Raw genomic sequence first — 72,089 nt, 5'->3', positions numbered from 1 at the left:
AAAAAAAAAAAAAAACCACTAACGGCGTTGAAAGACATGCCATGGATGAACTAAGGCATAGAGATATGTAAAATAACATTCACTTTTAATTTCAGAGCTGTCATCTCAGGAAGTGGGGAGAGCTTCCCTGAAGAAGACTGAGGGGAGGGCAGGCCATGCTGAAAAGGGAGACGTGGCTCTCCTGATTGGGGACCTGCAGCCCCCTTCCAGGGCAGGACATCATCCTCGCATCACACGAGATCCATGGAAGTGTTCCATCAGGGCCAGATGTTTGTCTCGAGAAGGCTACCCTGGCATCGGACTGCACAGGGCACCAGGGACGAGGGCCAGATGGAGGACGGACAATACCCCGGAGGCCATGGGGCAAGAGCAGAGGCACACGACCTTGAAGATGATGATGAAAAGCAGGAGGTGGCAGCATGGAGCCGGCCCGAAAGTGCCATGGGAGCAGTGCCCACAGCTACACTGACTGGGGGCCTTCTGTGCCAGGTGTGGCTGACTTCAGTGGGCTCCAGACTAGTCCTGACCACAAGTCTAGGAAGTGTGCACCACCCCCGGCCTCCTCTCCCCTTGCAGCTGCTAGGAATCACGGTCACAGACCCTGGTCAGCTTTCGTGGAAACCAAGCAGTGGCTCCCCCGCATGCTGCACCTCTGGTGGTGGTCCAGTGCGACCCTCGTGCCTGGCCAGACACTGATGTCTACCTGTCTCCACACAAATCCACAGACAGGAGGGTGTCCCTGAATTCCACAGCACCTGATGAAACAGATCCACGGAACCCAACACCCAGTGGGTCACTCGGGACCTCACCTATGAGGTCATGGAGCTCACCATACCCTATTTCCGTCACTTCCCACAGAAAGCCTGGTTCTGATCCCCCACAATACCATACATCCTGGTTGCTGACCTGGGGTCATGCCATGAACCCACATGGCACCTTTCTTTTAGAGAAGCCTATGCCTACACCTCCTAGAAAATATTTCTAACGAAGTACAAGCCCATCAGGACTACGGTGTGAACGGTAGCACACAGCCTGCATGGTAGTAGTCAGTAATTCTAACAAGGGTTAACCCCACCCCCCGTCTCACAAAACCTTCCTCCGTCCCCACGGAACTCATGGTCTGCCCTCAGAAAACCCTCCAGGAAACAAACCTTTCATCTGAATGCTCTCTTCACCTTCTGCTACAAATCTTGTCCAACCACAATGATATGAAACTAGAAATCAGTCTCAAGAAAAAAATGGGACAGTCAAAAACAGGTGGAGATTGGGGGGCCTGGGTGGCTCAGTCATTAAGGATCTGCCTTCAGCTCAGGTCGTGATCCCAGGAGCCTGGGATCTAGCCCCGAATCAGGCTCCTTGCTCAGTGGGAAGCCCGCTTCTCCCTCTCCCACCCCCCTGCTTGCGTTCCCTCTCTCGCTGTCTCACTCTCTGCCAGATACTTAAATAATCTTAAAAAGATATGTGGAGATTTAACAACATGCTACTGAACAACCAACAGTCAAAGAAGAAATCAAAAAAAATTTAGAAGTACCTTGACACTGATGAAAAAGACAACCTACAAAAACTTATGGGATGCAGCAAAAGTAGCTCTACGGGGGGGGGGGGGACGTTCATAGAAATTCAAGTCTTCATCAATCCATGAGAATGCTCTCCAATAAACAACCTGATTTCTGTGGTAAAGAAGTAGAAAAAAAAAACAGCAAACAAAGCCCCAAATTAGTAGAAATAAGGAAATAACAAAAAGGAACGCATAAATAAATCCAACAGAGACTAAAAAGACAAAAAAAAAAAATGAAAATGAGAGCTGCCTTTTTTGGAAAGATAAACAAAACTGACAAACTTCGCTAGACTCACCAAGAAAGACAGAGGACTCGAATACAATCAGGAAAGAAAGATAATGGATTCCTGTCTCATATCAAAATCAAAAGAACTCTTCAACCTTGGACACAACAACTTCTTGCAAGCCACGTCTCTAAAGGCAAAGGAAATAAAAGCAAAAATGAACTATTGGCACTTCATCAAGATAAAAAGTTTCTGCACGGCAAAGCAAACGATCAACAAAACAAAAAGGCAACCTATGGAATCGAAGAAGATATCTGCAAATGATATTACAGATAAAGGGCTGGTATCCAAGATCTATAAAGAACTCCTCAAACTCGACACCCAAAAAATGGGCAGAAGACACAAAGAGATACTTGTCCAGAGAAGACATACAAATGGCCAACAGACACATGAAAAAATGCTCCACATCACTTGCCATCAGGCAAATACAAATCAAAACTACAATGAGATACCACCTTACACCAGTTAGAATGGTTAAAATTAACAAGGCAGGGGGCACCTGGGTGGCACAGCGGTTAAGCGTCTGCCTTCGGCTCAGGGCGTGATCCCGGCATTATGGGACGGAGCCCCACATCAGGCTCCTCCGCTATGAGCCTGCTTCTTCCTCTCCCACTCCCCCTGCTTGTGTTCCCTCTCTCGCTGGCTGTCTCTATCTCTGTGGAATAAATAAATAAAATCTTGAAAAGAAATTAACAAGACAGGAAATAAAAAAAAGTCAGAGAGGATGTGGAGAAAGGGGAGCCCTCTACCACTACTCGTGAGAATTCAAGCTGGTACAGCCACTTTTGAAAACAATATGGAGATTCCTCAAGACGTTGAACACAGAGCTATCCTACGACCCACCTATTGCACTACTGGGTATTTACCCCATAGACACAGAGTAATGAAAAGAAGGGGCACCTGTATCCCAATGTTCATAGCAGCAATGTCCCTAATAGCCAAACTGTGGAAGGAGCCAAGATGTCCTTCAGCAGATGAATGGACAAAGAAGATGTGGTTCATCTATACAATGGAATATGACTCAGTCATCAGAAAGGATGAATACCCACCATTTGCACCAACGTGGATGGACCAGGAGGGGATTATGCTAAGTGAAATTAAGTCAAGCAGAGAAAGACAATTATCATATGGCTTCACTCCTATGTGGAATGGAAGGAATAGCATGGAGGACATTAGGAGAAGGAAGGGAAAAGTGAAGGTGGGGAATGAGAGGGGGAGATGAACCATGAGAGACTATTGACACTGGGAAACAAACTGAAGGTTGCAGAAAGGGAGGGGTAGGGGAATGGGTTATCCTGGTGATGGGTATTAAGGAGGGCACGTGTCATAATGAGCACTAGGTGTTATATGCAAACAATGAATCCTGGAACACTACATCAAAAACAAATGAAGTACTGTAGGGTGACTAACATCATTTTAAAAAAAGAGAAAGATATGAAATCCATACAGGAAAACTGTCACTATTTGCAAATGACATGAAATCCCAAAAGATTACACACACACACACACACAAAAAAACTGTTAGAATAAACAAATTCAAGAAAGCTGCAGGATATAAAGTCAATATACAGAGACCTGTTGTCTTTATTTTTTTTCAGATTTTATTTATTTATTTGACAGGAAGAGAAAAAGCACGAGCCGGGGGAGTGTCAGAAAGACGGAGAAGCAGACCCTCGCTAAGCGGGGAGCCCAACACGGGACTCGATCCCAGAATTCTGGGATCATGACCTGAGCTGAAGGCAGACGCTTCACCTATGGAGCCACCCAGATGACCCAACTTCTTGCATTTCTGTATACTGATGACACACTTTCGCAAAGAGAAATTAAAAAAGCAATGCCATTTACAATTGCATCAAAAAAAAAAATCTAGGAATAAAAGTAACCAAGAATGAGAAAGACATAGTACACTCAACACATGGCAGAAAAGAAATGAAAAACATGTGTGTCGAGGGGGGCAGAATGTATGGGTCAAAGATTTGGAAGGCAACACAAACAAATGGAAGCATACGCCATGCTCCTTAACTGGAAGAGTTAATTATGTGAACATGTCCATCGTACCCAAAGCAATCGACAGATGTGATGAAATCCCCATCTGAATTCCAGTGGCATTATTCGAGGAAATAGAAAACAGTCCTCAAACTTGTATGGAATCACAAAAGACCCCAAATACCCAAAGCAACCTGGAGAAAGAAAGGTGCAGTCAACACACTCCTGGATTTCAAGCTAGATTACAAAGCTGTTGTCATCAAAACAGGATGGTGGTACTGGCAGAAACACAGACACCAGGTCAGTGGAACAGAACAGAAAGCTCAGAAACTTACCCACACGTAGATGATCCTAACTTACGACACAGCAGCAGAAGATATGCCATGAGGGAAGGACTGTCTCTTCAGTGAGCGGTAACAGGCAAACTGGACACTAAATGCAGAAGAATATAACTGGGTCACTTTCTTACACCACACACAAAATTTTCAATGGATGAATGATTTGAACATAAGACCTGAATCCATAAACCTCCAAGAAGACACAGGTACTAAGTCTCTCGACATTGGTTTTGGCAAAGAGTCTTCAGATCGGACACCAAATGCAAAGGCAACAAAGGCAAAAATAAACAAGTGGAACAACATCAGACTGAAATCTTCCACACGGCAAAAGAAACCATCAAAAACTTAAAAGGCCACTGACCCAATAAGAAAAACATATCTGCGAATCATATGTGTGAGAAGAGGCTAATATCCAAAATGCACACAACACTCATACAAATCAAAACAAAAAAAAAAAACTGTATAAAAAGTGGGGTGAATATGTGAATAGATACTGTCCAAAGATGGCACACAGGTGCCAACAGACAGAAAAAGTTGTTCGACATCACTAAGCATCGTCAGGGAAACATCAGTCAAACCCACAATCGGCTATCCCCTCACAACTGTTGGAACAGCAATTGTCCCAGAGACAGACACCAGGTGGGGTCAAGGGTGAGCAGACGAGGAGACACTGTGCGCTGTTGGTGGGAATGGAAATTGGTGCAGCCACTGAAAGCGATTCTCACTGTTCACCTTTTTTCATGAGAGGGAAATCCTCTTTAGGTCTCTTCGTCTCACTGAAGCTGGGTAATAACGTAGTTCTTTCAAGAAAGCCAAGTGTCTTACTGTGAACGTTTAAAAGCTGGGGGATACTTGTACTTGAGCATTGCTGAGGGAGGAGATGTGAAAGGTTCTCCCAGACACAAACCTCAGCAGATCCACCGGGAAAGGCACCTTCCTCAGCATGCGGAACACGGACTACCTCCTACCCCTAGAAACCCTCTCCTTCCCCTCGATCAGGACAACCCACAACAGCTGGGAGTTACCCCTATTCCTCCGTTCTCCTGCTCCTAATAGCTAACTCATCAGCAAATCCTGTGAGCTCCATCTTCAAAATGGACCCAGAATAGGTCTAACCACTCCATCCAAGGCCACCTGTCTGGTCCACAGTGCCTGAGTTCCTGGAAAAGCTTCGTCATTGACCTGCCTTGCCATCTTCAACCCTCTGTCATCTGTTCTCAACACTGTAGCCACGATGGCCCAGTGAAACAGGGTCTCATGGGGTTATAGCCCTGGAATGGCTTTCTGTCGCCCTCTGTCACCTCTCTGAGGTCATGTCCTAAGCTGTCCCCTGTGGCCACAGGGCCTTCTTGCTGCTCCTGGACATATCTGGAATTCTCCTGCCCCAGAGCCTTTGCACATGCTTTCCCTTCTGTTTAGAATGCTCTTGATGTGTTCTCACTCGCCTTCTGAGAAGTCTGAATTGGAGTGACAGGGACAGAAGGTGAGGCTGTGTGTGTTGGGTGAGGCTGGTGGCCCAGAAAAAGGTTTTCTGCCAGCTCTCCACCTGTGCCTCACTTGTCCTCAGCCAGGAACTTGCACACAGCCCTCACCTGTCACAACTCTCACACAGGAGACCCACAGCCACCCCTGGAGCCCACCCTGCCCACACCCTGCTGCAGAATGCATTCAGCTCTCCTCTGGGACCCCTGTCAGCTTTACCCAGACCTGGAACTCCCCCGTCTCCTGCAAAGCTCCCGGATTCCCCCTCTTCTTGCAAAATCACACTGGCGCAAGGCTTTCATGAGAAAGCTATAATGCTAACTAATGAAAGGTTCACACCTACTTTCCCCTTCTGTTGCCTTTCTCTCCTTCTGTCCTACCTGTGCAAACTGTAACATATCAGTGGAACATGAACATGCTCTGAGACCTGAATCTTTCATTGCAGCTTTCTGAGGACTCCTTATGTGATAAGAAACTAGTGTATCTTACAACAGGGTGTTTTACAACTATCATCTATAGAACAGTACAGCCCAAATCACTACAATTTTACCTCACTCTTCATGAAGCAGAACACTTTTTCCTTTCTTCTTTTACTTAAATTCCAGTTAGTTCACATGCCATGGAATATTCGCTTCAGGGGTAGGATTTAGTGATTCCTCACCTGCATACAGTACCCGGTGCTCATCACAAGCGCCCTCCTTAATACCCCTCACCCATTTAACTCTTCCCCCCATGCCCCTGTCCTGCAGCAACACTCAGTTTGTTCTCCAAGGTTGAGTCTATTTCCTTGTTTGCCTCTCTCATCACCCCTCAACTCTGTTCATCTGTTTTCTTTCTGAAATTCCACAAGCGTGAGAGCATAGGATATTTGTCTTTCCTCACTAATTTTGCTTAGCTTAATACACTCTAGATCCATCCACATCCTTGCAAATGGTAAGATTTCATTCTTTTTGAAGCTGGGACATATTCCCATATATATATATATATATATATATATATATATATATATATATATATATATATATATATACATATATACATATATACATATATATACGTATCCCACATCTGCTTTATCCATTCATCAGTGCATGGACTTTGGGATTCTCTCCATAGTTTGGCTACTGTGGACATTTTTGCTCTACAAATGAACATTTCCAGCCCTGAGTATTGAGGTACGAAGCGGGGAGCCGTGAAACCGGGCACAGATATCGGAAGATAAACGGAAGGGGGAGGGAGCCGCCGCGTTCGGGCGCTGGGTGGTCGGCACCCACAAAACAGCAGACTGAGACCGTGAGCCGGGTGTGCGCGCCACCAGGCATCTCACGGAACACCGGAATCCCCGTGCGCTCGCTGGAAACAGACTTAGACCAGGAGCTTCCGGAGCGCGCGTGGGGTGGCTCGCGGCTTGCGGCGTTAGAAACACAAAGGACAGAGACACGCCGGCCCTGGAAGTGAGGGCTGGGACCCCGGGTGTGGGGCGCACATCTCGGGACACTGCAGGGTTGAGCAGCACCAACAGTAACAGAGTTAATGTGGCCAGAACATTAGTAGAGAACGGGCCGCAATCCCTCTGTTCTGTGACAGAGGCTGAAATTCAGGCGGCTGCTCTGACTCTCAGAAGAGGCATAGCAAACCGCCAGGGAAAGCCGCCAGAGGACAAAATCCTGGAAATACCGGCTCAGAGAGTGCCCATCCCCATCCCCCTTCGCAGAGGACACGGAGACTCTACCCAAACAGGGTTGCCTGAGTCTCGGCGCGGCAGGCCCCTCCCCCAGACCATGGAAGGCAGGCTGAAAAATCAAGAAGCCCACAACCCGGGCGCCTGGGTGGTGCAATCATTCAGCGCCTGTCTTCGGCTTAGGGAGTGATCCCAGCGTTCCGGAAAGGAGTCCCTCATCGGGCTCCTCTGCTGGGAGCCTGCTTCTTCCTCTCCCGCTCCCCTGCTTCTGTTCTCTCTCTTGCTGGTTGGCTGCCACATAAATAAATAAATAAAATCTTTAAGGAAGAAGCCCACATCCCTAAGATCCCTATAAAACAAGGGGCACGGCCTGGGACCCAGTCAATAATTTGGGCTCTGGACAACCCCGCAACCTCTCCTCATCAGAATGACAAGAAGGAGAAGCCCCCCCCAGCAAAGAAAAGACAGTGAGTCTGTGGCCTCTGCCACAGAAATAATGGATATGGATGTAACCAAATTATCAGAAATGGAATTCAGAGTAACGATGGTCAAAATGATGAGTAGAATTGAAAAAACTATTAACAAAAAGGTTACTGAGAATATAGAATCCCTAAGGACAGAAATGAGAGCAAATCTGGCAGAAATTAAAAATTCCATGAGCCAAAAGCAGGCAAAACTAGAGGCTCTGACGGCCAGGGTCACAGAAGCAGAGGGACGGGTTAGTGAATTGGAGGATGGGTTAATAGAGGAAAAAAACAAAATAGAAGCTTCTCTTAAAAAAATCTAAGCCCACGAATGTAGGTTATGGGAGATTACTGACTCAATGAAACGATCCAATGTTAGAATCATCAGCATCCCCGAGGGGGTGGAGAAAAACAGAGGTCTAGAAGAGATATTTGAACAAATTGTAGCTGAAAACTTCCCTAATCTAGCGAGGGAAACAAACATTCGTGTCCAAGAGGCAGAGAGGACCCCTCCCAAGCTCAACCACGACAAACCTACGCCACGTCACGTCATAGTGCATTTCGCAAATATTAGATGCAAGGATAAAGTATTGAAAGCGGCCAGGGCAAAGAAATTTCTCACGTACCAAGGCAAAGGCATCAAAATTATGTCAGACCTGTCTACACAGACCTGGAATGAGAGAAAGGGTTGGGGGAACATATTTAAACTCTTTCAGAGAAAAACATGCCGCCAAGGATCCTTTATCCAGCAAGGCTGTCATTCAGAATTGATGGAGAAATAAAGACATTTCAGAATCGCCAGGCACTAACCAATTTCGTAACCACGAAACCAGCCCTACAGGAGATATTACGGGGGGTTCTATAAAAGTAAAAAGGCCCCAAGAGTGATACAGAACAGAAAGTCACAGCCAATACAAACAAATACTTTACTGGCAACATGGCATCATTAAAATCATATCTCTCAATACTCAGTCTTAATGTTAATGGCTTAAATTCTCCCTTACAACGCCACAGGGTTGCAGATTGGATAAAAAGAAATGACCCATCCATCTGCTGTCTACAAGAAACTCATTTCGAACCCAAAGATGCATTCAGACTGAGAGTAAGGGGATGGAGTACCATCTTTCACGCAAATGACCTCAAAAGAAAGCTGGGGTAGCAATTCTCATATCAGATAAATTGGATTTTAAACTACAGACTATAGTTAGAGACGCAGAAGAGCACTATATTATTCTTAAAGGAAGTATTCAACAAGTGGATATGACAATTATAAATATATATGCCCCCAACAGGGGAGCAGCAAGATACAGAAGCAACTCTTAACCAGAATAAAGAGACATATAAATAAAAATACATTAATAGTAGGGGACCTCAACACTCCACTATCAGAAATAGACAGAACACCCTGGCAAAAACTAAGCAAAGAATCAAAGGCTTTGAATGCCATACTCGACGAGTTGGACCTCATAGATATATAGAGAACACTACACCCCAGAACCAAAGAATACTCATTCTATTCTAATGCCCATGGAACATTCTCAAGAATAGACCATGTTCTGGGACACAAAACAGGTCTCAACCGATACCAAAAGATTGAAATTATCCCCTGCATATTCTCAGACCACAACGCTCTGAAATTGGAACTCAACCACAAGGAAAAATTTGGGAGAAACTCAAACTCTTGGAGACTAAGAACCATCCTGCTCAGGAATGACTCGATAAACCAGGAAATCAAAAATCAAACAATTTATGGAGACCAATGAGAATGAAAATACAACAGTCCAAAACCTATGGGATACTACAAAGGCAGTCCTAATGGGGAAATACATAGCCATCCAAGCCTCACTCAAAAGAATAGAAAAATCTAAAATGCAGTTTTTATATTCTCACCTCAAGAAGCTGAAACAGCAACAGAGGGACAGGCCTAATCCACGCACGAGGAAGCAGTTGACCAAAATTAGAGCTGAAATCAATCAAGCAGAAACCAGAAGTACAGTAGAGCAGATCAACAGGACTAGAAGCTGGTTCTTTGAGAGAATCAATAAAATTGACAGACCACTGGCAACACTTATCCAAAACAAAAGAGAAAGGACCCAGATTATTAAAATTATGAATGAAAAAGGAGAGGTCACGACGAACACCATTGAAATTGGAAGGATTATTAGAAATTTTTATCAACAGCTATATGCCAATAAACTAAGCAATCTGGAAGAGATGGAATCCTTCCTGGAAACCTATAAACTACCAAGATTGAAACAGGAAGAAATTGATTTCTTAAACAGGCCAATTAATGATGAAGAAATTGAGTCAGTGATAAACAACCTTCCAAATAACAAAACTCCAGGCCCGGATGGTTTTCCTGGGGAATTCTACCAAACATTCAAAGAAGAAATAATACCTATTCTCCTAAAGCTATTTCAAAAGATAGAAACAGAAGGAGAGCTACCAAACTCATTCTATGAGGCCAATATTACCTTGATCCCCAAACCAGGCAAAGACCCCCTCAAAAAGGAGAATTACAGACCGATTTCCCTAATGAATATGGACGCCAAAATCCTCAACAAGATACTTGCTAATAAAATCCAACAGTTCATTAAAAGGATTATCCATCCCGATCAAGTGGGATTCATACCTGGGATGCAAGCGTGGTTCAATATTCGCAAATCAATCAGCGTGATACATCATATCAACAAGAAAAGACTCAGGAACCATATGATCCTCTCAATCGATGCCGAAAAAGCATTTGACAAAATACAGCATCCTTTCCTGATTAAAACCCTTCAGAGTGTAGGAATAGAGGGTACATTTCTCAATCTCATAAAAGCCATCTATGAAAAGCCTACTGCAAATATTATTCTCCATGGGGAAAAGCTGAAAGCCTTCCCTTTAAGATCAGGAACTCGACAAGGATGCCCACTCTCGCCACTATTATTCAACATAGTACTAGAAGTCCTTGCAACAGCAATCAGACAACAAAAAGGGATCAAAGCTATTCAAATCGGCAAAGAAGAAGTCAAAATGTCTCTCTTCACAGATGACATGTTACTCTATGTGGAAAACCCCAAAGAAGCCGCTCCCAAACCATTAGAAGTTATAGAGTAATTCAGAAACGTGGCGGGATACAAAATCAATGCTCAGAAATCAGTTGCATTTCTGTACACGAATAGCGAGACCGAAGAAAGAGAAATTAGGGAATCCATCCCATTTACAATAGCACCAAAAACCATACGTTACCTTGGAATTAACTTAACCAGAGATGTAAAGGACCTATATTCTAGAAACTATAAATCACTCTTGAAAGACATTGAGGAAGACATGAAAAGATGGAAAGATATTCCATGCTCATGGATCGGAAGAATTAACATAGTTAAAATGTCCATGCTACCCAGAGCAATCTACTCTTTCAATGCTATCCCGATCAAAATACCGATGACATTTTTCAAAGAACTGGAACAAATAGTCCTTAAATTTGTATGGAACCAGAAAAGACCCCGAATCTCCAAGGAACTGTTGAAAAGGAAAAACAAAGCTGGGGGCATCACAATGCTGGATTTCGAGCTGTACTACAAAGCTGTGATCACAAAGACAGCATGGTACTGGCACAAAAACAGACACATAGACCAATGGAACAGAATAGAGAGCCCAGAAATGGACCCTCAGCTCTTTGGGCAACTAATATTTGATAAAGCAGGAAAAAACATCCGGTGGGAAAAAGACAGTCTCTTCAATAAATGGTGCTGGGAAAATTGGACAGCTACATGCAAAAGAATGAAACTTGACCACTCTTTCACACCATACACAAAAATAAACTCCAAATGGATGAAAGACCTCGATGTGAGACAGGAATCCATCAAAATTCTAGAGGAGAACATAGGCAGCAACCTCTACGACATCGGCCAAAGCAACCTTTTTCATGATACATCCCCAAAGGCAAGAGAAACAAAAGATAAAATGAATTTATGGGACTTCATCAAGATTAAAAGTTTCTGCACAGCCAAGGAAACAGTCAGAAAAACTAAGAGGCAGCCCACGGAATGGGAGAAGATATTTGCAAATGACACTACAGATAAAGGACTGGTATCCAAGATCTACAAAGAACTTCTCAAACTCAATACACGAGAAACAAATAAATCAAAAAATGGGCAGAAGATATGAACAGACACTTTTCCAATGAAGACATACAAATGGCTAACAGACACATGAAAAAATGTTCAAAATCATTAGCCATCAAGGAAATTCAAATCAAAACTTCACTGAGATACCACCTTACGCCAGTTAGAATGACAAAAATAGACAAGACAAGAAACAACAATTGTTGGAGAGGATGTGGAGAAAGGGGATCCCTCCTACATTGTTGGTGGGAATGCAAGTTGGTACAGCCACTCTGGAAAACAGTGTGGAGGTCCCTTAAAATGTTAAAAATTGAGCTTCCCTATGATCCAGCCATTGCACTACTGGGTGTTTACCCCAAAGATACAGACGTGGTGAAGAGAAGGGCCATATGCACCCCAATGTTCATAGCAGCAATGTCCACAATAGCTAAATCGTGGAAGGAGCCGAGATGCCCTTCAACAGATGACTGGATTAAGAAGTTGTGGTCCATATATACAATGGAATATTACTCAGCAATCAGAAAGAACGAGTTCTCAACATTTGCTACAACATGGATGGCACTGGAGGAGATAATGCTAAGTGAAATAAGTCAAGCAGAGAAAGACAACTATCATATGATTTCTCTCATCTATGGAACATAAAAACTAGGAAGATCGGTAGGAGAAGAAAGGGATAAAGAAAGGGGGGGGTAACCAGAAGGGGGAATGAAACATGAGAGACTATGGACTACGAGAAAGAAACTGAGGGCCTCAGAGGGGAGGGGCGTGGGGGAATGGGATAGACCGGTGATGGGTAATAAGGAGGGCACATATTGCATGGTGCACTGGGTGTTATACCCAACTAATGAATCATCGAGCCTTACATCGAAAACCGGGGATGTACTGTATGGTGACTAACATAATATAATAAAAAATCATTAAAAAAAATTCTCTGATAGCTTTTCAACATTTTTCAACAGTCATTTTAAAATTTTGAACAAATCTGCCTCTTGTTATAACTCTTGGAAGAGATGATCCTATAGGACTTTTCTTCCTTTGATATGAAGAATATTTCATAATATTATAAACTGTTATCAAATCTAAAAATTAAATTTTTTATAAGTACATGTATACTTGTGTTTAAGATGGAAATAGGAAAGTATAGCCATCATTAGTTATGTAAATAACTCCTGTCTATACATATAGATGTATGGATATAAAGATATCTTACAATTTTTAAAATAAGGTATCATGGACTTGCTTTGTTATTTTTATGATTGTTGAACACATGCCTCACTGTACCCTCACAAGTCAGTTATTTATATGCGCACACTGAAACTGACTCACCCAAGATCACACAGCTAGATTACTTACTAAACTGGGTTGCAATAAAGCAACATTTAGGCCATGTGATAGATCATTTTTTTGTATGTAAATTTACTCCTTAGGCATGATCTTTTGTTTTGTGATTAAATTTCCAAAGGGCATTTTTGACATTCACATTACCTTATTTCAAGTGGAAATTAATTTCCCCTTGACAAGTGTTGTGAGTTTCAAAATATCCCTGTGCATATGTTTGCTGAGAAGGTTATTTATATTACAAATGTTTGCGTCAAAGATATCTAAGCTTTTATTATGCACACATATCTTTATATACATAGTACTCATTATAAGTTTATGAGATTAGTGTTCTGTAGTGACTTTTGGAAACTAGTCTACCGCTTTATGATTATGCTGTGTGTTTCACATCCTATTTAAATGTTATTTTGGCCTTTAATTTTTAACCTTGTAAGTTTCATTACCGTGTTATACAATTTCATCTGAATAACCACGCCAAAAAAAAAAAAAATTAGAGCTCTTCAGCTCTAAATTCATGTGACTGAAAGTAGCTCTCCTCGTCTTTGTTATTATGATCAGCACATTGAAACTCGAGGCAAAGTTGTTGATGGGCAGAGATCCTGAGGGCAGGAACTGCAGGCAGCTCCGTGGCTGGAGGAAAGCATCTGAATGCAGGCCCTGGCACTTCTGCAGAGCAAGTTTCTTCATTCCAAATCTGTGGAATAGACCAAAAACCCGAAGCATCTGGCAGGATATGTGGCAGCTGGAAAATCCCCTAACCACATATTTTAAAGCCCATAAGATGCTTGTGGTTTAACACGTATATGTCGTTATTCTAACATTCACTAAAATAAAATGCAATTACACATTACTGAATACTATTGATTTTCTCTTATATCAGGATAATTTCGGCTGTCTTAATTCCCTCAGATAATATCTTAGAACTCACTTGTGTGCTAAATGGTAACCCAGAGATTAATTTACATTTTTCTTTTTAGTGAAGATATAAATGAATTAAAACTTTAGAAAAAATAACCCAAGGCCCTCAAGAACTGATTATCCCCCTTGCTTTAACCTGAATTCTCCTTTTATTAAGAAAGATTCACTATTCAAGGAACATTTTATCTTCATTCATAAAATGGAGTCTTTCATTTCTGGGGACTCATGACAAATGAACAAATGAAGGGACAGATGAAGACTCATTAAGGGACTTGTTTGAATTTAAATGGGGAAAAGATTTCCAATAGGTAAATTAAATATGCAGATATATGTGCATATATGTATATGCATATACATATACTTGCCTGTGGTTTTCTTCAGTAAGTTAATTTATAGCTTTTTTTTTTTTACTTTAAGGAATAGGAAATGGGTGTTTATATGAATGGGGCTTAACCTTTGCAGCAGTTCCACGATGTCTCCATTGCTTTTCACTTAAGAAAACATATCCAGCCTTTGCCCGCCTAAATCAGGATATTTCCATTAGAAGAAGGAGGAGGAGGGGAAGAAAAAGAAGGAGAACCACCGCTCCAGGTCCAGTGTGATGCCTTGTTTTACATTAAGTGTTATAGAAATCTTTACAAATGTGTGCAGCTGTTTCCCTTCAGTCAATGATAGTATTTATTCGGAGACCTCCTGCAATTTCATGGCCGATGACTCCTGTTGCCATAAACCATTCAGAGGGAAAGGAAAACCCAATGAGTAATCACTGTGCACTGAAAATGTCATTGTAAAAGTAAGGTGGCAGAGACAAGGCCTCTTGAGTTGAACTCTGAAGACCCAAACCAACTCTAATCAATCTGTTAGATTTTGTTACTCAAACTTGGGAGCATTTTTATGCCACTTGAGCCATTTAATATTATTTTAAATTGAATGCCTTTACTTTAACATGAAATACTAATTAACCATTGTTAACTCCATAAGATATATTTTTTATCCCCTTTCCCTTCCATTGGCTATATAACAGTGATTATAGTCAGTTCTGTAAAATGCCTTGTTTTCTTCATTTTTATTAGAAAAACTAAATTAATAAACTTGAAACTTTTCATTAAAAGAAGTTCTTAAAAATTTAGTATCTTAATGTTCAAAATAAGTAACTAAAGGGTAGCATAAGAAAATTTTTAAAAAAGGGATAATCCTTGATATATAATGTGTGTGCATACATACACAAAGATGATAGATAGATAGATGATAGATAGTCATAACATTATTAAAGCAACATTTTCTACCCTGGGATATATTTTCAAAAGAAAATAGAAACATATGCACCTAATTTTATTTATATGGTAATTTTTCACTTTTTTATATTAGGTGAAAAGGTAATAGGTTTTTTTTTGTAGAGTTTTTTCAAAAGAAATAGTTAAGGGGCACCTGGGTGGCTCAGTTGGTTAAGCATCTGCTTTAAGCTCAGGTCATGATCCTGGAGTCCCAGGATCGAGCCCTGCATCAGTCTCTCTGCTCATCAGGGAGTCTGCTTCACCCTCTCCCACTCCCGCTGCTCATGTTCTCTCTTTCTCTCTCTCTCACTCTCTCTCAAATAAATCTTTTAAAAAAATAAAAATAAAGTAAAAAAATAGTTAAAACCCATGTTAAGAAATCCCCTTTCTTTTAATATGAAAGTGACTTTTTATTTTATTCTATTTTAATTCAATATAGTTAACATACAGTGTTATATTAGTTTCAGGTGTACAATATAGTGATTCAACAATTCCATACATTACTCAGTGCTCATTGTGATAAATGTACTCTTAATCCTTGTCACCTATTTCACCCATCCCCCCACCCAACTCCCTTCTGATAACCATCAGTTTGTTCCCTGTAGTTAAGAGTCTGTTTTTGGTTAGTTACTTTTTTCCTTTGTTTTGTTTCTTAAATTCCACATATGGGTGAAATCATATGGTATTTGTCTTTCTCTGTCTGACTTATTGCACTTAGCATTATACTCTCTAGATCCATTCATGTTGCAAATGGCAAGATTTCATTCTTTTCTATGGCTGAGTAATATTCCATTGTATATATATCCCACTTCTTTATCTATTCATCTAGTGTTGGACACTTTAGGATATTTGGCTATTGTAAATAATGCTGCAATAAACATAGGGGTACATATATCTAGCTGAATTGGTGGTTTTGTATTACTGCATCATATGGTAGTTCTATTTTTAATTTTTTGAGTAACCTCCCATGTCTTCTGCCCATTTTTAATTGGATTATTTGTTTTTTTGGTGTTGAGTTGTATCAGTTCTTTATATATTTTGGATACTAGCCCTTTGTTGATTATGTCATTTGTAAATACCTTCTCCCAGTCATTAGATTGTCTTTTAGTTTTGTTGGTCATTTCCTTTGCATTTCATTTTGATGTAGTTCCAATAGTTTGTTTTTGCTTTTATTTCCCTTGCCTTAGGAGAAATATCTAGAAAATGTTGCTATGGCCAGTGTTAGAGAAATCACTGCTTGTGCTTTCTTCTAGAATTTTTCTGTTTCAGGTTTCACATTTAGGTCTTTAACCCATTTTGGGTTTATTTTTGTGTACCAAGTAAAAAAGTGGTCCAGTTTCATTCTTTTGCATAGAGATTTCTCAACATCATTTGTTGAAGAGACTCTCTTTTACCCTTTGCATATTCTTGCCTCCTTTGTCAAAGATTAATTGACCATATAATTACAGGTTTATTTCTGGGCTCTCTATTCTGTTCCATTGATCTATGTGTTTATTTTTATGCTGATACCATACTGTTTTGACTACTACAATTTTGTAGTATAACTTGAAATCTGGGATTGTGATACTTCCTCTTTGTTTTTCTCTTTCCTGATTGCTTTGGCTATTCAGGGTCTTTTGTGGTTCCATACAAATTTTAGGTTGGTTTGTTCTACTTCTGTAAAAAATGCTGTTGGTATTTTTATAGGGTTTGCATTTAATGTGTAGATTTCTTTGGGTAGTATGGACATTTAAACAATATTTGTCCTTCCAATTCATGAACATGGAATATCTTTCCGTTTGTGTTGTCTTTGATATCTTTTATCAATGTTTTCTAGTTTTCAGAGTATAGACTTTCATCACTTTGGTTAAGTTTATTCCTAGATATATTTTTTAAAGATTTACTTATTTATTTGCCAGAGAGAGAGCACAAACAAGGGGGAGGAGCAGAGGTAGAGGGAGAAGCAGGCTCCTCACTGAGCAAGAAGCCCGATGTGGGCCTCCATCCCAGGACCCTGGGATCATGACCTGAGCCAAAGACAGATGCTTAACTGACTGAGCCACCCAGGGGTCCCTAGTTCTAGATATTTTATTATTTTTGGTGCAATTGTAAATGGGATTATTTTCTCAATCTCTCTTTCTGCTGCTTTATTGTGTATAGAAATGTAATGGATTTTTGTATATTGATTTTTATATCCTGTGATTTTTATATCCTGTGATCTTCCTTTATTAGTCCAATAGATTTTTGGTAGTCTTTTGGGTTTTCTGTATGTGGTATCATAAGACATTCCTTTCTTCTGAGAGGAACTGAAATAATCATCATACTTGTGTTTTCTATAGCTAAATCATTCCTTAGTTCTATTTTCTCTCACACAAAGCATTGGGTTATTTTCCTTAGAGAAGATAGGTTTTTTTTTTGTCTTAGTTTCATTATTAAGCAATTGAGAGAATCACTTGTATTCTCTGTATCTCAGTCATCAGATGGATCTTCTGAGAAGATGATTATTCCCCAAAGGTGGTGCATGGTTACAGAGATGTTAAGGAGTGAAGGGACCATACCTTCTATTTTTTGTAACTCCCAGAATTTCCAGTTCAGATTCCTGTATCTAAAGAGAGTGCAATTTCAAAGCATCCCAATGATATTGTGCTAACTAGCTTTTTGTGCTGTTTTAACTTCAACTAGTGCTTATTAGGTCTGTAGGAAACTCTATTTTTAAAAACGACCTTTTGCCATTCCAGTATGAACTTCCCCAGATGGAGTTCTTCATCCCCTCTCAAAAATAATCATACTTACTTCTCTATTGTTGTTGATAGTTCCATTTGTCTCTCCTTCTCTGCAACATCATTTCATTTATTTATCGATAACCTAATATTTCAGGTCCAGTTTGCAGTTTTGAAAACACAAAGATGAATGGGCCATATTCTCTGGCTTTAAAGAATTCATGGAATAGTCAGAACCAAAACACATGGTCAAAATCCAATACTGTAAGGATGATGGCATGTGTAGATCAAGGGGTATGATGGGAACAAGGATGCAGAATACAAACTAAGATTTGAATAATCAGGAATTGCTAAGTAAAATCACCAGTTGTGTTTTAAAGAATGAAGAGTAATTATTCAAGCAAGGCAGAAGGAGGAGATAGGGCATTCTAAACTAAGGATAAAGCTTTTCTTTCTCTTTTTTTTAATGAACATGAAGTACAGAGCTTGTATCGAGTATAAAAAATTGCACATATAACTAGTGTATCAAATCCATCCTCCTTGGAATGAAAGTATACATGACCCTGATCCTCCTCTTATTATTCTTTATATTCATTTGATGAGGCTAATCATTTCTCTTTTCTCCAGCTGAAACTCAGATGGAGTTTCCCTCATGATTTTTCCAGTCAGTTCCTTCAGTCAATTATTAAAATGCCCAGTCCCATAAAATAGTCAAGATTCCTAGTTGATTTAAAGTTAAAATTTCCCTTTCCCATCTTTTTCTTCCAGTTGAAGAAGGGGATGTGGAAGTATCTTCTCTTTTGCACATAATATAGGAAGATTAGAGTTAATTCAAAGGATATGTAGAGTCATTGAAAATACCTGATCATAACCGTAGTATAGTTATATTTCAGTTTGTAACTATGCTTTGTTTAGAGAATGGATTTAAAGAAATAAGACCAGAGGCAGAAGAGAACAAAGGAGATTTTCCCCCCAATTACCCATGATAGATCTAGTAGTGATGCAGAAGAAAGAAAAGGGAAACTAAGAAAGTAAAATCTGTGTTCACTGGGTGATTGTTTAGATGTGAGTGGAGAAGAAAATTTGTGAGTTCAAAGGTAAATCTCAGTTTCCATATTGGATGGGATGGGTGGAATCTGTTGTTTCTGTGGAGGTATACAGAAGGTGGAGTTTTAGACAAAATGTTAAGCTCAGTTTTAAATGTGTTGACTTCAAGGTGCATATGAGACAAAGTGAAGATGGCCATTGGACCCTTGTATCTATTACAGAAGTCTCAAGTAGGGAATGATTATGGTTGAAAACTTTACTATAGATAGTTATAAATGTAGATATAAGTACATGGAGTATACATATACATAAGATCTATGTATCTATACTTTTTTTCTAGAATTTCCATTTGGTTCTTCAATGAACATTTCAGTTTATCTGCTAAGATTTATGTGTTTAATCATTATGTGTGTATTTTAATTTACATACTGAGCCTAGTTATTATAAATGCTTTTAAAATCTTGTCTGCTAATTACATATGGATCATCTCAGAAACCCCAGTGATTGCTTGTTATTGCTGAAATAGTTTGAGAAATTACTCATATGATAGAATTTATCATTTAAAGTCTATAATTTAGTGGTTTTTAGCATATTTATAGAGTTGTTCATTGATTGCCTTTTATTCTGAGTATTAGTTACATTTTAAGGTTTCTTTGTATAGCTAATAATATGGGATTATATCCAACATTGTGAATGATACCTTACAGAGACACTGGATTCTGATATATTCTATATCTGTATGTATAGACATACACACACACACACACACACACACACACACACATGGCTAAAGTGATAGTTAAATCCACAGAATGGGAAAAACAAGTAGTCAAGGGAAGAAGACACACCTGGGCAATGCCAATGTGTATAATGAGTGGTCTACAAAAAGAAGACAGAATTACAAATATCATATACGTTTGCTAAAACTTATTGTAAGTGCATTCATCCTTCCAGAAATTAAAAGAAAATGCAATATAAATAAATTAAAAACAAAAAACAAAAAAAAAACCTTCCTTTTAAAAAAATGTCCATGACTGCCTCATAAATCTGGATTACTCCTTTTTTTGGTGGGGGGGGGCAGTGAAGGGAGTGTTGGTAACTATGTTGTGATCAACATCTTTTCATTCTCTGCTCCCAGCTTAGCCATTTAGGATGCAGGGTTTCTGCCAGAGTTATAATGCAGGTGTTCTCTAGCACATTATCATTCCATGATTATGTATACAGACCTTAGATTTACCTCTGTTTCTGGAACTCTCTGTCATTAGGAATATAAGTTTATCACTTTGACCTTTATCTGTGATGGAGTTTTGTTGAAATCCCCACCATAAATCATACTGGTGTTAACTGTTTTAAAGTCTTTAGGGCCATTATTTTATAAGTGGAAATTGAAAGCATCTTTATCTCAATTAAATGAGGTACACATTTTTGTATATGAGAAGAGATATTTAAAGTCACCTAACAGAAATCTTTGAGTAAGATTGGGATAAGTCAACTACTTTTCTGGTTGAGTAAGTATTGTCAGCTTTATTGTTACTACTAAGAATTTTATCAGCTTAGAACTTGAATTTGGATTTTAACCATGTTTTCAGAAGAAATTTATATCTTTTCTCCTATAATTTTTTGAATGAATTATTGTAAAATGAAGTATTTACTGATTGAGCTATAATAATGGCATCTACTATTTATATAGCACTTATGATAATTTTGTTGAAGTATTTAAGGAATAAAATACCAAATTTAACAATAAATACAGAAATATTGAAGTTCACTTGTATCCATATCAGGTATAGAAGATCTGGGATGGATGGATAGATAGATAGATGATAGACAGATAGGCAGATAGGCAGATAGGCATAAATGAAACAATGAGAGAACCAGTCTATTTCTCAAACTGGTAAGTAGTATTTCCAGACCACAGTGTTATAACTGACTGAAAACTGGTACTAAGGAGAAGACTAAGACCTTATTATTGTATTTTTTCCAACTGTATTGAGATATAATTGACATATAACATTGTATAAGGTTAAGATGTACAAGGTGATTATTTGAACACATATTTTGTGAAATGACTACTATAATAAAGTTAGTTAACACCTCCATTATCTCACTTTGTTTTTGTGGTGAGAACACTTAAGATCTACTCTCTTAGCAACTTTGAAGTGTATAACACAGTATTGCTAACTGTAATCATCATTAGATGCCCAGAATTTATTAATCTTATAACTAGAAGTCTGTACTCCTTGACCAACTCTTCCCATTTCCCATCCTGTGGCAACCACCATTCTATTCTCTGATTCTGAATTTGGCTTTTTCAGATTACACATATGAGTATTTGTTTTTCCCTGTCTGATTTATTTTACTTAGCATAATGTCCTCAAAGTCCATATAGGTTGTCATACATGGCCAGATTTCTTTCCTTTTTATGTTTGCATAATATTCCACATTGATCTATTTATATGGAATATATATATATTCCATATATATGTATATATATATTCCATATATATGTATATTTGCTATGTTTGCATAATATTCCACATTGATCAATTTATATGGAATATATATATATTCCATATATATGTATATATATATATTCCATATATATGTATATTTGCTATTTTTCTATCCATTCATCTCTCATTGCTCTAGGCTGTTTCTATATCTTGGTTATTGTAAATAAGGATGCTATGAACACAGGAGTGCAAATATCTCTTTAAGATAGAGATTTCATTTCCTTTGGCTGCATGCCAGAAGTGGAATTGCTGGATCATATGGTAGTTCTATTTCTAGTTTTTTGAGGAAACTCTAAACTGTTTCCAATAGTGTTTGAACCGATTTACATTCCTGCCAACAGTGTATGGGGGGCTTCCCTTTCCTCCACATCCTCACCAACACTTGTTACCTCTTTTCTTTTTGATGACAGCCATTCTAACAGATGTGAAGTAATATCTCATTGTGGTTTTGATTTGCATTTCCCTGATGACTAGTGATTTTTTTCCACGTAACTCTTGGCCATTTCCTCAATTATATGTTAACCCAATAGAAAGACAAAGCTAATGTATGAAATGAAAGACAATTTCTGTTAAACTCTGTGGAAACAACTATAAGAACAACAGAAGACTAGACTTCATTTTTACTGAAAATCTAATTGCTGAGAGCTTTCACATGCATTCTCTTATTTAATCTTCACAAGAATGCTCTGTGGCGACATTATTAAGGCCATTTTGTAGGTGAGAAACTAAGAAACCTGTGCTAATTCACAAACATGACTCAAATCCAGATTTATCTCATTCAAAAGCCTGTGATCTTTCCATTATTCCAGGGAAGTAGTGGTGAAGGACGCAGACTATAGTTTCTTTGCTCTGTTTTTCACATGAAAGTAGATTCTGCATGCTAATTCTGTTTTGTATCAGTGGAGCTCCTTTAGGTGGCATTATTTTACATTTGTAAAGGTTAAAGTAATCCGGTTTTTCCGGGGGGGGGGGAGGAAACTTTTCTCTTTCCAAGGATGGGTGATAACACTCTCAATTTAACCCAGAAGTAGTAGACCAGGAAGGTTTTACATAACACAACTTCCCAGCTTTGCCAACCATGGATATCTTTAGGAAAGTTAAGTCAAGATTTAGACCTCAAATATATAATCCCACTATGAAGTTTCAGACTTCTAATATGAGGTTTCAGAATTTCTAATACATGTTCAAGCAAATGCAGATATCTCTATTTTTTCCTTGCAGAAAACAAAATTGTGATGGTCATAAAAACAGACTGCGTTATGCACTTTTTATACCACTCATAGAATCTAATAATATGCTAAGAGAGTAAAAGTTATGGTAGTTGCTAAATAAGTCTGGAGGCAAGAGCCTCACCACTATCTAACCAAATAAGTATTTTACATTAAAGATCTTCAAGCCAGGCAGGAACTGTAGACAATCATGAAATGCTATTGGTGAGAAACGTAGGCCTGTCTCATATGTCTAAACTTGGAGTTATCTTTCTCACCCAAATATATGTAGTTATTTTCCATATTTTTCTTTTCAAACTATTGTTACCATCAAAACATACTGAATATATACAGAGCTTGGTAGCCTCGCCAGAAGTGCTGCAAACGATGAAGAGTTCAAAGTTTCAAGAGGTGGTTTATACCATTGAAAGGTGTTAATAATTTTTAGAGCAAACTAAGCCTGAAGACATCTCAGATCACACTACGTGGTAACTTCAGTATCCCCTAAAAATAGTGACGGAGCCAATCTCAGGGGACATTCAAGATTTGCCTCATTTGTAAATACTATCTGGACTATGTGTTTAGAGTGAATAAGAGATTGATGTTTACAGACTTCTGTTAGATGCCTCTCCGACTAGATTACACTGCTTATTATCATCACCCTTAAGATGTTTTTAAGTCAACTTTTAGAGAAAAACTGATCCATTTGTTCAACACATATATATTTTTTAAATTTTTATTGAAATTCCAGTTAACATACGGTGTAATATTAGTTTCAGGTGTACAATTTAGTGAGTCAACACTTACATACAACACCTGGTGCTTATCCCCAGGGCATGTCTTAATCCCCATCACCTGTGTAATGCATTCCTGCACCCTCAACACATATTTTTGAGCACTATGAAATAAACCTTAATCTCAGTGCAAGAGATACCACAGAGAACAAGATACACAAAGTTCACAGTCTCATAGGCTTTATGTTCTCATGTAATACCCATGTCAGCATCGTGTCTTCACTGAAAGTCAGTATTTATTTTTATTGACTGATATTATAAATATCTTTAACAAAATATATCAAGTGAATTATAATGAAAGAAAATTAACTTTTGTCACCTCATTGGTATATGATATTGATCAATGAATAAGTGAATTAATTATTTTCATCAAATATGACTGTTATTAACATAGTTCTACTTTCATTTTAGGTTTGGAGTACGAGTCAAAATTTACATCCATGCTGGATTTTACTAAAACTATAACCTCATTTGTGGCAATTAGTTTCATGTAACATCCAGGTTCTACTAAAGGACATTCTGGAAGGTATTCTGACAAAGAGTGGAGCATTACTTGTTTTCATCTGACCGCTAATAATCAAATTCCAGCCAGTCTACAAACTTTGGTCAAAAGTAAGTGTCACTTAATTGTCTAATAAATTATTTTCTATGGTGTTTCTTCCCCTTATAGTTGTTTTTTTCTCCTCACTATGAACTTTTCCCGCTTTTCAGTTTTTCCTTATCTTAGTAGTCAAGTTAGTGTTATAGGAAGGGTGTATTTCTTAACTGCAACCCAAAAGACTAAAAATAAGACTGACAGTGGAATTCTTAATAGAAATTTTTTAAAAAAATGGCAATTATCATTTTAAACAAAATAATTTAAAATATATAATTCTATGCCCACTGAGAATATCCTTCAAAGTAAAGGTGAAATAAAGTCATGTCCACAAAATTATAGTGAAGAGAATTCACTAGTAGTAGATAGATACTAAAAGGAAGTCTTCAAGAAGAAGGAAAATACTCCTAGAAATAAATACAGAAAAGAGTAAAAGTGCTAAAAAAACTAAAGAATGGAAAAACATGTTATTTCAGCAGTATCCAAAAGAAGTCTTATGTAGTTATGCCAATGTCAAATAGGGAATATTTTAAGGCAAGAAGTATCACTAGAAATAAAGAGAGAGCAAAAAAATAAATAGAAGAAAAACATTTCATAATGAAAAAGGTCAATCTACCAAGAAGATTTAATAATTCTAAAATTGTGTGCATCCAACAATATAAGTTCCAAATATATACAGAACAAAGTGGCAAAAGTAAAAGGTGGAGTGCAAAAATCCACAATGAAGAAGATTTTAACACACATTTCTCATAACTAAGTCCAAGCAGGAAAAAAATTCAATAAGCACATAGAAGATCTATAGAAGTTATTAAGATATTTACCTAATTGATATATATGAAGTGCTGCAGAACAAAATAGATGAATGCACAGATTCTCTTGACATTCACATGAACATTTATCAAAGAGTATTGTAAAAAAAAAATTTATATAGACTGGAGTAAAAAGAAAATCTCAACAAATGTTAAAGTACTAGATAATTCAGAAAGTCCTTTGATCACAATGTAGTTAAACTGGAATTCAGTCATACAAGATGACTAGAATATGTCCTTATATTTGAAAATAAAGCTATATATTACTAAATAATCCACAGATCAAGCGTTATACAGTAAAGCTATATATTACTAAATAATCCACAGACAATATTTTGAACTGAATTACAATTTTTTAAAAATCTAGTATTGCCTGCAGAGGCAGGCAAAATTGTTTAGACAGAAGGTATTACATTAAATGTATATATACAAAAAAAGAAAGGCTAAAAATGATTATTTTAAAGGAGTTAGATAATATCAATTCTAAGAAAATGGAAGAAAAACATAAAGAGCAGAAATTAAAATTTAAAATCTATGGAACACTAAATAGTCAATAAGAGTATTAAACAGCCAAAAGTTGATTTCTCTATAAATTATAGACTAATAGATTTGATACACTCCTAATAAGATCTACTAAGAGGGGCATCTGTGTGGCTTGGTCAGTTAAGCGTCCTACTCTTAATCTGGGCTCAGGTCATGACCTGAAGCTTGTGAGATCAAGCTCTGTGACAGGTCTGTGCTCAGCATGGAGTCCGCTTGAGATTCTCGGTCTCCCTCTTCCTATGCCCCTCCCCCACCCTTAAAACTATAATCTGTGTGACTATACAGATAAAGGAAGAAATGTTTTCTCTAAACAAAACTTCGTTCAAGCTAAAAGACATCACAGACCAGCTACAAAAAAAACAAAAAACAAAAACAAAAAAACCCCAAAAACCAAAAAAACCCAAAAATAGTTTAAATTATGTTCTGTTTCAAGAAAACAAAGTAAGAGATTCATCTAGCATTCAGCAGTTAGAGATTAGGAATATAATAATAAAATTATTTATGGAAATCTGTATCAAAAACTGATTTTCAACCTTTCCAATTTCATGGCGGTCTCATAAATAGCTACCGTATTTTCATCCTTGCAGATGCGAGAATGCTCAATGCCTATCAAAAAGGAATGATGAGGCAGAACAGACAGATGAATTAGGGAAGTCTTTTGAAAAAACAAATCAATACGAAAGACTTTCTTTAATAATAGAGTGTAAATCCAACCAGGAAGGCAGTTGTGCCAGAGCCGCCTTGGAATTCCCCCAGGAAAGACAAGGCAAGAAGGAGTCAACACTTTAGGCTCAGCTGGTTCAAATTACTCTGGTGCGTCTGGGGCCACAGAGGTGGTCTCTAGTTGCCTGAAACCCATTCAGGGCAGAGAAAGCACCGGACTCCGCATCTTCAGCTCCGCACTTGCACCTGCATTGGGGAGCAGCTGTGGCTCCGCCTCCTTCCGGTCGGAGCGTAAATAGCCGGTTGCCGAAGCTGCTTCACATGGCGCGCCCGTCTTGTTCGTCCCACTTCCTGTCCTGCTGTGGATGTTTCTTAGCACGTCACAGAGACAAGGGTGAGTGCTTTGTAATAAGGGATTTGGGGAGAGGGGGACCACGTTCGTTCATGAGCTTTTGTGAACGTGTATTGCTATAATGATGCTATTTTATTACTGGGTACTGCTGTGTCTCTTCCGGTGCCTCCTGTAGGCATTAAGCTTTGTCAGAGGGGCTTAGGCATAGGAAAGGGCGTCATGTCCACGGGGTTCGGTACTCTCCACGGTTTCCGGCACCGCTGCAGTCCTGGCACATGTGCTCCCCAGCAAGGGGACACGACCGTAGGGGCGTGGGAGGGAGAGCTGGGTAAGACATAGTTGGGGCACGGACAGTGCACTGCTTGGTGTGTACGTGAAAACGTGCTTGTGGGAAAGTTGTCATTATCTTCAGATATCCTCTAGCCCCGGGAAGGGTAGTCTCTTCCCGGGTCTGAAGGCTCCCAAGAGAGGTCAGAACGTCATAATATACAGAAAATAACCAAGAACAATTAATACACATACCGAGTGTTGACAAGGGTGTGGAGGAACTGGAATTCTCATACATTTGGGAAGACAGTTTGGTAGTTGCTTTACAATGTAAACATTTACCTGCTTTGTGACCCAGTGATTCCACAGTTAGGGGTCTCTCTACCCAAGGGAAGTGAAAGTGTAACTCCATACAGATATTTGTACACTCGTATGATGTATATAGCTGGTGTATTTCGGATAGCCAGGATTTTGTAAACCATCTAAATGTATGTCAGCAGGTGAGTGAATGAACTGATGGTGGTAAAGTCATGTAATGAAATACTGTTTGTTAACACAAAGGAGCAACAAGTGAATGTGCACGTGAATGAACAACACCATGAATGAGTCTCAGAATAATTACGCTGAAAGAATCCAGTGCATGCCATATGTCTATATTTCATATAATTCTAGAATTCTTATAAATTTATGTAAAATATATGTAAAATTGTAGAAAATGCAATCTAGGATGACAGAAAAATGTTCAGTGGTTTCATGGGGATGGGGTGAGTGTTAGGGAAATGTCAATGGCAAGGGGATCATGTAACTCTTTGAGGTGATGCATTTGTTTGCTATTTTTGTTGTCAGTTTCCTGATTGGAAATTTTATTAGTTTCCTAGGACAACTATAATAAATTACCACAAACTGGTTGGCTTAAAGTAACAGAATTTTATGACATCAGTTCTGGAGACTAGGAGTTCAAACTCAATGTGTTCCAAGGTCATGCTTCCTCTGAGGTCTCTACGGGAGGATCCTTCCTTGCTTCTTCCAGTCTGTAATAGTCCTGGGTGTTTCTGGCTTTGGGGCAACATCCCTGCAGTCTCTGCCTCCATCTTCATATGGCCATCTTCCCTGCATCTGTGTCTTTTTCCAAAGTTCCCACTTCTTAAAGGAAGGGGAAAATGAAGGGGGGGGGGGGCATCAGAGGGGAGAGGAACCATGAGAGACTCTGAATTCCGGGAAACAATCTGAGGGTTTCAGAAGGGAGGGGGGTGGGGGATGGGTTAGCCCGGTGATGGGTATTAAGGAGGGCAGGTATTGCATGGAGCACCGGGTGTTATACACAATGAATCATGGAACAGTACATCAAAAACTAATGGTGTACTGTATGGTGACTAACATAAAAAAAAAAACAAAACACTAGTCATATTGGAATTCCAATACGACCTCATATTAACTAATTACATCTGCAGTTACCCTATTTCCAAATAAGGTCACATCCTGAAGAAACAAATATTTCAACATATCTTTTTAGAATTTGACCAATATATGTTTATTTACATACTCAGAACTTATCAAATTGTATCCTTCAACATGTGTGGTTAATTGTATGTCAATTAAACCTCAATAATCTGTTCAAAGTTGCTGAAAAGAGAGTCCTATAAGCAATACGCTACAGTAGGCCAAATTCTAGATCAGAATTAAAAAAAAAAAAAACCAGCATAATAAGAATAGGCTGTGTATCATATGAAGGAAATTGAAAGAAACATTCAAGACACCGGAGTCATCCCATTAGAAGTTCCCTCAGGAGAGAAGAGAATGCTGTCAGGAAGATGAAGCATCATGATTTTATCCACAGGGTGTCCATTACATGGGTGAAGTGTGGCAGGCTTACTGCTTAGAAGACATTCAGTTAAAAAGGGTCATAGGCAACACCAAGTTTTGAAAGTACAAAATAATAGCTATGTTTTCAAAGTTTAAAGGGTCCTTTAAATTTACAGAAATGTGTTTCAAATACCCACCCAGAGGAAGGAAATAGGAGCATTGGCATATTTAAGTATCTTTACAAATTAACATATTCAAATGTTAATTAAAATTCAAATAAATAGACTTAATAAGAAAATGTATATTTTAAAATAAGAGATTTAAGCACGGTGGCCATTGAAATAATTTTCATATAAATTTCTGAATACATTTTAGAAATTGGCAGAGTGAAATTTAAAATAGCTTTTATTTGATTCAAAAATTGTATTTCTTTTAGTAGGGTACATTCGAAGACTAAAATATATTGTTGAATATGACTTAATTAGACAGTACCTGCAGTGATTTAGTACAATTTTTTTCTTACACTGGACATAGAAAAATAAGAAAAATCAAACATAATTATGTTTTCTGGTATACAAACCTATTCAAAACTGCATCTAGATTCATTTTCTAGAAATACTTGAAATAGGGGAAAGATTTCTTCTGAAAATTGCTGAATTTTTAAAATCATTATTAGCATTTCTGCCCATTAATAATTACCAAACCCTTTTTTTCCCTTCAAGACCTCCTCTGTTCTAATTTTATGATGTTACTCCTAAAATCTTTGTGTATCTACTAACCTAGTTCTTGGGCTGGTAGTGAATTTATTTTCTAATTACAGGTGGCCTGGTTTAGGTCAGACAGTGATGGGTCTCCACCTATATTCTGAGTCAGGAATGAAGTCTTATCATCCTGGTGTGCTAGCATGAGGTACAGTGAGCTATCCAAAGATACACTTTTTTTCCTAAATGAATTGAAGCCAAGGGGATGAGTGTCTACCTCTCATTTGGTTGGAGGTCTAGTGTGGAACCATGCTGAGCTGATCACTGAATGAGTCTTTGTGGAACATCCTTCCATGTGCCACTTTCACTGGACAAAAATCCCTTGGGGGTTACATGAGAATAAATGGAAAAAAGTATTTTACCTTTATTAGTCTTATGAGACTAAATTTTCGATTCAGCATTATTTTCTTTTCCTAGTTCTTCTAAACTTTAGTGATCATGAAAGTCAATTTGTTCCACTTCTCATTCATTTACCAATGGAAAACAATCCTTAGGGGCCCTTTTAAGATTACATTAAATGTAGTTATCTGGTTTCAAGTGAGTAAGACCCTAATTACTTTTGAAAGAAGGTGCCTGAATGATATACCTTCAACCTACATCCAATTTGTTTTACTCAGACAACCATCAAGGAAAACATTCAGTGACAGAAATACAATGTGTAGTCTAATTTGGTATGGAATGAATATTTTCTGCAAGGCTAATTACAACCTCCTGGAAAAAAAGACTAATCTCTTGTCACTGACACAGTAGGTCAATAACTATATTTACATTCCCCATTGGCACCTGCTATGTTTTCTGGTAATCAACTCACCAGTAGATAGGACATACTTACCATGAAAAATGTGGTTTTAAATGTACTATTACATTTTATTTTTTATTAAAACATTTTTAATTTAAATTCAATTAATTAACATGTAATGTATTATTTGTTTCAGGGATACAGTCTGTGATTCATCAGTCTTATATAATACCCAGTGCTCATTACAACACATACCCTCCCCAGTGTCCATCACCCATGTACTATTACCTTTTATTTATATCTATTTTTCAAAGCAAGCACATAAGCTAAACTATTTATTTTCATTCATTAATTAAATTTAGGTACAGAGAACTCATGGATTCATCTAAACAAAACATAAATTACAACTAGCGCTAAGACTAAGCAAGTTTTATTGCAGCAAATACTGCTATAAAATCTGCAGTTTAGTGTGAAACTGTGATTAATGCCCATGTTTGCCAGGTAATACCTAGGGAAGTTGTTTGGTGGGGTTGTTTGTTTTTATTGACATTGGATTTCTAGTCCTTGTCTATGAGAAATTGAAAGATTTTTATATTTCTTTTATTTTTGCTTGTTTATATTCTTTTTACTTTTTCTGGTTTAGTCTCACAGACTGATTTGGTCTTACAGCCAGCAATCATGTGTGAATGTACGTCTGCATGATAGCAAAGGAGTGACTTTTCCTTCCTTTGAGTATTAACCTTAATGTGTCTTATTTTAGTTTTCGTTTTCCCTTGGGCAATGTTCTGAGTGCATACTTGACGTCTACAAATTCTCTTGCAAAACTACATGTGGCTCCTTTCAAATTGAGTCTTCCCCTCCCCCACCCTCCCAAAGATAATTTCAAAAATTTGATCAGAAGTCATAAACTGGCAGCCTGTAAGCCAAATTCATTCAGCAGATGTATTTCTATTGCAATGACTGTTGTGACTTGTATTGTTTTGTTTTTACCTCTGTAGTATTTTTTAATTGAATAACTTTTAAAAATTGGGAAATTTCATGTAACCTGGCTTTTGAAAATTGTGGGATTTGCCAACATGGAGTTCACTTTCTACAGGGAAGAAATCTTCTGGAGTCGAGTCCTTTTAGCCATGGCAAGTACACATCAGTTTACCATAGATTTCAACAATTATGATTTTTCTTATCTTGGCTCGTTTCATTCATGTATTACTTGCTTGGTCCAAGTAGCCATTTGAGAGTGTAATATGTGATTAATATGCATTCAAAGAGCATATATATTGGAGTACCATGCTTGTGCTTATGGCTACAGTTTGGCTTAGTTTCCACTAAATGACGTAGCTGCTTGACAGACAAAAGCAGTGCTCTGAGAAAGCGTCCTTTATATGGTCATAGTTTACTAAAATTCAAAGTGTTTTACCTATATAAAAATAGCTGTTTATTAAATATAAAGGCAAATATGGATAAAACATATATACATTTCCATTACAAGACAAAATGACGTTAAAGCAAAATGTGAGGGGCGCCTCACCCCGCAGTTGGTTAAGCATCTGACTGGCTCCGGGCACAATCTCTGAGTCCTGGGATCGAGCCCCCACATCAGGCTGCATGCTCGGTGGGGAGTCTGCTTCTCCCCCTCTCCCATTGACCCTCCTGCTCACTCTCTCTCTGTCTCTCAAATAGTCTTTTAAAAATAAAGCAAGATGTGAAAATAAAAAGATATAAGTCTAGTTTTAACTTGCCCACTATGAGTGAAGTTTGTTTTTTCTTACTGGTTTATGAAGACAGATTTACTTTCAAGTACACCTTGGCTATATACAGCCCTGGGGCAAGTCTTGTCTCTCTCCCCTATGCAGTAGTTCTTCTGCTGTTAGCCAAGTGCCAGAACCCACCCACAGAGAGCACAGCAGTACCAGTTTTACCTCTGAATCTCAGAACTGAGACCAAGTCCTCACTGAATCTGTAGGGACTGAGCTGTGTCTCATTCTTCTCCTGTCGTCTGACTCAGAAGCTGCCCTTCAGGGTGGTAGCTGAGCCCACTAAGGTTGGCATGGCATACCAAGTCCGCCATCTTCTTGCTGTCTCTCTCTCCAGCTTCTCTTTGTGCCTTATCCCAGTGCTCTGCTCTCTTTACCCTGAGTGCTCACATGAAATCTAAACCCTTCCAACTCTACATCTTCCATTGTTACATTTCTAAGTAGCAAAGCATCAAAACACAGCTGTTTCTCGAGAAGTTTTTAATGATACTCTCTTGTATGCTTTAAACAGGATTAAACAGTGTTAAACAATTTTTTTAAAATTCGGTGTAATTTTTTTTTTAAAGCATTTCCTACTTCATCTTTCCCATAGTGCTAAGGGATGTAGGGACACAGCTGCAATCTTCATTTGCTCCAGCTCTACCTTTGTTGTTATTGTTGGGTTTCCCCAGATGCCTCCTCCTGTCTACAGTGGCTCTCCCTACTACTTTTCATAATGAGTTTGGTTTTAGTATCCTCTGTAGGTGTCACCGATGTCCTAAGTGGCCTTGAGAAGAACTCCATGAAAGGAGAGGATGTGTGAAGTGGAGGAGAAAGGGACGCCATTGAAGTTAATCACACGTGATGGCGATTCAACCTTCCTGTAATTAGTATTAGTTGCTAGAATGAAGCTGAGAGTAGAGAGGAAGACAAATAGTGATCCTTTCGTAAAATCACAATATAGGTAAAAATACAACTTTATTTCTATCAGGACAAGGTATACGTAGAAACATCACATAATCCCTGATACTTCGTGTAGCTGATGAAGTGAAATATGCCTGATTTCAAATCACCACTTCAGCACATATTTTCAATATGTGTTTTCATCTAGAACTTTTATTTCTTGAAATCGAGATGTCAGGGAGTGGCCAAGCAGGATGATTAGCTCAGATCATTTAAGGAGTAGACCTTGGGCAACCTTGTTAACATTTTGAAGATAATTTTTTTTTAAATATAGCTTTATAATAATGTGGATTGAAATAATAGAAGCACTTCATTTTAAAAATCGAACATATCTGTACTTTAATGATTTTTCTTCAGTATTGCAAATTAAATTTTTATTTGTAGAATTTAGTAAAAGCAGAGTGGGGCATAGTACTTAAGCCTACAGTCTTATTCAAATTAAAATACCCAGATCTTTTAATTGATTATATCACTTAGAAAGGGTGTGATCTAATTAGTAACGTTGCTGTGCCTGGTTTTCTGATTTGAGAGATGGAAATGATAATAGTCATATATTAATACTAACTTAATGAAAAAAGAGGCCTTGCAGATGGGAAATACTCCTATCCATTTGACTAATGCCCTGATTTAGTTAATTCTAGGTCCTTCTTGCAATTAACAGATATTTACCAGCACGTAGGTGTTCTGGTGCCTGCTATGGAACGTGTACTGGGTAGACCTCCCATCTCTCCTCATGTGACTGCCTGGTAGGTGGCAGGGTAGAGGAGCCCCTTATTACTGGGCTGCAAAGAGGAGTTCATGGGGAATTTGGCGTTGACAAAGCAGTTACTAAGAATTTCTTATCTTCCAATCCCATGTCAGTTCCCACGGTTTATTGTCTCCGGTCAATATTATTTGCTGTGGATTAGGTACACGTGGCTTTTATTGTTTTGCTAGTAATGTGGACATTTTCCTTCTTTACACATTGGCAAATGTACATCATGTTCTGTTTCCTGATGGCCTCAAATGTCTCCACTAATTCCTTAATGTAAAAGTCAGCAGTGGGAACAAGGCTGACCACAGTACTATGTCAGGAGGAATCCTAAAATTCCTAAGAAAGATGACATAAAGGTATTGTAGCTTATTCAAGAAGAGCATGGGGATTGGAATTGTATCCCAGTTTGAACACAGAAGCTTCCATTGGGTGACTAGCTGGGCTTCTTTAAACAAATCAATCAAACTTATCTATGACTGATTTTTCTTGTTCTTAGAATAAAGCAAATCTGGACAGACTGAGAGTGATGTTGGATAGGCGAGGAAAGTTAATATATGAAAAGCACATAGCAAAACACCTGGCATACAGCACTCATCCAAGGAATGATAACAAACCTTATCATCATCAAAATCATCTTGGGGATAAAGATCAACATTACAATGACTTGCAATTTTATGCCTTTTAAGGCCTGGCTTTTCAGAGATCCTGTTACCCTGTTTCAAGTCTTTTATTTACAATATTAAAACAAGTGGTGTTTTGGGTTTTCTCTGTACGAACCAGCTTTAAAAAGTGGTAACGAGATTGGTAGATCATAGGATGTGAAAGGGTGAGCCATCATTCTAAATGGTGTATCCACATTTCATCAAAAGAAATTGAGATGTAATGTTTTTCCTGCTTTAATCAATATAAATATCAAAGTCAATATTTGCATTCTTGAAATAGAAGCTGACAAAGGACCCTAACACTTCCCTGGTAAGGTGGCCATTAAGTTCCAGTTAGCCTGAAATAGGCCCAGATTATGTTTGTTTTCCTGGTATCCTTATTATCGGTGTCCCTTTTACTCTTAAAAGTTCAGTTTGGAAAATAGTATATAACTTACATGGTTGCAACATAAAATGGTAGACTTGTTAGGCTGTGGCAAATTTATGTAGCAAACTGAGAAAGGCACTTGACTGTCCAAATGTGATTTTTGAAATTCTGCTACCTACCTGTCTGACATGAGGACCTCCATAGTTCTCCTGGATCTAGTTGAAAAACTTTGTTATTCTGAGAACCTCCAACATAGGAGGAAGAACTGTAAACCTAAAAGGTGATGTCGTGATTGAGATCTAGTGGTTTTAGTGATTGACTAGGATTTAATGCTTTGATGGAGATCAGATTCCCATATGAAATAGTTTTTTTGTAAACCACAGTAAAGTGCTCCATGCATATCCCACTTAAAACATATGAACTTGACTCAAAAAGAAATCAAGGTTATTTTATGAACTAATAATTGCTAAAATACTTCCCATTCTGATAGCCCTACTGCTGCATTTAATTGCCAAAGTACATGTTCTTGGGAACGCATGGACAGATTTTGATTTTTTTTCAAATAAAAGATAATTATCCCAAAGTCACACAGAAAAGCATCTCTTTTATTTTAGACAGAGTCACAGTTTTAAAAAAATGAGTAGTTACATTCACATTCAATGTGTATTAACTTTTTAGAGACTCTTAATATGTTTGTATTTTCTTTCTCTTCCTTCCAGGCAAACTCTTACCTTCACTACCTATCCACCTGTCCTCTAGCTAGTATTTTTATTTATTACTTACAGCTCACTTACTTGATCCCAAAGAAAGATCAGATTTAATTGGGAAATTGAGCAGAAGAAATGCACTGGCTTAGAAGCAAGCAATGGATACTAGCCAACTTTAGGGAGTTAGGCGGCCTTTCGCTTACAAAAGTTGTGGCCAAGAGGCAGGTAAACTACTCCGTAGTCATCGTCTAAGGAAGTACTGCCTAATAGGGTTCTTCTGTACTTGTAATTAACCATCTTGCTGTGGATCGAAGGTAGAGTCACTTTATGTCAAAGCTACACTCTGCTATGGAATGTTAAAGTGAAGTTCCATCACACTTACAGTATTAAATCCTGCACAGGATATGTCTGGGAGTTGTAGGTGCCAATCACCCACCCACTCTACCCCACACTCCCACCCACAGGGCTGCTCTCCTGCTTTTCCCACCTGGGTTGAAAGACCTACCAAATCATACTCATGGATAAACAATGCCATATACAATTACTCCTCAAAACTTTCTATTTTTCTGAAATATTTGATTTTATTCCTTCTGTTTAAAATCTTATCTCTGTCGGGGCGCCTGGGTGGCACAGCGGTTAAGCGTCTGCCTTCGGCTCAGGGCGTGATACCGGCATTATGGGATCGAGCCCCACATCAGGCTCCTCTGCTATGAGCCTGCTTCTTCCTCTCCCACTCCCCCTGCTTGTGTTCCCTCTCTCACTGGCTGTCTCTATCTCTGTCAAATAAATAAATAAAATCTTTAAAAAAAAAATCTTATCTCTGTATGTAATAATAAAAATAGAAGTAAAAGACAAGATTTTCCTTCATCTCCATTTATATGTCACTAACACTGGAAATTTGGTTCATTCAAAGCAATTCATTGTATAAAAAGGTATTTATTTGAAGTCTCTTATTTAGAGTCTTCCATATTGCTCCATGTGGGATAAATGTTCGAATTTTCCATTTTACTTTCCACGTTATTATAGGGACATCAATGAAATTGAAATCTTGGTTAAAAGTACATCATTTAAGTAAATTATAGGGACAAATGAACTTTTGGGTAGAATTACACATTTTAAGTAAGTGAATACAATTTACAATTGGTATGGGCGGACTGTTTAGATAACTACATTGGAATTTTAAAATCTGATTATCTTATTCATGTACAAACCCAACTCCTCTCTTTTATGTTGAGAATTCTTGGTATGCTTTGACTTGCTCTGGAGATTCACATGAAGTCCTTGGACTTTAAATAATTACTTCACTTATACTAACTCACGTATACTAACTGCAAGTCTATGTTGTAGTCTCTCCTGAAAGAGTTCTCTAAACCTTACAAAACGTTCTTTCTCTGATTTAACTACACAGAATTGCCTTACCGAGAAATGTGAGTATAGTTTTCTTTTTTAAAAAGGGAAAATCTTTTCTCACAAAAGAACAAAGCCATGAATCTATAGAATATCCCTTCAAAATATTACTGTTATCCAACAGTATACTTGTATACTTTTTGGACTAAATGTATATATAAATATAAAAAGAGCATATAGGTTTATGTGTAGATACTCCCATTTAAGTCACTCAAAAAATACAGTTTCATGTCATGAAGAACAAAGGCGTTTTCAACATATATGATTAATTACGAGGCTTTGAGTCCACAGATAGAAATATCACCAGAAAACTGTAAAATCTCAGTAAAGATACAAAACCACAAATGCTTTTACACCATCTACTTCATGAGAAGTAGCTTCTAGTTTCAGCTAGAATAAACATAAGAAAAATATTTTGACAAATACAATTCTAATTCTGGTCAAAGGGATGTAAACTACATCTCCTACATCTTAATTATAGTTGGATCCTTTAGGGTAACTACTAGATGACTTGGAGGCTGTCAGTTTCTACTGGAAATGAGAACAAAGTATCTTTGTTTGTGTCAAAGATGTGGTTTTATCATTTAGAACCAGAAATAGCTTTAGAAACAATTAGGCCTGTTTTCCGATGCCTGTGCATTTGAATATTAACCATGCAAAAAGCAAAATGTTGACTATCTCAAACTCCAAAATTTAAATAGGAGATATTTTTTTTCCAATAGGATAATTCATTCATCTGCATGATACATTTTATATAAAACATACCACTAGTTAACTTATCAAGGGAAAGCTCAACTCAAATGCTATGGTGTTGGATTGGAGAAAGCTTTTTTAAAATGACAAAAAGCTCAAAACTATATAAATAGCTGTGTTTAATTACATTAAAGTAAAACTGCATATAAACTTCTACAAACAAAAGATAAAACTGGAAAAAATTATAATTCCTTTAACAGTTAAGGAATTCATATTCTTAACATGTCCAGCATCCATGTGAATCAGTTGGGAAAAGAACAATGTCCAATGAAGGATTGGGAAGATGACATGCATGTGGGGAAAAATCTCATCCTCACTTATACAAATTGAAACTCAGCTATGTAACATACCTATCCTATTCCTAGAGTTAAAAAAAAAAATTACTGACACAATGTGTCAATGGGGTGTCAGGAAAGCATGCATTCTCATGCATTGCTGGTGGAAATATAGATTAATACAATACAACAGGCAGTTTGGCAATATTTCTCAAAATTGAAATGTATAATTCATTTTGCTTAATAATTCCCCTTCTAGGAATTTATCCAGTGACATACATGCTATCTAAATGACATCTGTGCAAGATTTATTTGGAAATAACTTAAATGTCCAACTGGTCAAATAAATTATAACACATTTCTATAGCCATTAAAATAAGGAAGATCCTGTGCTGATACGGAACGAAGAGTGTGTGCGTCCCCAGGTGTGTGTGTGTGCGTGCAAGCACACTTGTCCATGGAGCTAAGTGATGAAAGTTGAAACTAATTTGTAGGACAGAATCATTGTGTTAAAAATAAAGGGCAGGGAAGCAAAAAGAAATCATGCTTCAATATCTTCGCTTGGGAGATATAATTGTTTGGCTGGGATACTTCTGGCAGCAAGAGACAGAAGGGAGATAGACTTTAAAATCTTGTGCTGTGTATCTTGAAATTTGTGCTGTGTGCGTATGTGTGTGGGTGCGTGTGTGTGTTAACTTTGATAGTATTTTGATTTTTAAAAATATTTACTCAATGTTGTCTTTAGGAATTTGAATTATTCTTACTCTTCTAAATTTATTTTGTTGTGCACTAAAGAAAATCTGATGCATGCCCAACTAACAAATCTTATAAATCAAAGGGTGTCAAAATGTTCTTTATAGGCTCATAAAGCAGGGTTTTTTTTCCCCTAAGACAATAACATGATGCCTAAAAAACTTAGTGAAACACAAGACATAGGGTATATGACCCTGCTCTTCAACTTATTACATATATACCCATGGGAGGTCACTTAAGTTCCATTTCCTCATTGTTAAATAGCCAAAACTTGCTCTAACATACAATACTGTAAAAGTCCAAAGACATAACATATGTAAAATTGTTTTGTAATCAAACAAGGAATACAAGTGTAAATTATAGGAAAAGTAAATTTTTTCAGAAGGAAACCAAAATAAAGCATGTATTTAGGATACATCATTAGCAAAATCGGTACATTTTCCTATTTCCTTACTTTTGCCTCTAGGCACAGATATCCTCATCCCAGCCTGTATCAGATGAAAGTTTAACTGTACCTGCTTCTCTTTCTGTACCTATCAAGAACTGTTAATAATTTAATTGTGCCTTTGTGTTTCCTTCAAATCTCTCCAGACTGCCTCCTTTTGTATTAAAAAAAGCATAGTATTAAGGAGGCCACGTATTGCATGGAGCACTGGGCGTTACACGCAAACAATGAATCATGGAACACTACATCAAAAACTAATGATGTATTGTATGGTGACTAACATATAATAAAAAAATTAAAAAAAAAAGAAATTAGGTGAGAGTAAGGAGATAAGGTATGTGTTTAACTAGAAACATCAGAGGTCTTTGCAAACATGCAAAAGTCTCCTGTTGAATTTCAGTTTTTAGCATTTAACTTCTTAATGTGTATTCTTAGAGAAGAAAACTAATGAGTGAGGAGGAGGAAGAAAAGGAACAGGAGGAAATGTGTGTTTATTAGCTCCCCTGAATCCCAGATTAGGGGTATTAATGTACAAGGTGTATCAATGTATAAAATTTAAAAATAAAGCATAGTAGGTTAATTTCTATACCCAAGTGAAATACATATCTACATGTTAATGATTGCGAGGTTAAATCCCTTAATAAGACATTTTATGGCTCTTTTCTGTAACTATGTCAGATTTCCAGGGGAGCTGTTTCAGGACAGGTTGGCCTTAAAGAATAAAGGAAGATGTGTGAGTACCTTAGTGGGCTGAAGAGGAACTCGACTCTTATGTAAAAGTAGTTAAGTCTGGAAATTGAAGCAACTGTAGGCATTTCATTTTTCTTAGATACAGAATGTTCTAGATGAATGTCAAATTTCTGAACGAAAATGACCTCGCCTGATGAAAGATTGAAACAATATCACCATTTAAGTGCAACATGATTTTTAATGTCTTTCATGAAAATCTCATTTTACTGGAAATGGCACTAGAGCTGTGAGAAAGCTACATACAGTATTTAAAATAAAATATCTAAGTGATCTTGCAATGTATTAGGACAAGTTTTAACATAAATTACACTATTAAAAAAACCTTTAGAATGTATTATCAGGCCTTAGCTACCCCACTACAACTTCTGCTATTTTCAAGCAATTTCTCAGAATAATAAAACTTTTTGAGAAGAAGCAAGTTCATCATTGAAATAACTACAATAGAACTTTCTTTGGGTAGACAGAACAAATAATAGACCTGAGAACCAATTAAATATGATTGTTCAGGCACATTAATATTGGGGAATACTTACAAGTTTTCAATTTTCCCTTTCCGTGATTGGTAGCATTTATCTATTGAGTGGAGTTTTGGTTTGGGCAGAATGATTCCTGGGGAGGAGACCGATAATAGTCAAACGCAGGAGGACTTATAGGGCATTGGGATCCATTCAAACCGGCTTCCAAGAATGGAAAAGCAGGAACACTGAGATAAATACTCCCCCCCCCCCTTCAGGTACTGTTATGACGTAAGTTGGGTCCTAATTACAGCCACTGATTTCATTCAGTCTTACAGTGGAAACCTAACTATTTTTACAGTACCACATCAGAAAGTTTAGAGAGCAGATGTATTTAGTGCAACTTCATTTTAGCAATTGGGCGATAAAATTATTGTTTCCCTTGAAGGGAACTGGAAATTAGGAGAAGGGAGATTTAGTTATTATTTTTTTCATTGATAACATATGACGCTATATCAGAAATAGAGCCCGAACTGGAGGAAATCACTTGGTTGCTGTAATAGTAGCTGATCACTGCACTTTTGATTATCAGTTTCTGAATCACAGATAGCTTGCTTACTTTGTTACTGTTGTCTTACTTGGTGTCTCCAGTCAGTGTCTAATCAATCTCTGACAATCCATTTTCTAGGTGATCCTTAGAACCACCAGCCATCTCAGCTTTATGAGTATTTCCCTTGTAAACATGGTTTGAAAGGAAAGAGTTGGCTTGGTGTTCAACAGAAACAAAAGTGTTATGTTTATTTTTGTCATAGAGCAAGTTCTTGCTATTCACGAAAGGTATGTCTTGAATTCATAAATACCGTTATTTTAGAGAGAGATGCTGAGTCAGTGGAATACTAGCATGACTGACCAACATAATGAGTCCCTCCCACAGACCAGCCTTGCGGTTCGCATATCCGTAGGGTACTTACATACATTACCTCAAGAAACCCCTATAACAATCCTATATTGTAAATATTATTATCAATGTATTTTGTATCATAGACCTCGGTGTTGACTGTGAGAAGTACAAAAAGCATTTTAAATCCTAAAATCAAAATATATATAATAGATTCAGTAATCCTTTTTTATTAACTCTAAAAACGTTGTTCATCTTCTGAGTCATAAACTGTTTGAGAATCTGATGAACTAACATCATCAGATGATCAAGCATCCAGTGCCCATTACCTATAAATTATAAAGATCGATAAATATTCCCAAAGCTTTAAGATTGATATTTACATACATTTCATGGTTTCTAAGGTGACCCTAAGTCTTTGTTCTTCCACTAAATATTGGTGACATAAATGGCAGCAAATCACCCATAGTTTGTATCTGGATTTTTGAAATTATCACTCCCTATCTGTTTCTGCCCCATTTTTTTCTAAATGCACTATCCTCCTACAGACAGCCATGCAGAGCACTCAGTGTCTGCCTATTTGAAGATGTAACACACTTTTCTCTGGTGTACATGCTGGCAAATGGAATCTTGCATCACAAAGTATGTGCATATTTAATTTCCCTAATTAATTTTCCTTCCAAACAGGTTGTATACCAATTTGCATTTTCATCCCCAGTTTAGGAATGCCCATTTCTTTATACTCTCACTTACACTTAAAATTATCCAACAATAAATAATATTTAGTTGATTTTTTAAAAAAATCCCACTGCTGTTTTATGGTACAATCCTGATTATTAATGGGACTGCACATGTTTTCATAAGGATTTTTTCATAATTTTGTGTCCCATTGTATAGGTTTTTCTGTGAATTTGCTATTTGTATCTTTATCCATTTAACCTTATTTACTGTTTTGTCATTTCCTTATTAACTTGCTTGTCTTTAATTTCCTTTATGGTATCTTTTGTCATGCAGAAGACTGTAAAGAATGTTGAAAAGGCAGTTAACTTGTAGCATGAGCATACAAGTTAAGCATAATTCTTGATAGAAATACAACATGAGAAATCCAAGAGCCTGTCAAAACATTTCTTTATCTTCAATATTGGTGATAGTCAAAGGTTTCAGAAGATAACTCCTAAAAGAATACATGCATATATTCCTCCTTCTAAGTTCTAATCTTTACAACTATCTTAGGTATAACATCAATCCTATGTGAATGAGAATAAAAAATAAAGAAATGTGGCTTGAAGAATGTTGAGTAATCTCTCATTTTAAAAATCTTACCTTCTGTCTTTCATCAAGTCTCTGATTCTAACATGTTTCACTAAATTGTCATTATTACATTATTTTCAATTTAAATAATCCTGACTGTGGTTGAATGGATTTTGATTGAAACACCAATTTCAAGGATCAGTGTTAAGGGGGATTTAAGTCTGGGGATGAGTATAATAGGAGGACAGAACGTACATGAGAGCCTGTGGTCACAGTTGGTAACCATAAGAAAGTCCAAGGCAATGCAGAGAGTGACTTTGGTGTGTCTATGATGGTGTCTAAGGCATAAGCAAGGATATTGTCAACAGTGGGAAGTTTGGATTAGAGGGTGGCGATGAACTTCATGTAAATTGACAAGTGGGCCGGATGAGAAGTGATGAGAGCTTGAACTCATATCGAAAGAGTAGATCGAGGGAGGAGACAATAGTTTTAGTACACACTTAATAGAGGAATCCTCCTTCTACTTCCCCAGTGAGCCTGGCAGGGAAATGGGTCTTGGATAAGATAAAAAGTCCGAACAGGTCAGGTGGAGGAAGTTTCCTCCAGGGTTCTTTGTAACTGGGATAGGGTAACTTTTAGAGATATGTTCCTGGCTCAGCAGTAGACTCCTTTCTTAGTCTCACTTTGTGTGCTGGGGTGTGTGTGTAGGGGAGGCAGCATGATTTGAAAGTGTCTGATTGAAGAAGGGGAAGAAACAATGCTCTAGAATCCAGAAGTACTAACTCGGGTGTTGAGAAATAACGGCCAGTGATCAAGCAGTTAGGCAGATGTTTTCCTATCTTCTTATTTGTTTAGACTGAGGGTCACGCTCACTGCTCATTGACTAAATCCTTCTCACGGAAATGTTTTGTTTGGTCTGCACAAGACTTAACTATTTTAAGTCAACATATAAGAAATTGTACATGAGGATTCCTGGCTTCTGTGTAAGAACTGGAAGCTCTGAAAACCTGGTCCTCGTTCCCATGTGGCGGCAGGCAGTGGAGCTGAAGAGTCGTTTCTTGATGGAATTTTAGTGCTCACTTCTTCATTCTCACCACACAGCTTGCTTCTTACGCATGGCCTGTTCCACTGAGATTTGTGGTGTTCTTTCTCTCCTCTCCTCTCCTCTTTCTCTTCTCTCCCTTTCCACTCTCTCCTGTCCTCTCTTTCCCCTCCCCTCCCCTTCTCATCTCTTCTCATCTCATCTGCCTGATTTCAATAAGCAGTTTGGAGACTTCAGGATAAGATAAGGCTCAGCGTTAATCTTTGGGACATAGAGGAGTGTGTGTGTGTGTGTGTGTGTGTGTGTGTGTGTGTGTAAATATATATGCATGTACATCTGATTCAACCGTTACCAATAAATAAAAGATAAAGGTCTGTAACTTACCCTTATACTCAAAGAGAAGCCTTTCATGCCTTAGATGCTTCTGTGAAATTAGCAGTGTCAAACCCATCGCCTCACGGCTAATATTATTTGGAGGTACACGAAGGACCAGAGATAACCACAAAATGACCCACTAGGAGCCTGCACCACAACTGCCACCAGAGGGTCCTTCTAGACTGATAATGCAGACCTAGTGTTACATCCTAAAGACAAGAGAGATTTGTGTCAGGGAAGGTCTAGCCTCGCTAGTAAGGAGGAGATTGTGCTAATGGTGGCTGGAGATTCTAAGGCAGAAGTTAGAAGTAAGCACTCTCAAAGGCAGGGGACTTGGGGATAGGAATTTTCAGGATTTACCGAAAGACTCTCTGGAAGGTGTTAACTCTTCACGTGTGTTACGCTTGAACTTTGGCAAAAGTTCTGTACTGTGTACAGTTCTGTGTGTTTTAATAAATTAGTTTTGGTATTTTTATGTGCTTATTGTACAGGCATGGCAGCATTGTTGGCACACATATTTTAGTTAAGCCCCCTCAAGGATGTTTTCGTCCTTGTTTGTATTCCGTGGTGTGCTATGGATGTGCTATAATTTAAGTAACCCATGTTTTCTCGCCTTTTCTTAAACAGTGTGGGAATGGAGAACAAAAATATCTTTTGTTGGTACTATGCCACTCCCGGAAAATGGACATTTCTGTAAGACAGCCTACTGTAAAAGGACATGCTTCTTATAGTGTGTGTGACAGTGATCCAGTGGCTCACGCTATTCGAGCCCCTTCCTGGTTACTCTCAGAGCTACCTTATCTATGGCACAGAGATTGGAAAATGCTGCATCTGTGTATAATTTTCTTTTCCTAACATGACCCTTTCAAAAATTGTTATATCCTTGATAGTCTGCAAGGTTGTGTTGTGAGAGACAAAATACCCAGCTAGGAAAAGACATGTGTTCCACTCTGACAGCCATATCTGTTTTTGTGTTACGTTGACTTACCTTCCTGGTGGAGAGTCCATTCTCATCTGATTCTCTGAGTACATTCTGTTATCCGTATTGATAGAACTACATAACTGGACCAACGTGGAAGCAAAGGAGAAAAGTGTTCTGGAACCACCCTGAGGTTCCAGGCTGTGAAGATGTGCTCATTCGATGTGCCACTCCAGCTTTTCTCCTGAGTGGAGCAGATTTCAGGATTCACCCAGTTGTTTAGGCCACGAGCCAGGCAAGATCATGGCATCGCACAAGGGGAGCACTGATCTTAGTTACACATTGGACATGTTCCTACATTTTCTCCACATAGAATATTTTGGGACTGCTCTGGGCAAAGTTTAAGACATGAGAGTTGTTATTATAATTGTTCTTATTGCTGTTATTATTTATTTATTTATTTATTTATTTATTTATTTTATTCCTCTGCCCATTTCTGTGTTTATTTATGTCCTGGTATCACCTTTTTCATTCTCCCCTGACGTCTATGTTTCATGTTTCCTGTTGGCTACTAAAATTTACCAGGCCTCTCTTCTCTGAAAAATATCCCAGTGCTCCAAATTCATTTCTGCTTTCCACCAAAAATTACCTCTTTTTTTTTTTTTTTTTTTTTGATCAATCACAGCAAAGAGGGAGACTTTCTGGAAGTTGGAATGGCTACCGTAGCTTGCTTAAGCTTCCTGGAAATACTTGAGCTTAACCACATAAGCGAATGTCATTTTGGGTGAAATCTCAGGCAGAATGACAGAGCAAGGGGTGTTAGCCACTGGGGCGAGATATTTGCCAGCCTCGGGGAAGCCTTCCCACACTCTTTACTGGACCCCAGCTGAAGATCTGTTTCTGGCTCGGCCGACTCCTACTTCCATCAATGTCTTGACCTAGCAGTGAAGAGAGAAAACCAATACTGCTGTTACACGTTACAAACTGAGCGAACTAATATGTTTTCAAGGGCACATTTTCCAATTTCCAAATTATGCTGGCACTTCATTTATCACTCTTAGTTCTCACTGAGTTCTTAGCATTCTGCTTTCAATTGGTGTCTTGACAAGAGAGTAGGAATTAAAGCACAACACTGTAAACATTGTCTCTGACAGCAACTCAGGGAAACATTCGGTAGCAGGAGGGTAAAAAATCTGTATCTTCTGATTATTTGCACATTTAGACTATACACGTTATTCAAGTTTTCACTTTGGATAAGTAATTGAGAATTATTTACATTTGATCCTTTTAATATTAAATATAATCTTTTGTGGCCTAAATGTCTCAAGATGTGTATGAAGTGTTAAAGCAATGATATAATAAGTTGAAATGATTTGTATATTCAAAAAAGCTAGAATTACTAGTGAAAATTACAGCGTAATTAGAAAAATGTGTTATCAATGTGTGAGGCCAAATTTTATCAACAGACCTAGAAAATAGTTCTAATAACAATGTAAATGAATTGTAGTGAAAACATTGACCTTGTCTGAAAAATAGGGAGCATGTGTGAAGCATATGTGTATGAGAAATGTGTAAGAAATATTAAGGAAGTTATTTTGACTACAAAACTTGAAAATATCTAACATTATGGATTCCTATATTTTTGTAGCATTTTCAGAGGAATAGATATAGTATTCATGTAAAATTGGTTCTTTCCGTAATCTTAAAAGCCTGCTAGTTAGTAAATACTACTTTTCCTATTAAGTTTGAATGAATTTTGTTACCCCTATCTTTCTAACTCCTTCAGAAATGTCACTCCCTACAGTGAATCATTACCGAACCCCTTGCACATGTTTTCCAAAACCACTTTCAAAACTACCATCTCCTTTTTATACATTTACACAAGAGATACATAGTAGGGTATGTTTTGTCATTTTACAGATAAGGACATTGATGCCCAAAGAGGTTAGGTGTCTTGCCTGAAACCCGGAAATTGGTATCTGAACCTCATTTTCTCTTTTCTAATTGACTAAAATGTCTGTGTTCTATTGCTTTCTAGAATAACAGTCTCATCATATACATATAGTGTTACAGCGATGAGATCATAAGTTTACATATATCTGTGTATGTATATAAATGTGTATGTGTGTGTATCTACATATACGGCCTTCGTCGTGATGCTGAGACATACCACTGAAGGAGAGCGGTATCACATTTCAGTTTCGGAAGATTATAAATCCATAATATGATTCAAATGATGGTGTTTTATGAGTAGGCACTAGTTAAAATAGTTTAGATTTGTATGCAATCACGTCTCTCTCCTTTTGCATTTTTCATGCATGCCTCTTAGATCTATATTTCCCTCAGACAATTCACTTTTCAGATAACATGTCTGTTTCCACAATACACACTTTACATTTTCTTAGCCTCCGTTTACCTCTCTTTTCATGTTATCATTTCTTCAAATCAGTAAGATCAAATATCTAAGCCTTTGTTTTCATGTGTCTTTCAGCACAAAAATGTAAATGTGTTCACAGGTACTATGGGACTTTTCAGATAGTGTTTAGTCACATTTGGATGATTGAAGATAAATGTTTTAATAAAACAATCTGGGAACTTGAGATGATGTGTAGAGAATCTGTGCTTAAGAGATAAATACAGGGGCACCTGGGTGGCTCAGTCGTTGAGCGCCTGCCTTCAGCTCAGGGCATGATCCTGGGGTCCTGGGATCAAGCCCCACATCAGGCTCCTCCGCTGGGAGCCTGCTTCTTCCTCTCCTACTCCCCCTGCTTGTGTTCCCTCTCTCGCTGGCTGTCTCTCTCTCTGTCAAATAAATAAAAATAAAAAACCTTTAAAAAAATAAATACAATATTGTTACAAATAATACAAGGAGATCTATAAATAAATGGCTCCTCAGACTAACAGAATATTTTAAAAGTAACATCTGTAAAGTCTATTACAAAACAATAGTCATAACAGAATAAGTTGAGAAGTAAGTTTATTTTATGTTTTTTTTCTTTCTTTTCCATCACTACCACAGGGTAAGACAGTATCATTTCTTATCTGAACTGGTCTAATTCCATTATTCCCTCTAAAACATTCGTTATACTTGAGCCAGGATGATCTTTCCAAACTGAAATGTGATTATATCACTCTCCTTCAGTGATCTATCTCAACATCAAGATGAAGACCAAACTCCATTTTAAGTCTGATTTAATATGACTTTAAACCTCTGTTGTAACATATTCCTACTGTCCATGTAGACATGTCTTCTCCTGACTGGCACACTCTCTCTATTCTAGGACCTCATGCCTAATTAGGTCCTATTTGAATATCGCTTGTTAACAACTTTCCTGAATGGGTGTAAGGTGTGCCAGTGGTATCCTGAATAAATCCCTATACTGATAGTTTATCTCACAAATTAGAATTACTTAGGTATTTTTGTTCCCACTTGGCTCTAGGCTCCTTGTTATTACACAGTGAAATTTTTTCATCAGTATATCTTATGATCTAAGAAATATAGGTTTAATAAACATGCCATTGATTAATGTTTATAGTTACATTTTATCTCACAATATTATGAACTGTGAATATCTTGGCAAATACAGTTGTTATTCAGCATTGTAAATATTGCATGTAGTGAGTGAACATGGTCACTTCTGTCTAGTTAAATTTGTATGTATTTATACATATTAGGTTGTAGACGCATGCGGACTCTTGACTTTAAATCTATGCTATAGACTTTACATTTTTAGAGTTATTTTAGTTTTGATTATGACATAGAAGATACTAAAAACCAAAGGAAATATTACACGAATTAATGAAACAATACAGTGTAATAATATGAGGCAACATATTTTAAAATAGGCATTTATGACTTAATAATAGCATTCCCGATCAGCTTTCTGTCAGAGTTAAAGTGGAACTGGTATAATAATAGGCCTACTTTATAGAAAAGCATTGATAAAGAATTTTCATGGTTGATGATAAACTTGAGCTGGCTTCCTACAAAACAAATTATTCAGCTATACAGTGACTTTCCCAAAGAGCACATTTGCATGATCTTCAAGTTCACTGCTGGAGAGACTCTAAATAATAATCAGGCCATAAAGCCAGAGAAAGGCATTTTAGATTGCCATATAATTTGCGCTGAGAACTTTTGAGAATTCCAATGGAGGCTGAACATTAGTAATCCTTCTTGGATAATAATGGAAATAATTAGGAAGGCTTCAAACAGCCCGTCTCTGTAAAAGTTTAGTGTCCTAAATGTGAGAGAGCAAGAACATTGAAAGTTGTTTAATGGCTTTTTGAACAGATCTAATCAGGCAAGTTTTACCCTCTGACACAAATTGGGTCTTGGCTGATAAAAATTGAAGCTACTGTTGCAAGGAACATTCAGATTCTTGCATACTTTTTACCTGGTTGAACAAACCATAGAGGAAAGTAATGATATACCTGCCTTAAATCACTTGGCCTTTCAAATTTGATATGCATTTAGAAGCAAACTGGAAATCTTTTCAAAGTGAGCAAAAAGAAAATATTTCAAATGTCCCTACATATTACTTTTATAACTCTTTCATAAGCCACTTACATAGTCAAGGCAGAATCTTAATTATACTAGAAAAATTAAGATAATTAAATAGAAGTGAACCTAAAATCTGTTTCTGAGATCTACTTTTATATCTTCCATTGAATTATTGTGTATCTTTGGGATACTTTCAACTAAACATGTTTACAGAATTTCCATGTTATTCTACTCCAAGATAGTATTTATCATCATTCAGAAGAACAAAGTCAACTTGAGTTAATGTAGGGAAGTCACCTATTCCAAAATTTGCTTATTTTTTTTCATACTATTGACAACTTTAGAAGTGTGCTCTTGGTTTGTGAAAAAGAAATAATATCAATATTAACTCATACTTGACATAACTCATACCCAATCCAGAAATCTTACAGAGAGCATGAAATAACCTGGAAAGGGACCATTTCTGAGCATTGTGGTTGTTCTGGAACTTAAATAGTATTTTGAAAAGTGTTGCTAACATTAATTAATGCTTCATTTTACACATTTAGGAGTTCAGATCTATGAGAAGGACAAATTTTAAAGTCTTAAGAGAGCTACCCATTTAAACTAATCTATGCTAGAGATTTGACTACTATACTTCAAGCTGTCTAATAAATTTGGATGATATGTTGTATGTTCAAATTTATTACGAACATTAAAAAGTTGTGGACACCACTCACACAAACTAACTCAAAATGTATCAAAGACTTAAATGTAAGATCTGAAACCATAAAACTGCTAGAAGAAAACAGGAAAAAAAGCTCCTGGACATGGATCTTGGCAATGATTTTTTTTGGATATGGTAGCAAAAGCATAAGCAACAAAATAAAAAATAAGGAAGTGGGGCTACATCAAATTAAAAAGCTTCCACACTGGGGTGCCTGGGTGGCTCAGTTGGTTAAGCGGCCAGCTCTTAGTTTCAGCTTGGGTCATGATCTCAGGGTCTTGGGATCTGCTCCATGCTCAGTGGGGAGTCTGCTTGAGGACTCTCTCTCTCTCCCTCCACCCCCTCCCACACTCGGGGTCATGCTCTCTCTTTCTCTAAAATAAATATTTAAAAATAAATAAATAGAAATGAAAAGTTTCCATACAGCAAAAGAAATGATCAACAAAATGAAAAGGCAGTCTGCAGAATGGGAGAAAATATTTACAAATTATATCCAAAGTATATAAAGAACTCATACAATTCAATAATAACAAAAATCCTCCAATTAAAAAAGGGCCAAAGACCTACATAGACTTTTTTTCCAAAGAAGACATTCAGATGGCCATAGACACATGCAAAGGTGCTCAACATCACTCCTCATGAGGGAAATGCAAATCAAACCCACAGTGAACTATCTTCTCATACTTGTTAGAATGGCCATCATCAGAAAGACGAGTAACAAAGGCTGGTGAAGATGTGGAAAGAAGGCAACCTCTGTGCACTGTTGGTGGGAATGTAAACTGGTGCAGGCGCTGGAACACAGTATGGATGTCCTCAGAAAATCAAAACTAGAACTACCATGTGATCCAGAAATCCCAGTTGTCGGTATACATCTGAAGGAAATGACATCACTGTAGAAGCAATATCTGCTTCATGTTCATTGCAGCATTGTTTGTAACAGCCAAGACATGGAAATAATGGAAGTGTCCATCAGAGGTGAATGGATGAGCAAAATCTGGAAAATGTACACACACACACGGAATATTCAGCCATAAAGAAGGAAATCCTGCCATTTGTGGCAACATAGGTGAATATTGAGAGCATTATGCCAAGTGAAATAAGTCAGAGAAAGACAAATACTATATGATGTCATTTACTTGTGGAATCTAAAACAACAGCAAAAAAAAACAAAAACAAAAACAAAAAACAAAAACAAAAACAAAACAGAGAAAGATCAGATTTGCTGTTACCAGAGGTGGGAATGGGAGGAGGGGTTGGAATGAGGAGAATTGGAGGAAGTTAATGAAAAGAAACAAACTTCCAGCTATAAGATAAATAAATACTAGGAATGTAACATATACAACATGATGACTATAGCTAATACTGCTGTATGGTATATTTGAAAGCTGCTAAAAGACTAGATTCTAAAAGACCCCATCACAAGGATAAAAACATTTTTTCTTTTCTTTGTGTATCTATGTGAGCTGATGTTAACTAAGCTTTATGTGCTAATCATTTTGTAATATATGTGGGTCAAGTCATTATGTAATTTATATGGTTCTGTATGCCAATTATCTTGATAAAACTAAAAAAAAATCAAATTTGTGGAAATGGCTTTCTATGTGCTCTAAAAACTAAGATATTTTTGTAGAATCACCTCAGTAATTTTCAGCAAGACACTTACTGGAAATATTCAGGTTGAGAGTTATCTTTATGCTTTTCTGATAAACAATAGTTTGTCTTTGAGCACATCTTTCTTTTCTTCCTTCTCCTGAAAATTATAGGCAGAAAGATGAATAATTGATTTTTAATAGACTCTGTGTGCATGTACATGTGTGTAAATTTTAGTAACATCTACTGGTTTTAGTTTCTAGGAAAAAGCTAATACTGGTGAAATCAGTAAGTGATACAGTGGTGTTCCTATCTGACATGGGATGTCAATGGAAAGCTTATTGGATTAAGCAACTCTTCATGGAAATACACACATCATTGTAAATCTACTTAGGGAAAAGATAGTGAAAGTAGAAATTCTTATCATATTTCCCATAAAAACCTGTTCTCAATTTACACTTGCCATGTTGCTAATGGGTCTTGGGAAATCTTAAAATTGAAATGAAATATTTACTTCATTTTTCCATTTGTTGTTATTTTAACAAATTCCAAGTTTTACGTGGTGCTTTATCTTCCTCTTAAATGTGACTTCTTCATGGCCTCTCTGTTAAATTTCATTGTTTAAGATTGCCTTTTAGGGGCGCCTGGGTGGCACAGCGGTTAAGCGCCTGCCTTCGGCTCAGGGCGTGATCCCGGCGTTATGGGATCGAGCCCCACATCAGGCTCTTCTGCTATGAGTCTGCTTCTTCCTCTCCCACTCCCCCTACTTGTGTTCCCTCTCTCGTTGGCTGTCTCTATCTCTGTCAAATAAATAAATAAAATCTTAAAAAAAAAAAAGATTGCCTTTTAGCCCAATTTGAAGAGTTGTTGTTATTTTGTAAGCTATCCTTTGCCTTTCTGATGCTACTAAGTATCTTCGGAATATCAGAAAAATGTTGTGCTTCTTTAGCTTTTGAGTTATACTCACTTGAACAAAAAGCCATACAAAAGAATTTCAGAAGCATAGAAATACACCTTAAATTATTCTGTTTTCAAGTTATAATAAACTTCCTTAAAAGATTTAAAATTTCACCATCGGGATGACTCTTTTGAGCAAGTAAGAGGTTTTATAGCCAGAATGCTATTATTCAAGTATTATCGATAATATATATAGGAACATCTTTATAAACTCTCAACCAAGATAGCCTAGTCCAACTGTGGGCAAGTCTAAGAACTAGAAAGCTTTTTGATATTTTGAACCTACTCTTAAATTTTTCATTTTCTTTCAGAACTCTGTCATTCTCTTCACTCTTCTTTCTGTATTCTAGTGTGTTTGATTTTGACTACTGTCCAATTTCCTTATTCCTCTGTCAGTTCAGTACACACTGACATCATTTTTCACTCATCAGTATTCTTCCTTCTGAAATTTGTCCTTCTCCCACCAATATCCAAACAGAACTCTCTAGAACCAAACCTAAACTTAACATCTTATATAAAAATTAACTCAAAATGGATCATAGATCTAAATGAGACATTAAAAAAAAACCTATAAAATTTCTAGAAGAAAACACAGGAAAAATTTTTCCTTTGCTTAGGTTAGACAAGGAGCTCTTAGACATGACACCAAAGGTACAATCCATAAAAGAAATAAAATAATATAGACCATCAAACTTAAAAACTTTTGCTCTGTTGTGTGATCCCTATTAAGAGGATCAAGGTCTATTTAGAGTATCAAGTTTGTCATTGACACATATTATCAAATCACATATCTGAGAAACAATTTTTATCCAGAATATATAAAGAATTCTCTAATCTCAGCAATTTAAAAAAAATCAGAAAATAGGCAAATCATTTTGACAGATATTTCTCCCAAAAGGGTATAGAGATGGCAAATACACACGACAGAAAAGATGTTCACCATCATTAGTCATTAGGGAAATGCAAACTAAAGCTACAGTGAGATACCATTGCATACCTATTAAAACGGCAAAAAATAAAAATAAAAAATACAGTATCAAGTGTTGACAAGGATAGAGGGCAACTGGATTTCTCAAACATTGTTGATGAAAACGTAAAATGTCCTAGCCATTCTGGAAAGCAGCTCAGCTGTTTCTTAAAGTTAACAGCCACGATACAGCCCAGCCCTCCTGGGTTTCTTTCCTAGCGAACTAAAGTATGTTCACAGTCACTTTATAGTAGCCAAAAGCTGGAAAGCACCCAAAATTCAACTGGTGAATAAAGTGTGATAAAACAAATACAAAGAAACAAACTAATGATACAAAAAATGATTTAGAAGGATGTCAAGGAATTTATGCTGAGTGAAAAAGCCAATCTGAAAAAATTGGATATGATATGATTCTGTTTCTATAACATTCTTGAAATGGCAAAATCATAGTGATTGATAAGTAGTCAGTTGCTGCCAGAGGTTAGGGTTGGGGAGGAGGACAGAACTGTTAATGGGTAACATAAGGGAGTGTCTTTGTGCTGATGGAGCCGTTCTGTACCCTAATGGTAATATGTACTCTGTGGTGATGCTTCAACAAATTTACACTTGGTATAAAATTTCAAAGAACTATACACATAAAAGAGAGCAAAAGAAGAGTGCATTTAAAATCTATATAAAGTTTATTTGCAAGTTAAGGGTATTGTGCCAATGTTGGGGCACCCGGGTGGCTCAGTTGGTTAAGTGTCTCACTCTTGATTTAGGCTGAGGTCGTGAACTCAGCGTCATAAGATCAAGCCCCGCATTGGGCTCCACTTTGGGGGTGGAGCCTGCTTGAGATTCTCTCACTCTCCCTCTCTCTCTCTCTCTCTGCCCCTCCCCAACTTGTGCATGTGCACTCTCTCTGAAAAGAAAAATTAAAAAAAAAAGAGTATTGTACCAATGTGAGATTCCTGCTTTTGACCATGTACTGTTGTTATGGAAGATATGATCATCGGGTGAAGCTGCTTTAAAATATACCAGAACGTGTACAGAAATGCAACTGATTTCTGAGCATTGATTTTGTATCCCGCCACGTTACTGAATTGCTCTATAACTTCTAATAGTTTGGGAGTGGCTTCTTTTGGGTTTTCCATATAGAGAATCATGTCATCTGCGAAGAGAGACATTTTGACTTCTTCTTTGCCAATTTGAATACCTTTGATCCCTTTTTGTTGTCTGATTGCTGTTGCAAGGACTTCTAGTACTATGTTGAATAATAGTGGCGAGAGTGGGCATCCTTGTCGTGTTCCTGATCTTAAGGGAAAGGCTTCCAGCTTTTCCCCGTTGAGAATAATATTTGCAGTAGGCTTTTCATAGATGGCTTTTATGAGATTGAGAAATGTACCTTCTATTCCTACACTCTGAAGGGTTTTAATCAGGAAAGGATGCTGTATTTTGTCAAATGCTTTTTCAGCATCGATTGAGAGGATCATATGGTTCTTGAGTCTTTTCTTGTTGATATGATGTATCACGCTGATTGATTTGCAAATATTGAACCACGCTTGCATCCCAGGTATGAATCCCACTTGATCGTGGTGGATAATCCTTTTAATGAACTGTTGGATTCTATTAGCAAGTATCTTGTTGAGGATTTTGGCGTCCATATTCATTAGAGAATGAAGAAAGAGAAATTAGGGAATCCATCCCATTTACGATAGCACCAAAAACCATACGTTACCTTGGAATTAACTAGAGACATAAAGGACCTTTATTCTAGAAACTATAAATCACTCTTAAAAGACATTGAGGAAGACATAAAAAGATGGAAAGATATTCCATGCTCATGGATCGGAAGAATTAACATAGTTAAAATGTCCATGCTACCCAGAGCAATCTACACTTTCAATGCTATCCCGATCAAAATACCGAGAACGTTTTTCAAAGAACTGGAACAAATAGTCCTTAAATTTGTATGGAACCAGAAAAGACCCCAAATCTCCAAGGAACTGTTGAAAAGGAAAAACAAAACTGGGGGCATCACAATGCCGGATTTCGAGCTGTACTACAAAGCTGTGATCACAAAGACAGCATGGTACTGGCACAAAAACAGACACATGGACCAATGGAACAGAATAGAGAGCCCAGAAATGGACCCTCAGCTCTTTGGGCAACTAATCTTTGATAAAGCAGGAAAAAACATCCGGTGGGAAAATGACAGTCTCTTCAATAAATGGTGCTGGGAAAATTGGACAGCTACATGCAAAAGAATGAAACTTGACCACTATCTCACACCATACACAAAAATAAACTCCAAATGGATGAAAGACCTCGATGTGAGACAGGAATCCATCAAAATTCTAGAGGAGAACATAGGCAGCAACCTCTACGACATCGGCCAAAGCAACCTTTTTCATGACACATCCCCAAAGGCAAGAGAAACAAAAGATAAAATGAATTCATGGACTTCATCAAGATTAAAAGTTTCTGCACAGCCAAGGAAACAGTCAGAAAAACTAAGAGGCAGCCCACGGAATGGGAGAAGATATTTGCAAATGACACTACAGATAAAGGACTGGTATCCAAGATCTACAAAGAACTTCTCAAACTCAATACACGAGAAACAAATAAACAAATCAAAAAATGGGCAGAAGAAATGAACAGACACTTTTCCAATGAAGACATACAAATGGCTAACAGACACATGAAAAAATGTTCAAAATCATTAGCCATCAAGGAAATTCAAATCAAAACCACACTGAGATACCACCTTACGCCAGTTAGAATGGCAAAAATAGACAAGGCAAGAAACAACAATTGTTGGAGAGGATGTGGAGAAAGGGGATCCCTCCTACATTGTTGGTGGGAATGCAAGTTGGTACAGCCACTCTGGAAAACAGTGTGGAGGTCCCTTAAAAAGCTAAAAATTGAGCTACCCTATGATCCAGCCATTGCACTACTGGGTGTTTACCCCAAAGATACAGACGTAGTGAAGAGAAGGGCCATATGCACCCCAATGTTCATAGCAGCAATGTCCACAATAGCTAAATCGTGGAAGGAGCCGAGATGCCCTGCAACAGATGACTGGCTTAAGAAGTTGTGGTCCATATATACAATGGAATATTACTCAGCTATCAGAAAGAACTAGTTCTCAACATTTGCTACAACATGGACGGCACTGGAGGAGATAATGCTTAGTGAAATAAGTCAAGCAGAGAAAGACAACTATCATATGATTTCTCTCATCTATGGAACATAAGAACTAGAATGATCAGTAGGGGAAGAAAGGGATAAAGAAAGGGGGGGTAATCAGAAGGGGGAATGAAACATGAGAGACTATGGACTATGAGAAACAAACTGAGGGCTACAGAGGGGAGGGGGGTGGGGGAATGGGATAGACTGGTGATGGGTAGTAAGGAGGGCACGTATTGCATGGTGCACTGGGTGTTATACACAACTAATGAATCATCGAGCCTTACATCGAAAACCGGGGATGTACTGTATGGTGACTAATATAATAAAAAATTATTATAAAAAAAATAAAATAAGGTGAAGGGAGACAATTCAGACTGAAAGAAACTCTATTAACTGGCAATTCTAAATCTAGCCACCTGCTGAAAGGTGGTCTCATAAGCAGAGCATGGCCATGCTAGAGAGTAACAACTGTGTTTTCTGCGGATACCTTAGTTGTAGTGTATGTTAACATGAGTATCCCTTTTCTCAGTTTTGGCTGAGGCCTCAAGCTAGTAACGGTCAGTCATGCCCACATTGCAAAACAGGATATGAGTTCACTGAAGCAGACCTTGTCATAATTTTCATGAACTTTAGAAGACTACCTGCCTCTATTCTTTTAAAAATGTTGGAGAGAGTATTAGAAAGGATTTTTTTTTTAAGAAGAGATGTTGGAATGCTCTTGTCTCACTACTGTGCTTTGAGGAATTTTTTGAGGGCCAAAGATGCATAGGATGGATCCACTCTACGTCTATGTCAGGAGGTAGGTGGCTCCTTGGATTAGTCCAGAGTCCTGGATGTTCTCTTTGAGCTGCTTTAACAAGGTACTGGAGACTGGGTGGCTTATACAACAAACTAGAAGCTGGGAAATCTGAGATCAAGGTGTGAGCAGATTTGATGTCTGGGGAGGACATCCTTCCTGGTTTACAGACAGTGCCTTCTTGCTGAATCTTCACATGGTAGAGTGAGAGGGAAAGGAACTAAGGTCTTTTCATCTCTTAAGAGATGAAAATCTCTTATACCAATCCTATCATGGAGGTACCACTCTTAGACCCTCATCCAAACCTAGTTATCGCCCAAAGTCCCCATCTCCAAAAACCATCGTATTGTGGATTAAGACTTCAACATATGAATTTTGGGAGGTCATGAATATTTGTGCATAGTCAGTACCTACTCTGGAGGATGTCCACTGGTCACATTTAATCCTTGGCTGTAACTTGCTGACATCTGTCCCTAGAGCCCATAGCCATTGTTCTTTTTGTTTGTTTATTTTTGCTTTTGTTTTTTTTTGGGGGGGGTATTTTTAATTTTTTAAATTTTTTAATTTATTTTTTTAATTTTTTATTATGTTAATCACCGTACAGTACATCCTTAGCTTTTGATGTACTGTTCCATGATTCATTGCTTGTGTATAACACCCAGTGATCCATGCAATATGTGCCCTCCTTAATACCATCACTGGCCTAGCCCAATGCCCCACCCCCTCCCCTCTAAAGCCCTCAGTTTGTTTCCCAGAGTCCATAGTCTCTCGTGGTTCATTCCCCCTTTGTTTAACCCCCCTTCATTCTTCCCTTCCTTCTCCTACCAATCTCCCTGCTATTCCTTATGTTCTACAAATGAGTGAAACCATATGATAATTGTCTTTCTCTGATTGACTTATTGCACTTAGCATTATCTCCTCCAGTTCCATCCATGTTGCTGCAAATGTTGGGTAATCGTTCTTTCTGATTATAGCCCTTGTTCTTTGATTTGCTTTTGAAGTCCTCACCAGTGGTCACCACTTCATCTTGACTCAAGTTGTGACAGAGGAGAGGGGCAGAGAGATAGTGTGCTGGTCTGAGTTTCCTCTAAGATCCGGTCCAGGACTTTGTAGAAGTACTGGGTGCATCAAGAAAGGGGTAAATCTGCAGGTTCCTAGGAGCTGAGGGGAGCAGACATAAGTGGTTGTCCACAGAGTGCAATCCTGTATTCCTAGCACCATGAACAGAAAGTCAGTAATGCCTTCATTTCCTGACTGTTTGAGGGCACATACTCTATAGGACACCAGAAAAAAAGATAATGGGTGCATTTATAACCATTCAGCAAATATTGGAATTGAGTATCAAATCTTGCTTTGTTGCAAGGGGAAGTTTTGTGTCCCCTTCTGCCGTGCTTGCATTATGATAGCTAGCATTTCTTGCTCTCTCTGCCCACTGAGACAGAGCTAGAAGAAGAAGAAGGGAAAACTAGTGCATGAAGAAAGTGAAAACATTTACTGAAGCAGAGACTTTACCATGTCCCCCAAAGAAATAATTGGTAGATTGAAAATAGCTGACAGTGTCCACCCTGTGAGTTAGCATAGACTACTCTAATTAAATAGAGAAATATTTCAATGGTTATTCCAAATATACATATTACATCTAATATGTCCATATGAATTTTAAGTAGTTGCTCCCCAGAAAGCACTAAGGACTGCTTTGCACAGCACTAGAAATGGTCTTGAATGCCAAAAAGTTCCGTCAAAACCCACAAAGCTATTTGATATACAGTTCTCCTGGAAAAAAAAAAAAATCCCGCAAGGTATCGTATATTGACTTGCTTAAACACACTGCCCACAGATGAAGCAAAATAGCGATTTAAGCCAGAGATAAAAAATTCATTCCTTTATATAGATTATATCCAAAAGGAAAACATTGGAAATTAAAGATGTTATAGCAATTGTAAGTTGAAATTTCTTTGCATTAAGTCAAAATATGGATATATTTGGAGAGAAGAGAGTATGAGAAATTGTCTTAAAGGTGACTGAAAAGGAATTGTGAATTTTTAAATTGAATTTGGACAAATGAGTTAGGCCAACTTTAAAATGACTATTCTCAAATTAAGCCCATATTTAAAGTATAAGACTTGGAAATTTAAGGTCCCTCAGAAAAAAAATATTTAGCACATTGGCTCCATTTGACTATTTTATGAAGATTTTTTAATCTTAGAACTAGGGTTGTCTTTTTAAAATTAATTCCTTTAAATGTGTATGAAATCATAATGCTAAAAACATAGAGATAGCTCAGGGATTTTTCTTATTCCTCAGTGGGTCATGGTGCTGTATAAAAAGAGGAGTAATGTGGCACAGATTATTTTACAGTAAATGTTCACTCCCTGGCAGGATTTCTGGATTTCTGGGATGGCAATATGAAGAGGCTTCTTCCAGAATTGTGAATGTAAGGGAACCCTCTGTCACAGGCATGTGATCCAGAAAATTGCCTGAATACTTGCAACAATGATACCAAAGTCTCAGAAAATATTTAGTGAACTCTCAGTGTATCAGCTGTATTGGTCATTGTGACCTCTCAAGGCTGACCTGATTGATTTTTCTGAAATACAAGTAAACATCAGCATTGTCTCCTGTCTCCAAAAATGTGAATACAAATTCATGGTATGCACAAGAAACAAGTATTTAGAGGTCCCAAGTGTGTTTGTAGTGAGCATGAGCTCTGCAAAGTTAACATACAAAACGCAAGGCCAATAGCATATGGTGATGCAAACCAAACTGAAAGATTACAGTCATTTAATGGGAAACATTCAATGCTTCTGGATGCACACTGATTATCAAATTCACCTGTTAGAGGAGTTTTATTATTTATTATCTAAAAACCAAGCTATGCATTACCAGTAGATAGCCCTGGAGACTGCAATCACTATGGAAGGATATTTGATAATATTTAAGTTTGCTGAATTGGGTGTGCATTGAAAGGTAACAGCACTGCATGAAAAATTATAGCTTTTTGTTTTTTTTAAGCTTGAGTTCATGCATGATTGCATACCAACTGGAAACATTATGCAGAACTAGTACTACAAATATAGCCTGGGGCCTGCGTATGGTCTTTTGACATGCTACCTTCTGTTATTCTGCTGAATTCATGACTCTGGAAGGCTTAACGGCCCTAGATGCACTTTTAAGGAATTAGTGATCATAATGAAAATCACAACCCTTATTCTCTGCTGCATGGGTTGAAATAAGTATGTATGGCCAAATGTAACAGGGCTGGGAGGAAAAATAATGCTTTGCCCTCAGGAATTTGACCCTATTTGAATTTTACTCATGCTTTAGAGGTCTATGGACTTTCCTACTGTTGAAAGAGTACAAATTCTAAATGATGGCTTCAGATAGAAAAACAGAAAAGCAGGCACTGCTTGGGTCAGCATTTTGAATGAACACTTGTTCTCTTCTTTGATTATTGAGAAGCTCAGCATCTTCTAAGTTCACAGGCAGAAGCTGTCATAATAATACATGAAGTGACTATATCCAATTAACCAGCACACAGTATGTATGTTTCCTATCAGGGTTTCATGCTTTACTAGCTATCCGTTTTCCTCTCCAATTTAAAAATCTATTTATGATTATAAGTAATCCTAAATCATGTGATCATGTGATTATTTTTCTTCTAGAAATCTGTACAAATCTTAATGGACTAAATATATGGCCTAAATACACACACACACACACACACACACACACACACACACACACTCACACACACGCAGAGTCTCCTGGAAGAATAAAATATTTATATCTTCTCTGATATCCCTTATGTAAGCAAAAGTAATTTAAAGAAACAGACAAGAAAATCTATTAAAAAATAATCTTGGAGATGTTATAAGACTATCTTCCAAATACAAGGGCATCTGGCCAAATTAAAGAAGTACAATGAGCAAAAACATTACCTTCCAGACCCTGAGAAGAATTTCTCTAAGAATTACAATGTCCTGAGAGCCTAAAGAAAAATCTCTAATTAGACAAGCGAGGTGTAGGGGGTATTTGAATGTCCTGGGAGAAGTGGAGAACATCCCTTTTGAAAACTCAGCTCCTCAAGGGTTTATTTCTGGGCCCTCTATTCTGTTCTATTACTCTATATGTCTTTTTTTGTATCAGTACCATACTGTTTTGATTACTACAACTTTGTAGTAGATCTTGAAATCTGGGATTGTGATGCCTCTAGGTTGTCATTCTTTTTCAAGATCTCTTTAGTTATTCTGGATCTTTTGTGGTACCATACAAATTTTAGGATTATTTGTTCTAGTGAGAAATACTGTTGGTATTTTGATGGGGATTGCATTAAATATGTAGACTGCTTTGGGTAGTATGGACATTTTAACAATATTTATTCTTCCAGTCCATGAGAATGGAGTATCTTTCCATTTGTGTTGTCTGTGACTTTTTTCATCAAAATTGTATGATTTTCAGTCAGGTCTTTCACTTTGTTTACATTTATTCCTAGGTATTTTATTATTTTTGGTGCACATGTAAATGGGATTTTTGTCTTAATTTCTCTTTCTGCTACTTCACTATCAGTATAGAAAAATGCCACAGATTTCTGTACTTTTTTTTTGTATCCTGCAACCTTTCTCAATCTGTTTATCAGTATTAGTAGTATTTTGGTAGCATCTTAGGTTTTCTATACATAATATCATGCCATCTACAAATAGTGAAAGTTTTACTTCTTCCTTACCAATCTGGAAGTTTTTTTATTTCTTGTCTGATTGTTGTGGCTAAGACTTCCAATACTAGAATGAATAAAAATGGTGAGAGTGGACATTCTCATCTTGTTCCTGAGCTAGGGGGAAAGCTCTCACCATTTTTCACCATTGAGTATGATATTAGCAGTGGGGTTTTCATGTATAGCCTTTATTATGTTGAAATATATTTCCACTAAACTTAGTTTGAGGATTTTTATCATGAAGGGGGCTTTTTTTTTTCATTCAGTATTTCTCTATTCTGTTCAAGAATATTTCCAGCACTCAATTCTCTTTATATTTCATGTTCTTAAAAAATTTTGAGAAGACATCATTAAAAATTGTCATCTTTCACATTCATAATTTTTAATCTGATGTCAAACGTTGATTAAACAAGGATATATTAATATTTAGATCACTTCTATTTAAAAAGCAGATGTGACTTAATTTGGTTTATATGTAAGTAATAAAAGTGATAAATCTTACCATTTTTAGATGACAACATTCTTTCACTTGAAAATCTTTTACTAAAAAAATAACAGATAAATTTATATTTCTTATAATCTGTGAATTTGGAGCCAATTATAAACCTGTTTCCTTATTTTCCCAGGGTAGAAATGCCCAAAACAAACAAAAATACAGAGCTAGACCAGTATTTGAAGCTTAGTATAATAATGTTGAGTATCTATGAAATCATATAATTTCAATAGAAATTAATTCATGAAAAAGTACTGTTTCAAATTAAAATATGTGGTTTTATTATTCATATTACTATTATTACTTTGTAATAATGTTCCATGCAGCGCTGTGAGTTGGCAACAGAAGGGAATCACATGAACGTCTTTCATCTGTGAAGGGCTCAATGGCTGCGGTAACTGATGGGCCTTCTGGAATGTTGTGCAGCACAAGGAGGCGCCTGCTCCAGACCCTGGAGGGGCCCCAGGGATGTGTTCCTTCACAACCAAAGGGCAGAGCAATAGGCATAGTACCATAAGCCCCATGCCCCTTTGGGGAAAAGTCTCCCAGCTCACCAGGATCTCGAGCAAGGGATGAGAGGTGGTTTAAGATCGCTTTTCTGATATTCATACAGATATGTGGATAGGGACCGTGCATCGGGCCAAGGCCGTGGCAGGGCCCTGACGGCAGGTTTGGGGAGGAGATGGGGATCCAGGTTCACATGGGAGCAGGAGTCTAGGAGGGAGCCCCGAGGAGCCCAGAGGCTGGTTTCTGGGATCTGGGTCCCTTTGTGCCACATCGGTGCCCTGGGTGCTGGGTCCCTGTGACACCTGTGCTCACCCTGAGACAGCGCTGGACTTTGTTGGCAGTAGGGGACTCCTTCCTGTCCTTCAAGGAGGTGGGGCAGGGGATCCCATCGTTCAGCTCCTGCCCTGTCTCCCGTGTGGAGCTCTGTAAAGACAGTGACTGGCAGCCAGGCGGGAGGCCTCAGAGGTCTGTCTGGCTGCCTTTGCTGGTCCTCAGACCCAGGGGACTCCCTTGCAGACACACCACACGCCAGGATGCACACAGCTCCACCATGGAGAGAAAAGTGACCCAGCTCGAGGGCCTTGGATTCACTCTGGCCCTGGTGAGAGGCACCTCAGGAATCCTCTTTCCACCCTAACTCACCGTGGCATCGGTGTGAACATGAAGGCATCCCCAGGGTATCCACTGCCCTGCAACCTCCTCCAGCCCAGGGCGGGACCGCCCCCACATACCCCTCTTTCCCTGAAACTGGGGGAATGGGGCTGCCCAGGGATGGCTCGGAGAGGTGGCCTGGCCTGGCCTAGGTCGCTCGGTATTACCTTCCGGCCCCTCCTGGCAAAGGCCCTGCGGCGTCGGGGGCGCGGGTCGAGCCAGTGTCTGCAGCATGTGAAAAGTCCCTCACCCTGGGGTTTCTGGAAGCCAGAGCCCCGGACAATGGGCACGCAGCAAGAGAACATCTTTCACTATCGACTGTCTCCGGCCAATTGAGCCTGATACGGGACTGCACTATGATGTGGTTGCCTGGTGACCGGGGTTCCAAGTTCTGTTGGGGTCAGTTAGCAGGGAAGTGACTTCACTTCCTGGGATCCCCTCCCTGAGTCCACACCTGGACTAGCACCTACACAAACAGTGCTCTGGGCTGCCGACTGCTCATCCCCTTTCTGCATGCCATGCCACATGCGTACCCAGTGACACCAACACAACCCTCTCCACAAGCCCCATGGAAGGTCTGGGTGCAGCCAGGGCCCCAGCTTAGAAACAACCCGGGCTGAGACGGAAGTCTCCATCTTCCCTGTTTGGATCCTGGAGAAGCCGTTGTGCCTGTCAGGGATGGTCTGTGTCTTGCCTGTGCGATAGGGATTATTCCAGCATGTACTTCTTGCAGAAGTCCACAGGCATAGGTGGGATACCATCTAAGAAATTGGGGGAGTGGTGTCGTACGTAGAGAATAACTGCCACCACATTTTCTTCCTTTCTCACCTTCTCTGAGTCTGTAGCTCCTCCGATCCCACCCACAGTCCCTATTGTGGTGTGTGTGTAACTGTGCACATGTGTGTGCCCCAATACTCCTATTGTGCAGGCCCAGAAGATGACAGTCCCACCTAGGGGTGGATGGGAAATAGCTTTCCCAGGTCTTAGGCTTTCTAATTTCCTAGGCAAACCCTGCAGAAGGTATTGGAGCCTTGGCTTAGAGGGGCTGAGCCCACCCTTACCCCTAGACGCTGCCAGTCGTGTGTCACGAGCCATCCCTCCTTTCCTCTGGGTGTCATGCGGGCAGGGGTGCCGTCAGTGGGTTGCCCTGGCCTGGGCTCCTCCTCAGACAGGTACGTGCTGGGAAGCCTCCTGCCTGGGATGTCAATGCTCCTTCTCACCCCCATACCACCTCCAGGTCTACAGCCAGTTCCAAAACACAACCTCTTCCCGAGCTCCCAGTGAGTAGCTAGGTTCAGCCAGGGCCCCAACGTTGAGGACACTCGGAGAGCTGGGTTCAGGCCTGGTTCTGCCTTCTTACCAGTCTGTGATTCTGGGCAAGGCACGGACCCTGCTGGGGTCTTCCCCTTGTTGCAGAGGCTGCCTGTTACGTAACTGATTTTATTTCATTTGAAAGATTTTCTGTGTTGGTTTGAGAGACAGAGTGTGGGGGGTGGGGTGGGGAGGATAGAGGGAGAGGGGAGACAGAATCTCAAGCCGACTCTGTGCTGAGTGTGATGCCCAATGCTGGTCTTGATGCCAAGACCCTGAGTTCGTGACCTGAGTCCAGATCACGAGTCGGAGGCTTAAGCAACTGAGCCACCCAGGCACCCTGGCAAAAGAACACTTTCGATATGTTTCCAGGCAATGCAGGGAAGTGACTAGTGCAAGATGAAGACAAACATGGGGGACTCTGCATTTCCGGAACTTACTGCCTAAAGAGATTTCGTTTCTAGTCTACGGGTCAGGGATGAAGAATACAGGTGAAGCTCAGCCATTTTCATGAGTTGGAGACAGCAAGATGGAAGTTTGGAGAAGTCCATATGGCTGTGGTTTACAGTACAGAATACTGAGGAGAGCTGCACAGAGAAAGAGGACCTCAGAAAGCCATCTAGGATCACTTTTGAGTTTTCATAGAATTCCTCAATAGGGCACGTGTGTGAGGAACCTATGTGGTGTGGGGAAAATCATAGCCCAGGGGAAGCAGAGAGGAAAATGTCACTAGCCTTCACACACAATCAGGAAAAGTCTGTGCTACCAGCAGCAGGCAGAGTGGAAAACCTCGTAATTCGTGGGACATTGCAAAGAGAGCTCAGAATACCAACAGAACAATAGCAAAATACATTGAAGACTACTGTGATACCACCTAACAAACCTTTGGAAAGCTAGTCTGGAAGGATAAAATCGTCTTCCAGGAACCTACCTCACCATCAGAACAATCCTCAAGAGTATGTGTAGAAATATAAGCCATAGTTAATATTTAACAATTAAAATTCACAATACCTGCCTTCCAACAAAAGATTACCAGGATGCAAAGAAGGAGAAGAGTTCACCTTGTACTGAGGAGAAAGATTAAACAATAGAAACCTACCCAGAAATGAAAAAGACGATGGAAGTATTGCACATGGACATTCAAACAACTGTTAGAAAGACGTTTTATATACGTAAGAATGTACACAAAGGATGAAGTGAAACAGAGATATAGAAAATATGAAAACAAGGAAAACCCAACTTCTGGAGCTGAACAGTGGCACGTCTAAGATGAAAAATGTAGTAGATGGGCTTTCTTTCCCGTTAGACACTAAATAGCAAAAAGAGAGCGAGAGACAGAGAGAAAGAGAACTTGAATGTATGATCATAGCAGTTGTCCAGAATAAAGCAGAGAAAAGGAAGGGTGCAAACCACGCCCTGCACACAAACACTAGAGTATGTGTGAGCTTTGTAGCAATTTCAAGTGGCCTGGTAGATAAGAAATTGGCTGAGGTACAGAAAAAAACTGTTTGAAGAAGTAATTCTGATTGTTATCTGAATTGTATGAACCTTCTACACCCATATTTTCAAGAATTCAGGAATCCAGGCAACAAAAACCCCAAACATAAGGATCATGAAAAAAAACCTCCTTATCAACCTACATCCCAATAAAATTGCTTAAGACCAATGATAAAGAAAAAATCTAAAAAGCAGATGGAGATGAGTCCATTGCATTACCTGTCACGTCCCTAATTCTGTAGATGGTCTCTGTTTCTTTCTGGTCTGTGTTCCTCTTGGAGTCTGTCTTCACTTACAGGATCCCCCTTCCTATTCTTGCAGGGTGGTTTAGCGGCCAAATCCTTTGAGTTTCTTTCTGTCCTGGAAGCTCTTTATCTCTGCTCCTATTCGGAATGACTCCTTGCTGGGTAAAGCGTTCTTGGCTGCATGCTTTTCTCACTTAGTACCATGACTCGATCACACCAGCCCTTTCTGGTGTGCCAGGACTCTGTGGATAGGTATGTGGCTAGTCTAAAGTGCTTACCCCTGTCGGTGAAGACCCTCTTGTCTCAAACTGCTTTCAGGATTTTCTCTTTCTGTCTGAAATTGCAAATGTCACTAGTATATGTTAGGGTGTTCCTCTATTCTTATGGATTTGGGGAAGAGTCCTCTCTACCTCTTGGACTTGAATTCCTGTTTCCCTCCCAGATTAGGGAAGTTCTCAGCTACAATCTACACAGATAGATCTTCTGTCCCTCTGTGTCTTCTCCCTCGGGGCCAGAAGTAATTCCAATATTGTTTCCTTTTGTGGCATCACTGATTTTTTGATTCCTCCACCCATGGTCCATTCGTTGGCTTTCTCTCTTTTCCTCAGTTTCCTTCCTTTCCATCAGCTTGTCTTTGGTGTCACTGACTCTGTCTTCTCCTCATTGACCCTAGCCATTAGAGCATGCACATCCAATGTAGACTGCATCTCAGTTAGAGCCTTTGGAATTTGGGCCTGATTCAATTTCATTTCTGCACTATGAGAGTCTCTCGTGTCATTTATACTTTTTTCAAGCCCAGCTAGCAACTTTGTAATTGTCATCCTGAGTTCCAGCTGTGACTTCTTACTTAAAACCCTATGCATTAGATCAGTGGCAGAGAGTGTTACCTCTGGCTCTTTTTTTTTTGCTGTGAATCCCTCCCTGTAGTCACTTTTCCCAGAGAAGAATGGATGGGGGAGAGAGAGATTAGGATCTCACAGGGTGGACAAAACAGGGTGAGCCACTTGGTCCCGAGTGTCTTTTGGTCTGTGTGTTGGAAGTCACTAAATCCCAAAATTGTAAAGAAAGCCAAACTCATATATATACAGAAATCAAATTGAATGTAGCGACAGGAATCCAAAAATGAAGAATATATGTATAAAATGTCAGTGTAAAAAATGAAAGTTAAGAAAAGATTGAAAATTGAAGTGTTGCTAAAATAAAAAAGGTAGTTGGAAAGGGAAAAAAGAAAAAAAAACGAAATGGAAAATTTTGAATGGAGAGAGAAATGAATCATGAGAAAAAGCCTCGAGCTCTAGGTGCTATTTTCCCCTAGCACTGGAGTTTGGCCGTCCTCTTTGGTCTGTAAACTTGCTGTTCACTTGTTCTTTCACCTCGTTTTCAGGGGGCAGGGGCCTAGTGCGCTGATTCTCAGGTGGTTTTGCCTGGACGGGGATGCACTGCCCCCGTCAGGGGGCCTGGTGGGGCTCAGGGTCAGCTGGTTGCTCTGTGTGCCTTGTGTGCCCAGAGGGCTTTCCTCACCTCTTTAGAGGGTGAGAATAAAAATGGCCGCCCGCATCTGTAGGCGTGGAGGTGTGATGCTGTTGTGCGCCAAGTTCTGTAGACTTCTGCGGTGCTCCCCACACCAAAGCTCCTTGGGGAAGGCGGAGGGTCACAGCATTCCTGTCCTTTGCAGGGCTCCCAGATGGAGAGCTTCTGATCAAATGGACTCCCCGTCAAGTGACTTCGTGCTAGGAGTGGGATCTCTCCATTCTCCTCTCTTGTGTCTGGGGCAGGAAGCGTAGGCACCACTCTCACAACAACTGTACTGGAGGGTTATTAAGAATTGGGGCTGGCAGGGGCAGGGGGTCACTGCTGGAGGAGCCTGAGTGGTGTGGAGGGGCTATGCCCAGTGCCAAAGCCGCCGGTTGAGGCTCTGTCCATCCTGCAGCTTCCATGAGCACCCAGTGTGCTTTGGAAATGAGGAGGTTGTGGAATATAGGTGAGGTTCAGTGAGGTGGAATCCGCAGCCGACGACCAGGAAGGAATTCTTGAGATGTCTTTGGTGCAAAATTGGTGGCTTATGACAGGACAGGTGGCAGAAAGAGCTGCTGCCCTGGCTTGTGAGGGGTGGCTGATGATAGACTATGGGGTTGGGGGAAGGTAAGGAAAAAGGGAGGTTGAGATAATACTTGCATATGTTAAAGAAGACTCACAAGGTACATAGGCCTTGCCATTGTCTAGGGAAGGTGGTTTTGCCCTCTAGCAAGGCATGAACATTAAGACGGTTGGGAACTTCCTGGAGGCTGCAGATTATAAGGACATTTCGTTGTATCTGCTTTCCCTTCAGGAAGCTAATTTATTGATAGAAATGCTTGGTTCTTGTAAACTGCTAAGACATTGGGAAACTGAGGGAGACTTAAGTCTTGCAGGATTGTGGTGTCTATAGGTTAACTCTTTCTTTGTCCTTTAGGGCAGCCAGGAGTACCTGAGGAATGTCACGTACACCCCATGGTGGGGGGTGGGTGTGGGGTGTCAGTTCCGGCTTTGTCCTCAGCTAGCCTTCTCTTCCCTCCTCAGTAAAGGTCCCTCCTGTTCACAGAGGTTCAAGCAGTTCTTGCTGTTGCCACCTAGTGGACATACGGATGAACACATTCAGGTCATGTCTGTGACTCACTGACCTGAGCTGCCATGAGAGGTTGGTTCCTTCCTGCCCAAAAAGGGAGCAATCAGACAAGTGTGGCCCGGCCGACACCCCTCTGCTGGCCTGGAAGTAGGACCTGGTTGCTCTACTTAGAAGCTGAGTTCTAGAGCAGGAGGGGCTGGAGTGGCTGGGGTGTGTCCTGGGACGGGGTCTGAATGAGGGGTGTTCCAGGGCGGGGTGTGTGTGTGTGTGTGTGTGTGTGTGTGTGTGTGTGTGTGGGGTGGGGCAGGGATGCTTGTGGAGGGAGGATCCATGAGGGCGGTATGGACAGGCTCTTCCCTGCTTCACGGGTCCCGCCCAGGTAGCCTGATGGCCTCACTGCTGGCTTGTCTTCCTCATGATTTCAGGGTTCCTCTCTAGTCTCCGGGGACCCTCCTTTCCCGAGCAAGGCTCCATGGAAAGAAAGAGAGTATAGATAGAGGACCCTGCAGCCAATACTGCAACAATGGGACTAAAGTGTGTTCCAGAAATTGTGCTTTTAGGAAACAGTCCTAAAGCCAAAGAGATTTACGACACATTGTACCCTTCACTTTAAGGATGAGACTCAAAGAATTGGAGAGGTCTCAATTGTTCGGCAGGTGGTGCTGCTGAGTAAATGATGTGTAGCCCCTGAAAATGCAGAAGGGGACAGGAGAGGAGTAGCAGTGCCTGTCCACTGTGGGGACCTCAGGCCGAACAAGAGCCCAGCTGTGAAACCCTCCTTGCCCCACCCTGTCCCACACACAGGCAAACCCCCTCCCCCGCACACACTCGCCCATACACTCCGAGGGAAAGGACTGGAAGAGGGACGCCATGTGTTATGGGCTATCATGGTAGAAGGTAGAAGGAATGTGTCTTCCTTTCTTCATATTTACATCACTATTTTACTAACAAAACGTAATCTGGCTAAAACCTTAGAGAACCTTTTAATTACCTGATATGTTTGTAATAAAGAGGAAGATTTAATATGCAGTCTCAATATTTTTATAATATGCACATTAGAATCATTGAAACCTGGCCTATCCAGGAAAATGAAAGATTTTGCAGGTGTCTCATGGACCCAGATATTTCTGGCTCTTGGGTCACACTTACAAAAGGGAAGCCTATCCCAGATCATGAAAACATTTCATTTTGGGGCTTCACCTGCGCAGTATTGTATCAGGAATATTCCTTTGTAGTAAAATGGTGGGTTTTTTTTTTGTTTCTGTTTTTGTTTTTGTGTGTTTGCTTGTTTGTTAAGAGAAAGAAACCTGAAAAAAATAAATGAATCACTCATAGGTTACGTAGCTAGATAGAAAAAGGCCACACTGTCTGATCCCACACACAAGAAAACCCAGAAGAAGTAACTCACAGAGGCAGAAAGGGGAGCTGTGGCTGCAGGGACTGTGCTGAGAGAATGAGCAGTATCTGACGAGTGGCACGGGAGTCTCTTGTAGGGAAATATTGTAGAAGGACAAGGTTGTGAAATACTCTGTATCTAATGACACCTGGATGTACAATTTAAAAGGATCAGAGTAAAATTCCATGAAAACTCAATTTATCTTTATTTATAGACCAGAATATATTAAGCTATGAAATAGGTGCATGAACAACGCAAAAATTAGAAACACTGGAATGACAGGGGAGGGGAAGGCATCCTTTGGGGATTCAGCGAGCAGGAACTGCTGCTCCGGGGCCGAGGCCAGTTGCTCCACTGAGAGAAATGGTTGCCAGAACCCTCTGGCAACCCCGATAATTGGTGCTGTAGCCTGCTTGGACTCCGGGGCTGCCAAAGGTGCACGTGGCTCTTGAAGCTGCTGACAGGGAGTGAGAGCTCTGTGTATATCCTCCGCTGGCTCTGACAGGGCAAGGGGCATCAGGGGCCCTTCAGGGACCTCCATAGCTAGTGCTGCAGCGTGCGCGGGCGCCCAGGCTGCCATAGATGCCAGTGGCTCTCGCAGCTCATGACCGTTCGTCAGAGCTGTGAGTGTAACCTCCGTTGGCTCTGACAGGGCAGGTGGCATCAGGGGCCCTTCAGGGACCTCCATAGCTAGTGCTGCAGTGTGCTCGGGCGCCGGGGCTGCACAAGGTGCAGGGGGGTCTTCAAGCTCCCGACAGGGAGTCAGAGCTGTGAGTATATCCTGCCGTGGCTCTGAAATGGGAGGTGTCATCACGGGTTCTTCAGGGACCTCCATGGCTGGTGCTGGGGCCTGCTGAGGCTCCTGGCTTTCCAAAGGCGCAGGTGACTCTTGCACGTCCTCACGGTGGATCAGAGCTCTGACCACCAGCTGCACTGGGTCCGACATGGCAGGTGACGTCCCTGCTCTTTTGAGTTGCTGAGCTCCAGCAACAGTGTTGGGATTTTCCAGCTCAGGCTCTGAAGCTGCAGCAGGCACCACAGTGGGAGCTGGGACTAGCTTTCGGCGCGGTTCCGGATCTCGCTCTGGGGCTGCTGCTGTCGCTCCAAGAAGAGAAAGTATGGTCATCATGATTGTCTTTCCATGTCCCTTCCAAATGAAGGCAACTTTGCCCACCACTCAATATTGTTTGAGTCTAAGAACCCGTCCCTGGGTGGTCTCCCCAAACTGTAGCCCATGGGGACAGT

Source organism: Ursus americanus, chromosome 30, assembly GCF_024610735.1.
Source record: "Ursus americanus isolate L20-20 chromosome 30, mUrsAme1.1.p, whole genome shotgun sequence".
Taxonomy (NCBI): Eukaryota; Metazoa; Chordata; class Mammalia; order Carnivora; family Ursidae; genus Ursus; species Ursus americanus.
Note: the sequence above shows the minus strand (reverse complement) of the source record.